Source organism: Impatiens glandulifera, chromosome 3, assembly GCF_907164915.1.
Source record: "Impatiens glandulifera chromosome 3, dImpGla2.1, whole genome shotgun sequence".
In the NCBI taxonomy this organism is placed as follows: Eukaryota; Viridiplantae; Streptophyta; class Magnoliopsida; order Ericales; family Balsaminaceae; genus Impatiens; species Impatiens glandulifera.
Window position 1 is genome coordinate 61,884,189 of NC_061864.1, and position 72,089 is coordinate 61,956,277.

The 72,089-nt window shown below is 30.0% G+C and overlaps 4 protein-coding genes, 2 long non-coding RNA genes and 1 other non-coding gene across 8 annotated transcripts; 1 reads left to right on the forward strand and 6 right to left on the reverse strand.

Annotated features, from left to right (window-relative positions):
• Window positions 1-3,231: 3,231 nt before the first annotated feature.
• LOC124932446 lies at window positions 3,232-3,864 on the reverse strand. Its single transcript, XM_047473075.1, has one exon. It carries the CDS (start codon window positions 3,738-3,740, stop codon window positions 3,426-3,428), a length of 315 nt encoding a protein of 104 aa, XP_047329031.1. The 5' UTR covers window positions 3,741-3,864; the 3' UTR covers window positions 3,232-3,425.
• A 4,539-nt stretch (window positions 3,865-8,403) lies between these two features.
• Window positions 8,404-11,470, reverse strand: LOC124929364 (eukaryotic initiation factor 4A-2). 2 transcript variants are annotated; one of them, XM_047469707.1, is made up of 5 exons: window positions 11,249-11,470; window positions 10,778-10,847; window positions 10,502-10,599; window positions 9,943-10,373; window positions 8,404-9,360 (listed from the first exon to the last, which is right to left on the reverse strand). In XM_047469707.1, exons 2-5 carry the CDS (start codon window positions 10,843-10,845, stop codon window positions 8,725-8,727), a joined length of 1,233 nt encoding a protein of 410 aa, XP_047325663.1. In that variant the 5' UTR covers window positions 10,846-10,847; window positions 11,249-11,470; the 3' UTR covers window positions 8,404-8,724. The 2 variants fall into 2 exon arrangements, with proteins under 2 accessions (XP_047325663.1, XP_047325662.1); XM_047469706.1 differs by lacking the exon at window positions 11,249-11,470 and having other exon boundaries at window positions 10,778-10,866.
• Window positions 11,471-14,529: 3,059 nt separating this feature from the next.
• TRNAA-UGC lies at window positions 14,530-14,602 on the reverse strand. Its single transcript has one exon. It is a non-coding gene; the product is annotated as a tRNA-Ala (tRNA).
• Window positions 14,603-30,700: 16,098 nt separating this feature from the next.
• Window positions 30,701-31,368, reverse strand: LOC124928667. Its single transcript, XR_007098573.1, has 2 exons — window positions 31,171-31,368; window positions 30,701-31,069 (listed from the first exon to the last, which is right to left on the reverse strand). It is a non-coding gene; the product is annotated as an uncharacterized LOC124928667 (long non-coding RNA).
• A 4,888-nt stretch (window positions 31,369-36,256) lies between these two features.
• On the reverse strand, window positions 36,257-37,597 carry LOC124930575 (zinc finger BED domain-containing protein RICESLEEPER 1-like). The gene is made up of 3 exons (XM_047470907.1): window positions 37,401-37,597; window positions 37,032-37,299; window positions 36,257-36,892 (listed from the first exon to the last, which is right to left on the reverse strand). Exons 1-3 carry the CDS (start codon window positions 37,595-37,597, stop codon window positions 36,257-36,259), a joined length of 1,101 nt encoding a protein of 366 aa, XP_047326863.1.
• A 23,355-nt stretch (window positions 37,598-60,952) lies between these two features.
• On the reverse strand, window positions 60,953-61,629 carry LOC124928570. The gene is made up of 2 exons (XR_007098560.1): window positions 61,460-61,629; window positions 60,953-61,358 (listed from the first exon to the last, which is right to left on the reverse strand). It is a non-coding gene; the product is annotated as an uncharacterized LOC124928570 (long non-coding RNA).
• Window positions 61,630-64,121: 2,492 nt separating this feature from the next.
• LOC124930576 (RHOMBOID-like protein 8) lies at window positions 64,122-68,327 on the forward strand. Its single transcript, XM_047470908.1, has 4 exons — window positions 64,122-64,224; window positions 67,003-67,233; window positions 67,472-67,617; window positions 67,686-68,327. Exons 1-4 carry the CDS (start codon window positions 64,122-64,124, stop codon window positions 67,905-67,907), a joined length of 702 nt encoding a protein of 233 aa, XP_047326864.1. The 3' UTR covers window positions 67,908-68,327.
• Window positions 68,328-72,089: the final 3,762 nt, after the last annotated feature.

The following is a 72,089-nucleotide window of genomic DNA, read 5'->3' on the forward strand; positions in this document are numbered from 1 at the left end:
GAATCATCTGCAACTTACAGATCATGATTCCATAATCTATATCAAAAGTTATAGCTTCTACAATTCTTGACCAATTTAAGAACACTCGGTCCCCAATGACCGAGTCCTGTAGGACCGGGACCGAGAAACAAGACCGAGAATCTTCGACCCGAACCGAGACTAATGACCAATGTTCTTGAGACAAAACTGAGATCGAAGACCGGTGTTTCATGAGTTAGAACCGAGACGCAAGACTGATGTTTTGAGCAAGGACCGAGGAATCCGACCGAGGTTTTTAAATCTAACTTGGGATCGAGCCTCCCCGGTTCACGTCCGATAAACCTAGACCTAGGACCGAGCCTCCAAGACCTAGGACCTAGCAGCCTGAGTTCAGGACCAAACCTCTTGAACCCTAGGACTGAGCCCTCCAATCCCTCGACCGAGCAGTCCGAGTTCGAGACCGAGCCTCTCAAACCCAGGACTGAGCCCTCTAATCCATTGACTCATGCTCCTGAGCTCTAGTCTAGACCAGCCTAGTCTAGACCAATCCCGTCCGAGCCCAGATTACCGAAATTGGACCTAGACCCTAGGACTCCGGTCCTAAGGCCTGTTTGGTTCCACTTTTCAAAATCCAAAATTATTTTTGTAATTTTGAAACCCCAATCTATTTTCAAATAATCCAGAAATGTCAGAAAATAATATTTAAATAGTTTAGAGATATTTCCTAAATGAATATTTTGGCTAAGGCCCGTTTGGAATTTATTTTTAAATTCTAACACTTTTCTGATATTTTTCAGGGTTCTACTCTGTTTTATATCAACGCAATCGCAGGAACGCCCTTTCAAATAATTTTATACAATTATCTAAACTTATCATTATTTAGGACCCCGAACTACTAATTAAAAAAAATAAATCTTATAATAGACAGACTTTGTTTATTTTAAATTTGAAACTGTCTTTCGACGGGTGCAAAGGGCATAGCGCGAAAGCCTTTTTCCGAGCGTAACCAAAATTCGAAACCCTTATAGAAACTCTTATGTAAAATACGTTTGTACACGTACATCTTTTACTGTTTTTTCTAAAATTATTTGGCGACTCTATTTTCAAATAAATAATCTTTTAAATTAGTTATACTTAATTAATTTAAACTGGGTTATAACCAAATTATTATTTGGTCCCCAGATTATTAAAATTTGAACAAAATTAATTATTTTTATATAATTAATTTCTAAAGCTCCCAAGTATTCTGAAAATATTTGAAAATAATATTTTTTTTAAATACGCCTGACATACAAACTATGCTTGAAACGCAACAAACCTCGAGTCACCCTGCTATATTCTTCGTATTTCCACGCGTCGTTCAGACACGTGCTAAGCTACGGGAGCTAACTCCTGGGAGTTACACATACATTTTTGTCCATTTGAAAAAAATTCCTCAAATGGTTAAAATTTTAATAATTCGAGCCCAATATGGCACAATTAAAAATTCTTGTCCCATTTATTGAAAATGGCTCAACTTCAAATATCAATAGGTTCTTTTAAGTTTTTTTTTTTTTTTTTTAATATTAGTAGGATGGTTAGGCATTTAAAAAATATATATAAATAGTGAATTAAAATATTGGCAAGAAAACTAGCATTGGGTTAAAATAGTAGGAGAAATTCAGATGAAGGCTTATACTTTAAAAGGTAATGTGTAGACTTTGGTGAGGCATAAAATGATATTTGTAAACTTCTTTAATTGGAAGACTTATTTGTATCTTTTATTAAAAAAAACATAGACTAATATTATCCTTCTCTACTTGTTATCAACCTAAAATCTTCCTTACATGTTAAATTTACTAAAATGGACATTGAGAAGGATAGAAAACACATTTGGAGCACTCCAAATTGGTAGGAATTATACATTACATGTATCCGAATCTTTATAAAAATATAATATAATAGTAGTTTAAGTAGTTTTAAGATAAATAATATATATTTTGCTTTAGGCTCATTTTTTCTCAAATATATTTTTATTCTTATATTAAATTCAAGCTCTCTAAATTATTTAAGCACATACTTTAATTTATTTGTGGGAAGCCTCAATTTCTGGAGGGAACATTATTAGTATAATTTGGGGTTTCACTCTACACCAAAATCTCACTATAACCACCATATTTCATGTATAAAACAAGTTTGATGAACTTATTTTGAATCTGAACCATTAATTAGAGCTGGACAAAACCAAAATATACTGGGATAGCTCAGGTGGAAAGAGTCTGTACATAGAAGATTAAACATATGAGCGTGATTCTTATTTAAAATATTTTAAATTGAAATAAAGGTAATAACTACATATACAAAGAGGAAAAAAATAGTTGAGCAAAATAAAATGAAAATAATTGGAGTCTAAATTTGGGTATGAACCCTAATCTATTTTCTTCTCATAATTATTATTAAGATAACTTGTTAAATTGAGGCTCTTTATTGGGTCAAATTAAGTTTGAACATTTTTTTATTGACAAAATTCCATTCTAAAAATAATATATAATTTTTTAGAATGGTGTTGAAGCCATTTGAATTGCAAAGAGTCTCGATTCTTATTCCTTCTATGAATCAAATTCAATAGCTAGCCTCAAGATGGAGTGGTACCTTGAGTCAGACGCATTTCTCTCTACCAACATATCCAACATATTGAATTTACTTCAAATCTCACCATTTGAGATTCCTAATTGTTAAAGTTATACAAAACGATATTTTTATTAACGGTTTCAAACACCCTTAACTTATTATTTATCTGACATTTATAAATAAATAAAAGCTTCAATGTCACTAATTTAACTACATAATTTTAGTGAATAAAAGGTTTTAATTACCGATTCTCTGAAATTCGGTAGTCAAATCGGTAAAATTCGGTAATTAAATTAGTGACATTAATCTTTTATTTATTTATAAATTTCACGTAAATAATAAATTAACATTGTTAGAAACATTTATGATAACTTTAACCATAAGTATAAGTTGCTCAAATTGTGAGTTTCTATCCCAAATTCTATATATTTAGTATCCCCAATTTTATTATTTGACATTTTATTTTATAAATGATCATAAAAAATTGTCCTAGTGATTTTGTGGATTGAGTTAGATGAGCCTTGAACCCTAATATATCTCTAATGCAAGTTGGTTCCATTGCCTATTCCTTATTTCACTATAATAAATCCAAATTATTAACTTTACCATGAAGTTAAAAAGATTAAACAATCAAAACCAAACTTCAATAAAACACCAACCGATTCATTCAACTAAGAATTTCAAAACCTTCACATAATCAAAGAATAATTCAATATCATATCCATATTAATCTCCCCAATTCAATTAAACAAGTTTTCAATCAGAATCGAACATAAAAACAAGATCAAAATGATAAAGAACACAATAATACAAAGTTTGAAAAGAAAAGAAAATGATCACAAACCATAAACAACCTGGGAATACTTAAGCTTGAGCCATCTGAAACTTTTTCTGAATGAACCTTTGATCTTTCCTTCGACAGCATAAGTCTTATAACTAGCAACCCTTTTCTTTCTCTGAAACTCTGGATCACCAAATCCCCAAGATGAAGAAGAAGATGATGATGAAGATGTCTCGTTTGTGCTTTTCCCTTTCTTCAGCTTTATATCATTGTTTGGATAATTTGAAGAAGAAGAAGAAGAATATGAAGTACTGTATGATCTTAATTCATGAGGATAATTTGAACTGGGTTTGTAGCTTTCTATCTGCATCGTTCTTGATCTGTAATTTCTTTCTCAGAAAGACAGGGAGAGATTATAGGGAGAGATTATAGGGAGAGAGAATAAGAGTATTTTCTTCTTCTTCTCTCTTCCCCCTCTGTATATTTGGAATGGAGAGTCATTTTCTAAGACCATTTCTCCAAATTCCAACGGTTATCGGCTGTTGACTAGTCAAAAGAGGCCTAACATTTCAAAAATTATAATTATATAGTCTTTATACCAACAAAATAATATCAAATAAAATTAAAAATCAACTAATAATTATTAAATATTATTTTTAAGTTTGTTAAAATGAAAATAGTCTATTTAAGAAAACAAATGTCAACAATTTAATTCTTACTAAGAAAATGAGTATATAATCTAAAATGATGAAAAAATTAACAAATAAAAAAAATAATATTATGACGTAAAAATCAAAACTAAATAACTTCATCAAAATAGAACAAATAGAAGCTGATATCTTCTTAATCACGACTCTTTTATTAGCAAAGGTTGTTACCTTCTTTTCTTATATGGGTACTCGAAGTCAAGAGATTGGTATTGGGCTTAGCAATTGATTCATAAGTTTTCGAGTCCAACCTATATTTATTTGAACTCACTTTAATTGTAGGAATACATATTGGATATAATGATTATGTTATGATTTTTTTAAATATTAAGTATCGTAAATAAATTGTTCTAAGTTGTTCAATTTTGATAACTAGTCATATTGTTCCATTATTACCGACATAATGCAATAATTCTTAACCATTTCTCTAAAAGATGGATGGAAGCCTGGATGAGCAATGTCGCGTGGGCACTAAATCATTTGACTTCTACAAAAAAAAAAGGGCAAATATTCATGTTCGTAATTCATGTCACTATGAAGAGATAATATCCATAGCCTTATAAGTTCGAGTTCGTCATACGATAGGTTTGGCCTTATAAGTTCGAGTTCGTCATATGATAGGTTTGATTAAATTAGTTGAATATGTTTAGTTATATGTAGTTGTGAATTCAATGCTTTCAAGATAAATAAATAAAAAAAAAAAAATTAAAGTTGAATATGAATTATGTTTTAAAATATAATTTTATAATCAAATTCAAATAATATTTTTAATTTTTATTTTGACTAAGTTTTACTAAATTTATAATTATGTCAAAATAAAATATTAATTTTTAGACAGCATCAATGAGTTTATTTAGTATCTAATGTTTTGTCACAATTTTTATTATAACCACTGTCTCATTAAAAAATGTGAAAAAGTAAAAAATGAAAGTAATTTTTTTAATTCTTAATTCATATATTTTCTAGGTATGACCTATTATAAAGTGAAATTAACTAAAATTTATCATCTTATTAAATACATTTAAATTATGAATTATAATTTGAATAAATATTAAATAGTATTTTATTTGTTAAAATTAAAGTTATTAAAAGGGGATTTGTATACGTGCTAGGCACAACCACTTAAAATATCCAAAGTAAAGACAACCATTCCAAGGTCCTACTTTTGAAGAAAAAAAAGTATAATAATTTATTTATGGGATTTTTTTATATAGAATATGTGTTTTTTTTTTATCATTATTGGACAAGTGGGCATTATCATCATATTGTCTTCTTCCAAAATAAATAAAATAAAATAAATTAATGCTAATTTCCATAAATATTATTTTTCTATTGGCCATACTTTTTTTCCACCACATTTTTGCTCATCCTTGAATCATGGTGGCCATGTTCGAGTAAAATATAATAACCATCTAATTTAATAGTGATTGAATTCTTTTTAGAAAATTAATGTAAAATATTCGGATATGTTTTTTTAATAATTGACTTCTCCAAAGTGCTTTTATATATATATATATATATATATTGGTATGTTGGTGATATTTTAATCATGGCATACTTATATATAACAATAAAGAAAGAAAAAATTATTATAATTTTGTTTTAAACATTTTTAATTTTATTTCTCTAAATTAATTTAAATTTAATATAATTTATTTTTTAAATAGTGATATGATTTTTTCACATACTATTCAAAAAAAAAAATCATCAATATCATGGATAATATAGTACGAGAAAAAAAAAATGTATTTTTCTTACAAAAATGAGAGATGAAAAACATTTAATGATAGAAAAAATAATAATTAAAGCCAATCAAACTGTTCTTAAATGTAAACGAATGGTTGAATATTTTTAAAGATAAACGAAATTTTCGATGAAAAGACCTCGAACTAACTCTTTACCCACACCCATTAATTTGATATGATTATTTTAATATATTTAGTATTAAATAATACATGTTTTTGATCTAAATACTTTATAAAAATGAATAGACAAATTTGACTATTTTCGCTGCAAAGGGTGCGCCGTATTCAATATTTTATTTTTGTCCTGTTTATTAGATTATGTCCCTTTTTCACTCCAACCACAAATATATATGAATTAATATCAAATAAAAAAAACAACTAAACCCTAATTGAACTTCTAGACAAATTAAATAGGATTGACATATTCCAATTAAATAATCACATAATCAACAACAATTATATATATATATATATATATATATATATATAAAATATGTTTTAATGTAAATTATTATCATATTTTCCTGGACAAAATTTTACAAACTCAAAATTATTTTGTTGTTACTATTCAAATTTGAGTCCATATTATGTTTTTATCAGTGATCAATTTTTTTCTTTTAAATGTTTATATTGTCAAATTGTATTAATGAATTTTGTTCTAAATCTTTCTTAACAACAAAATTTAAAAGTTGTCGAATTTTAAATTATTTTTTATTTTTTATAAAAAGAGTTATTGGAATTAATATTTCATATAAAAGTGTTTTTTACGAGTATACTTAGACAAATTTTCTGACATTGTATATTAAAAACATCGGACAAATACAATTTGTATTAACGTTCAAAATATTTAGTAGAGATTTTTTCGACACTATTAGATTGATTTGTTCACAATACTTTATCTAATTATTCATCGTTACTCATCTCATTTGAGTTTATTTTTAAAATATTTTTACAAGATTTGTAAAATGATTTAGATCTTTTATAATTTTAATTTTAACAAATATGTTAGATCTATTTTATATATAAATCTTATTTACATTTTTTTTATAGTATTACATATTATTTACAAATTAATTTTATGTGTAATTTGAAGTTTTAATAACTGAAAAGAATATTCTCTTTTAGAAATGAATCCAAATGAAGTTGCAATGGATAACTAAAACTATTTGAAAATCTCAAAAGAATAAGAATCATGAGAATTTTATTTTCAGTAATAAAGAAACAAGGTACCTAATTGAAGCTTAGCTAGAATTTTATTTTGATGGTGTTATTGGAAGTTGTCTGTTTTATTCAAAATATTTTCTTGTATTAATAAAATTGGTTAAATATATATTTATTGTGCAGTAGACTCTCGATAAAATAATAACATCGATAAAGTAATAAATTCTTACAGTTTCGACTCAAGCCGAATAACAAAGTAATAATTTCAATAAATTTATTAATTTTTTGGTGCATCCGAAATATAAAGTAATAATATATTATTTTTTAATAATTCAGAGTGTCTTAGTGAAATATGAGTCCACCGTTGTCTACTTTATATGAAAATTTATATCCATTTGAATCTCATATCTCACTTTTTACAAAACTTTATAAAGTTGTGAAGTGCTTCTATCATATTGTAGGAGAAAATTACTAAGTTTCATTCATGCTCTAATTGTTTCTTTGCGAGAAAGAGGCTCCAAAACAAGACTATCATCCTCATTGTCTTCATCTTAATTGTTTTCTCTATGACCCTCAATGATTTCTTCATCAGTTAAAATATTGATCGTGTCGTTTTCACCCGGATAATCCAAGAGTTGATCCACATTCATTGCGTTACGATAGCGTAACTCCTTTATTGTTGACCATAATTCCCTAATATTTTATTCTTTTTGAGACGAAGCTGGATTTTCACTTTTATACACACAATGCTTTACGCATTTTACATGTGATGATGGTATATTTCAACCTTTTGAGATGAAAAATTATTAGAGATTAATACAACAAGAAAGAATAGAGTAATATAAGATTGATTAGAAAAGAAGATAGAAGAGCAAGAGAAGATTGTGTATTGTGATGAATATTTTGAGATGAAAATCTCACAACATTAAATATTACAGCATTTATCGTAAGTAATAATGTATTGAATTTTAATACAATAAAACATTACCCATGTGATAAATAGTCAGAAATCATGCATTAGTTTTATTTGGTAAAATAAAGCTCTAACTAAATCATCTTCTAATATATTTGACCAACATATTAAGCCAAGTTAATTAAAACAGTAAATCATGACTAAAATTCAAAAAATAACCCAAAATATGCATTCCCTCAAAAAAATATCTACTATATATCATAAAAAATTAAAATAATACTTCAAAAAAGTTACTAATAAAGATAAAAACTTGTGATGATACATAATTTATTCACATGAAATTATTTACACAAAAAGTTATAACCAACCCTTCTACACTAAACAATTCTCCCATTTGAAAGAAAAAAAAGTGCACCATTTGAAAACATATTTCTATACCAAAATAAAAATCTAAATCTCTAAACAATTCTATATAGCAACACAAACCCTATAGACAGCATCAATAGCTAAACTTAAAACAAATAAAAAAACATGCAATTTTGTTGAAATGAAATATATATATCATAAACGAAAAACAAAGACAAATCTCCGCCCACAGTTCAAACAACATCCAATTGTTGCGGGCATCGTCGTAAACAACACAAAATGAAACCAACAAAATTTGCAATCTGGATAACATCAGGTCGCACAACCCAATACAAGATTTAAATTCACCACAAAGCCTCTAAAAATAATAATAATAATAATAATAAGACAATAATAATAACTTCAGAAACAAGGATATTACCTTTTTTGTCAAATCAAAACTCCTCTTCTTCTTCTTGTTCTTCAAAGAAGATCAGCAACATTGGCAGGGAGCTCTTCAACAGTGACATTATAAAACCTCTGAATATCTCCAAGCATCCTCTCATCATCCTTGGTCACAAAGTTAATAGCAACACCCTTCCTCCCAAACCGACCACTCCTACCAATTCTATGAAGATAATTCTCTGGCTGAGTAGGAAGGTCAAAGTTAATCACAAGCGAAACTTGTTGAACATCAATTCCACGTGCCAAAAGATCAGTGGTGATTAAAACTCGAGAAGAACCCGAGCGAAACTCGCGCATAATGATGTCACGTGTATTCTGATCCATGTCACCGTGAGTGGCCGAAACTGTGTGATCGCGGCTGCGCATCTTGTCGGTTAGCCAGTCGACCTTTCGCCTGGTGTTGACGAAGATGACGCTCTGAGTGATGGCTAGGGTTTCGTAGAGATCGCATAGGGTCTCAAGTTTCCATTCTTCTTTCTCGATGTTTACGTAGAATTGCTTGATACCTTCGAGGGTGAGTTCGTCACGTTTGACAAGGATCCTTACGGGTTTGTTCATGAACTTACGGGTGATTTCGAGGGCTTCGGGTGGCATTGTAGCAGAGAAAACCCCAACTTGGATTTTTGGTGGCAGCAGCTGGAAAATGTCATAGATCTGGCGACAAAATAATTCAAACAAAGGGGTTAGATGAACTCCAATAAATAATTAGAGGTTGTTTTATCAAGTTTTTTTCTTTCAAATAAACAATGTTGTAGCTTGTGGATTATTTGGGCATCATTGTTTGATTTAGTGTTTTTTAATAACCAAGTCATTCTTCCAAATAATCTTGTTTAATGTAAGTTGTTTGGTGAAAGGGCATTAGCAGCTTGTTTGATCTTGGGTTATTTCAAAATATCCTTTATCACGTCACCAATCCTTTAAACCATCAAATCACTTGATTAATCTATCAAAATACTTTCTAAAATAAATAGATGGAATTTTAGTTAATGGCTTGAATGAAAAGATTGATGAGTAGATGAGATATTGGGTTAATAAGAATAAATCCAAATAACGCATATCAAACAAGACCTTAAGGTTATTTCGGTTAAATAACGAATATAACATTCGTATTTAATATTTAAAACGTTATAAAAATCATGTATACAGGATAATTTGGTACTTTGAGTGATGATTTGAATAATGGGTTATTTGGATTAACCTTTCATCAAACAAGACATTAGTTATAGGATAAATCACCTGATCCTTGAACCCTCTTGAAAGCATTTCATCAGCTTCATCCAACACAAACATTTTGATATGGTCAGCACGAAGTGACTGCCTCCTCAGCATGTCAAAAACACGACCAGGCGTGCCAACAACGACATGAACTCCACTTTGAAGGATGCGTTGATCCTCACGAACACTAGTTCCTCCCACACAAGCATGAACCTTTACACCAAGATAATCACCAAGTGCACGCATAACCTTTTCTATTTGCTGCGCAAGCTCACGAGTAGGAGCAAGGACTAAAGCTTGGCAATCAACTAAGCTGTAATCAAGCTGCTGCAAAATTCCAGAGCAGAAAGTTGCTGTTTTTCCAGTTCCAGACTGTGCCTGTTGAATCACATCAACTCCTTTGCAGAAAGGAACAATTCCCCTTTGCTGAATTGCTGATGGCTTCTCAAAACCTTCACAGAAAATCGAAAGAGTCAGTGATCGGTTACTAGAAACATTCAGAACCCTAATTTTCATGATGCTAATCAACAAACACTGTCAGCATACTTTTATAACAAAAGGATGAAAGCAGAATAAGTACCATAAGCATAAATGCCTCTTAAAAGGTTTTCTTGTAAGCCCATTGCATCAAAGCTGTCATGAACTTCATCATAAGAGGTGAAGAAATCTTCAACCAGCCTGTCCACATCAATCAATCAATCAAACCCAAATATATAATACATATTAGTATACAAAAATGATAAATAGGACTATGAAAACATAGTTATAATACTGAATAAAGAGTTATCATCTATGGGTAAACACATGAACACACAATAATAATAACAATGACAGAAACCAATATGTCAAAACTTACAATTCATTCATCTTGGCATCAAATTTAGATGCATCAAATTGAGAACCTTCAGGAGCAGAGCCAGCCATGTCTGCACAGTAGAAATTCATAATAAGTAAGTCCAACCATTAAAAATTATGAAATTCCCCATCAAGAAGAAAGTTGCAAGCTTTATAACCCTAGACCATGACCCAATATACATTATTGGTTTATATTATATTAACAACAAAACAGATTCCTAATCATCAACAATCTAACTCAATTCAAATACATTGTTTTATTTGTTGTTTTATGCAAAATGGATGAGGATAAGAAAATCTTAATTGATTCCTTTAACAAATAATAACCACCAATTTAAAATCCAAAATTCAACAATCAAGACACTAAAAGCTACACGTTCAGATCTTAAATCAAACACAATCAATTATGCGACTTTTCCTGTAAAACATGAAATTAAAGAGCAGATCGAAAGGAGAAAAGTGGATCAATTACCTGTAAGAATGAAAGGTAGAGGAATTAAAGGGATGAGAGAAAAGTTTCGGACGATCGATTGGTTGTTAAAGCTTAGGATTTTCCAAAACTCCTCGGATCTAAGCCGCGGAGTTGAGGAAAGACGACGGCGGGGCGTGAAGTAGACGTAAGAGTGATTATGCAGTCGAGAGAGATCGAGAGAGATAGAGAGAGGTTTGCTAGGGATGTAAAGTGATTGTAAACCACGATTGTGATGATGATGATGATGGGATAAAGACGTCATTACAAAATTTCATTGGGCCAATCAACTTGGGCTGATTATGGAATTCAATTGTTTTTTTTTAAATATATTTTTTTTTTTTATGTTTTGGCCCAATTAATTAAGTAAATTTATATTTTTTTTAATTTAAATTATTTAAATAATCTAAACTAATTAAACATTATCCCAATTTAATTTGGACAGGATATTTGATGAAATGAACATAATAATGTCCTTAATTAGAAAAATGACCCCGCCTAATAAAAATTGCAAAAGTGACCATTTTTTATTTTCGAACGAATATATCCAGCGTGACGCGACAAAACTCTAATTAGTCGAGTGTACCGTCGCGAGACGCGACCACCATCACGACGAATTATGGTTCCGCCGCGTCACGTGACAGAGTTTTTTCGTCATAACACTGGGAAGTGATCATTTCCGCCAGTTTTAATGGGGTCAATCATTTCTTCAAATAAAGGGCTTTATTAGAGTCATTTCATCAAATTTCCCAGTTAGACACCACTTAATTCATTAATTAAAACTCAAATCTAAATATTATATGGAAATAAAAGAAAATTAATGTTTATCTCATTATCAATTATTTTATTCAAATTATAAATTAAAATATATTATTATTATTCTAAATAAAAAATATTTAAAAAGTGACTTATAATTATTTATGGCTCAATTGATATTCAATGTTCAAATTTTGATAGTTTCATAATGCTTGAACTTTGAATTGTGTCACATATTGAATATATAAATTTTATTAAGTTGAGATATTTGTCAAATAGACAAAACTTCCATCACATTATATTAACGTATTTTTTTTTAATTAATTTGTCATATTTTTAAATAAAATAATATTTAAATACGTTTTGAATGTATATTTTAAAAATTTAGTATTATTTGTTGGGATTTCCACGTTGGTTTGAGTGACTAAATTATGAGAAATTTAAAAAAAAGATTTGAGAAAATTTCAATATAGATAAAATTTTTTATTTATTTTTCAAAAGTCTTTATAACGACATAATTTTGTGTGATGTCTATCAACTTAGACTTATTTATATTTAAATGCAGGTTTAAAACTGTCAAATATAGTTTGAATGTTTTAAAAATGTGTAATGTTTGAAATAATTGTAAAAATCGAATAAAAAAATTACTATCTTGTTGTTACAAATGAATAAATTAATTTAGAAAAAGAAAATTTAAAATAAGTAGAAGGGAGGGTTTATTTATTTGTGAAAAGTCTTAAATGACTAAAATTGTGATAGTTGGAGACTCATATGACATAATTTACAAATTCAAGTCATATATGATAATAAAAAAAACACCCAGGTTCGACTCTAAATAACAATTGAACTATTATTTTATTATAAAGTCTGAAAATAAGAATAAACGTTTTCGTTAATGTAACAAAAATAATCTTAATAATACATAAAATGAATATAACTATAACGTATTTATACTGTACGTTATCTTTACTCAAATTTTGACGTTAATTCAGTTTTATTGTTGGGTCAAAATTCTTCCTCATGTGCGAGAAGTGTCATTTCTATCGGTTTGAATATCTCGTCAAATTTATTCGATTTTCCGTTTAACTCTATTGAAGATTTTGCATTTCTTTAAGACTTTGTTTGGATGTGAATTTTTTTTAGTAAGAATAAGTATTACAATTAAATTTCTACCTTTGGAGTTAGAATTCTTTCATATTTTTTTGATATTTTTTTCATTCAAGCTAAAGAAATATATACTTATTTTAATTTAAATAAGAATTCTAATGCTAAATTCAATTCCATTTAAGTACTTAATCAAACAATAATATAATTAGAATATAGTCTTACATTTTTAATGCCAATGTAAATTCACCTCTAATAAATATTAATCACAAAGGATGAGTTTTTTAAGGGTGAATTTGGTTACGGTAAAATTGATATTTAAATTGAAATTAGGGGTGCAATTCCAATTATAATGTTTATTTAGGAATTTAGAGGTAAAATTTATATATTGAGAATTAAAATCCTGATAGAATTAACAAGGAGGCATTGACTACGACTTAGTAAATAATTTAATCATTTAATTAAAAATGTCCAAAAGAATAAGATAACTGTGGTAATATTTTTTTGTTGGCCAAAACAAATTATTACACTAACATATTCAAAATATTTAAATAAATAAACCATTATTACATCGAAATGTTAAGAATAATACATAAAGTGAATTTAACTATCATGCGTCACATAACAAGATTTTTTTATTTCGACATAATAAATACCCAGACTTTGACATGTTTTTCCGTTCTATTGGATAATCGAGAATCTTCTTTACGTGCGAGTGATGTTGTGTATATCGGTTCAAATATCTCTCTATCGAACCCCTAATAAGATTCTTAAATTTCTTTTTGACAATATTTAATATACTTAGCCACAAACTTATCAATTTTTTAACTATCCTTTTCTGCCCGTGTTTGTTTAAAAATAGTATGTAATGTCTCTCCCCATCCCGTTTTAACACCACCATTAATGAAATATATATGATTAACAAATACTTACTCAACATTTTTGTATTTGTAATGAAATAAGTGTTGAATGTGGAATTCTAATGTGTGTTTATTTCTCTATTGTTTTGTTAATCATATACAATGTTTTCAATTTCAACACTAAGCTAACAAAATTATGGGCTTGAAAAATAATAGGATGACATTGAATTTGGTTCTTCAACTAATCTCCATTCATTAGGGACATTGTACAAAAATTAAACCCTTTTATTACCTAAATGAATGTTGATCAATCTTTGTTCTAAATATAATGAATTGCTTAACTTATGATACTTTTTAGCAAGAAATTCAATATAAAGAATATTTAGATTACTGAAAAAACAATGAGCAATATTTGGTCTATGTTATCAAGTAAATTGATATATGAGAATTGGATTTATGACAAAATTATATATGGATTCAACTATTTGTGTATGAGATGAAATTGAGTGAGCCTTGTAGAAATATAGTTTGATTTTGGTAAAAAAAAATTTGAGAAAAACATTTTGGAGATGCGGGGGATCGAACCCCGTGCCTCTCGCATGCAAAGCGAGCGCTCTACCATTTGAGCTACATCCCCAATTTGATAAAATTTTATTTTGAATAATATACAAAATGAATCATTTAATGAGAAAGATAAAATTATTATTATTATTATTATTTATTTTTTGGAAATATTTCAAAAATTATAACTCATTTAAACATAATAATAAAGTTTTGACATTAGAAAATAAGAAAATCAACAAACATGTAAATAAGAAAATAAAATTGTAAAAAGTTTACCCAATAATTATTGAACTAATAGGTTCTTAGAACAATAAAAAAATATTATTAATAATGTTTTTTCATATCCTTAATTCTTTATTTAAATTAATTTTATTTTAACTTATTAAATTGAAACATTTATATCTCTACTTTTATTTTATTTCAAAAGATTTAGGGATCAATTTATGTTTCTTGGGTATATAATTAAATTTATAAAAATAATAATTTAAAATATATATCAAAATATAAATGATTTAATTTATAAAAATAATTATTTAAATGTATATATAAATAATTAAATAATTAAATTTATAAAAATAATAATTTAATAATTAAATATGTTAATTTGAAAAAAATGAAAAAAAATATGTTCATTTGAGAAATTGAACATAAAACTAGATATTTTAGGATTGATTCAATTATCACCCTTATAATTCACGTGAACCAATTAAAAATGAACAGAAGAAAAAAGCAATAGAAAGTAATGCCTTAAAGATGTTGGACATTTTGGTTGTGAGGGTTCAAATTCTGTGATGGAGTTATATTAATTAAAGATCGGAGTTTACTTAACTATACGCCTTTGTTTGGTTTTCGAGAATTTCTGTTGGTATTCATTTTATATCATATTCTTTAAAAAAAAATAATTATTTTATAATATTAAATAATATAAAATTATGTTTTCTATAATATAGAAGTGTATTATATTAAAAGTTAATATTATTAAAAAAAATTAATTTATAATAATAAATAAATATATTAATAATATTATATTTAATTGTGTTTATTAGTGAGACATAAATACAATTCAAGTTTCATTCTTAATCAACTATCACTTCATCCAACCAAACAAGACAATTTGAATTTAATAATTGTTTAAATGTCATAATCATTGACCAAAATCTCAAAACAAATTCAACCCTATCAATCTTTTTTCATACCATACTTTTTTTTTGGATTTGTGCAAAAAATATGTAAGAGTTCTTTTTATACAATTTAAATAATTTGTGAGAAGTTACAAAAGTATATTATATATTATAATACATCATTTTTGAAATATCCAAAAAAACATACAATTCATTCCTTTTGGTATAACCTTACTTAAAAAAAAGTATAGTTTATGAATAACACTGATAAACATAAAATGCATACCATTTAGCATAATTTCACTTAAAAAAAATTATAATAGTTATTTGATCTAGCATAAAATGCAACCATTTATCGTGTGATTTTTGCGGCAATCATCTACTTATAAATAGATTCAATAATAGCTTAACATTGTGATTTTTCATAAGATAAATGTTTACTATTTAAATTTTGAATATGCTAAGATTTCTTATTGAGTTCTCAAAATTTGAATTCTAGGTTCTCAAGAATATAATTGCTCTTGAAGTAAAGTTTAGAGAAGCTATGTACCTCTTTTAGACAATAGTTGTGTACTTAGGGGTTGTTTCTCTTTTTGTCATTTTCTCTTTATCTTTAGATATTTTTGTACTAACAAAATTAATTATTTAAATTAGTTTAGTAGTATATATATGAATGGAAATACCTAATGATATATGCCTTGGGTAATCATAAAAAAACCTCATACAAGAATATGTTTAGTTAATTACTTTTTTTTTGTACTAATCGTGGTTTAATAACATGTTTTTGATATTTCTAAACATATATTGATAAAGGTTGGAATTTAACAACTCTCTACCTATATTAATTGTAATATGTTTCATTGTTTATAATTTATTAAAACATAAATATAATGTTTATAGGATAACATCTTGTATTAATTAGTTTTTAAGGTTACGTCCTCAATATACTTTTAATGTTTCCAGGACTTCTCAAAAAAATGTGTCTGAAATGCCTTTAAGAATTCAACCAACATTCGGAAATTAAGACTCATTCGGAAATTAAGACTCGAAACAATAGAAAATGCCAGATTGTTTAGAAAATGAATAAAATGGAATAGAAGAGGTTTTTTCTAAACAACTTTTAAAAGGAAAAACTCAAATTTTAGGAAGAAATAAAAAGATTTTGAGATAAAATATAAAGTTGAACGGTAAAATTAAGGTTTTTTTATTGGGTCAAATAAGATTTCAGATATCTTTTTTTAAACTATACAATTTGGAGCTCTTATGGTTAGAGTTATAAAAAAAAAAATAACCATTTCAGACACTGTTAACTTAATTTCTAATGATATTTATAAATAATAATGAAAATTACATGTAATGATCATATTTTTCTCGGTTTTAGGTATTCTAATATATGTTAGATTATTAACTTTAATTGGTTAGATTAATATGATATAATAATTTTGATATTTGTAATTTCCTACATATAAATATCTTTATATATATATATATATTAAATTTGGACAATAATTATTATTGCTGAACTAACAAACAAATAGAAGATCCAACTGTTTTTTTTCTTATGAACTCTCTATTTTTATGTGTAGAATTAGTAAGTATTGAAATATATTTGATTTTAGTTAGATAGCTTTGAATATTAATTTTGGAATATTGTTTAAAATTTATTTTGTTATTTAAACATTTGTATTAAACATTGAAATATATTTTAATCGTGATTTTTAATTATGAATAATTGAAATACCTTTTTTTTAACTGTCAGAAATGAGAAATGAGAAGAAAGCTTAGTCTTGTTTGATGATATATCATATTATCTAATATAATATTTAAATTTTAAATAATTTAAATAAATAAATATTATATTAAAAAATAAAGTTAATATTAATTAATTTATAAATATACCTCATCTAAATTAAATATTTATAAAGAAATTTATTCTAACCTTTTTTTATGAGTAATGATAGGGGAGTTAAAGTTTTGCTAATGTCATAATGTGTAGCAAATTGATGTGAGATGGTGACTATGCATGATAACTAAACATAATTTCAAATGTTTATTTATCTCTTATTATTAATAATTTCTCTCTTTTATCTTTATTAATAATTTATTTTTTTAATTTATTTTAAATATTAATAGAGAAAATAATAAATCAAATAATAAAATATATATTATATTTAATAAATATTTATTTAAGAGAATAAAAAATTAAATATATATATTTTTTTAATTTTTTTTAATTTTTTTAAATTAATTATTTCTATCTTCACTCTTAAATTTTTTTCTTTTCATTTTTTTTCTTATAAAATATATTATAAATTCAATCCATTAACTCAAAATGTTATATATTATCTCTTTTTATATTATCATATTGGGTTAACTCTTATCCTAAATTGTTTTTTATTTACATTGAATATTAATAGTTGATAGTTTGAATTATATTTATTTTGAATATTAGTATGTATGATTTGAGTTAGATCTTGATAAATTCATATTTTCTCTATTAGAACTCATTTTAAAAATAAATAAGGTAATTATTTTTTTTTTAAAAATTAAAAAAAATAATTACTTTATCGCCTCACTTGGCCCCTCCATGTGAGAAGAGAAAGAACAAGGGAGCAGATAAATTTTGGTGTTCAATATTTGGTCTGAACCGAATATCCGACCGAATTCGAATTCACCAAATTCGAATAAACCGAATTCGAATTACATTTTCGGTTTTCGAATCGAATTTTAAATTGATTCGAATTCAAATACGGTTTTTGGTTTGGTTTTCGAGTTTAGGTTTCAACTCGAAAATAAAAAAAACCGAATTCATTTTTATTATATATTATATAACTTATTACATATTATACAATAAATTATTATGGACCTCATACTAGATTCCTACATTAAATCTATAATCCTTCATTCATTTTTCCATTTCTCTAGCTGTTTACACCTCTCAACCGCCATATATTATCGTCGTGGACACTGTTTTACTTTTGTCGTTTAATTGTCGAATATATATTGGCGTTAGTCACCAAGCTAAGTCTGCATAATTTATATTTTTTATAATTTAAGTAGATAAAATCTCTTTAACAACTTATTTAATTTGTTAACTCTTTTAAAAAAAATTATCTTATGGGTAGGTGATGTATATTTGGTCTAAATCGAATATTCGACCGAATCCAAACCGAATTCGAATTCATCGAATTCGAATAAACCGAATTTGAATTTATTCAAATCGGTTCGGTTTTCGAATTTGCTTAAAAAAATAAAAATTCAAAGAACCCGAACCGAAAATTCGAATAACCCGAAAATCGAACCGATGAACACCCCTACTCAAGGAAAGGATCATGGTTATATATATATATATATTAATAGAGGAGAGAAATAATTAATTTAAGAAATTAAAAATTTTCATATTTATTTTATTATACTTTTAAATATATATTTATCGAATATAATATATATTTGAAAATATATATTTTATTATTTATTTATTTGATTTATTATTGACCTTATTATTATTCTATTTTTTTTAAATAAATAAATTAAATAATAAAATATATAAATATATATTACAAATTAATAATATAAATAAATTATTAATGATGTTTGAAGAGATAAAAAATAAATTATTAATAAAAAAGAAGAGAGAAATTATGAATGAATAGGAGATAGATAAATAGACATTTGAAATTATGTTTAATTATCAGGTCTAGTCACCATTTCACATCACTTCCGCTACACATTCTACACATTCTTACAAAATTTTCACTCCCCTATCATTACTTTTTTTTATATATAAATTAACTCTAAATACTAGATAAATATATTAATTAATTTAAGTTAATATTTTTTTAATTTAATAAAATAATAATATTATAACATAATTTAAGAAAAAATTATAAATAACCTTAAATATTTTACCAATTAAAATATTAAAATTACCATCTACTTATATATTTTATTTTATATAAATAAAAGTTAATATTAATATATATAACATTTATTTTATAATATTATAAATTTTATTTTAATATAAATTTTATTAAGAAATTATTTAAAAAAAATTATATTAATTAAAAAAAATTATAATATAAAAAAAATTATAACATATTATATTATCTAATAAAATATTTAAATTTTAATAATAGTAATTTAAAAAATTAGTATTCATTTAAACATTATTTTTTTATTAATAAAAGTTAATATGATATATGTATAATTTTATAATATTTATTTTTATTGTATTTTAATATTTAATTTAATATAAATTAAATTATTTCATTTAAAAAGTATATATATATATATATATAAAAAAGAGAGAAAGGTATAATAGTAACTTAAATTTTCTTACCAATTTAATTAAACTGGTTTATTTAGAAAAAAAATTAAATTTATCCAAATAATTCATTTATAAAACAAACCTAGTTAGTTACTAGTGGTTTCAGATTATTTAAATAATTAAAAAAAAATTAAACAACACTCCAATAAAGAAATGTGATGAAATGACCCTACTAAAGGGTCTAAATATAAAAATAGACCCCGCTTCATATTGTTTGCAAAAAGGGCTCTTTTGTCCTACGAAAAGTCCGTAATGCCCCTCTTGCGCCTGATTTACCGCCAAATTATGGGAAATTCCATTCACGCATTTTCATCTAAAACGCGTGAGTTCAAAAACGCGTTTTAGATGAAACGCGTGAGTGATATTTCCCATAAATGGAAAGTCGAGAAATGTTACTCACGCGTTTCATCTAAAACGCGTTTATGAACTCACGCGTTTTAGATGAAATTGTGTGAATGTCATTTCTCGTCTTTCATCGTATATATACTTGTTTTGCCCTAATTTTATAAAAAAAACTCTTTCCACCTCTCGCTTCTCGACGAGTCTACTCTCCAACCCCCGAAACCCTATCTCTCCCTCCCGCTCCATTTGCCACGCCGCTCTGTTCGTTCAAGGTTAGGAGCTGCCACGACCACGACCATAGCCAGGTTGCTCCGTTCGTTCAACAAAATGGTACGCACAACAAAATTGCTATCTTTTGTTTATATTTAGGAAACCACAAACCTTAAACCCAACCCTAAACCCTACCCTAAACCCTACGTACACAATGTCGTTATGTTGAAATGTTCATATTTATATTTTTTCACAAATCCTAGTCATCGACTATTTGAGTCGGGACGGGAAGGATAATGTAACCATCCCTCGTTAAGATAATGTGATGAAATCGTTCGTATATAATAACAAAACACTTTTTTTTATAATATGCACGCAACAAACACAGTAATGACCTACCCTAAACCCTACCCTAAACCTTACGTACACACAATGTTGTTATGTTGAAATGTTCATATTTATGTTTTTTCACAAACCCTAGTTATTGACTCTTTGAGTCGGGACGGGAAGGACAATGTAACCATCCCTTGTTAAGACAATGTGATGAAATCGTTCGTATTTAATAACAAAACACATTTTTTTGATAATATGCAGGCAACAAATATTGTGATGATCTTCTACCCCAATCAATTATCTTGTGAAAATAATGTACTATTCTCTCTACTGACCATGTCCATATTATCTAGTTTTGAATGTAATGACCATGATATTATTGTTTGACACAGTTGTTGATAATGCAATTTGCTCGCACTTGTGGTGCAAGGGTATCTATGAAGTGGAGAGATGATGTTACTCATGTTATAGCTTACACTGATGCTAATGGTGCATGCGACCGAACTCTAAAAGTATTGAAGTCAATATTGAACGGGAGATGGGTCATTACAATTGATTGTGAGTCTCTCTTAACACGATTTGTTTCATACATATGTTCTGTTAAATTAAAATTAAAATTATTTTTATGCAGGGATAAAATCATCAATGAAAGCCAAAAGTTATGTTGATGAGGAACCGTATGAGGTTAAACAAGATAATCATGGGGCCCAAGGTGGTCCTAGACCTGGGAGACTTCAAAACAATGTAAGTTTGGTCTGATTCCTCCTCTGTGTACCTTCATTATCTTGCTTGATAACTGAAACTATTTTGTTTGTTTGTTTTTCAGCTTTCGAAACTGTTCGACAGTTACATTTTTATTTTCGTAGGAAATTTCTTCCCAGCTTACAAACAGGATCTCATAGAGTTAATAATTGCTGGAGGAGGTAGCACTAAATAAATGGATAATCCATTTGCTGAGCCAAATGAAGACAAAACTATAATAATATATTTGGAGATAGATAGCAGGAATCGACCATTGAAAAATATTTATGATGTTTTTCCCGACAATTGGTTATTTGAAATAGTGGCTGCTGTGTCATCAACATTGGATGAACATATTGTTCCTCACACAAGGTTGCTTGAATCTATTGCTGCTTGTTATTTGCAGCATATGCTTACTTAATTTCTCATTGTTTAGACTTTTGGTAACAATACTAAATATTATGGTTTATCATCATTAGTTATGTAATACTGAATATTCTTCTATTTATGGTTTGTTGATTTATTACAATACGACTTAGTTATTGTCATATGCGTTAGTGGATGTAATGGAGGGTTATTACAATATGCCTGTGTTGAATTTCTTGTAATATAGGTGAGTTAATCGATTTGATGATACACCATACTACAACATAAAACTCATGTATGTTGTAATATGCGTGAGTTATGTTATAGTATGGTGTATCATAACTCATGAATATTAAGAAGAATCCAACACACACATATTGTGTATCATCAACTCACGCGGTTTACAACATAACTCACGAATATTAAACATATTGTAATATTCGTGAGTCACTGTTTATCTTTTACCAAAAAAAATAAAAACACTGTAATATGCATACAACCAAACTAAGAGCCACGGTTTGAAGTAAACTTAAAGAATAGAATTATTCATACAATACAATAGAATTACTCATACAATTATACAATACAATAGAATTACTCATATTGTAATATTCGTGAGGTTGGAATGAAAAGTCGAGAGACGAAGTTGGAAGTCAGAGTGAAAAGTGAGAGAGTCAATCGATATTCGTGAATGAGTTTTTTTTTTAAATTATGACAAAAAATATAGTATATATAAAATGAAAGACGATAAATGCCATTCACGCGTTTCATCTAAAACGCGTGAGTTCATAAATGCGTTTTAGATGAAACGCGTGAGTTGTATTTCTCGACTTTCTATTTACAGGAAATGTCAGTCACGTGTTTCATTTAAAACGCGTTTATGAACTAACGCATTTTAAATAAAATGCGTGAATGACATTTATTGTAATTGAGCGGTAAATCAGGCGCGAGAGGGACATTACAGACTTTTCGCAAAGCAAAATAACCCTTTTTATAAACAATATGAAGTGGGATCCATTTATGTATTTAAGCCCTTTAATAGGGCTATTTCATCAAATTTCCCCTTCAATCCCTCTCCTTATTAAATTATTATTTATTATTTTATTTATATATATCAAAATCTTCAAATCTTAATAAAAAATATAAAAATATCTATACCTTATAAAAACCATCATTTTAACTAGGGATGTCAATTTGATACCGCCCCGTGAAAACCGAACCGAATTGTCCCGTTTGGGACGGTTTTTCCCCGAAACCGAACGGGGATGGTATTTGTGATTCCCGCCCCGACCCACCATGATTTTACCCTGATTCTGCCCCGAACACCATAAATATAATTAAATATATTAAATTACCAATATATTTATTTATTTACTATATTTTATAAGAGTAGTAAGATTATTTTTTTATAATAATATAAATTTTTAATATATTTTAATATATATTATATTAAAAAATTTGTTATCCGTATTTTAACCCTACTAATACAAACAATATAATATTAAGTGCCATTTTTACGAACAATATGAAGTGGGGTCCATTTATGTATTTAAACCCTTTAGTAGGGCTATTTCATCAAATTTCCCCTTCAATCCCTCTCCTTGGGAAATTTGATGAAATGGCCCCCATAACAGGGGAAATTCCAAAAAAAGCCCACGCCTGCTAATGTTGGCAAAAATGACCCTTTTGCCCTACGAAATGTTAGAAATACCCCTCCGGCGCTAGATTTTACGCTCATTGACGCGAATTACCACTCACGCGATTTAATCTAAATCGCGTGAGTTCATCAACGCGATTTAGATGAAACGCGTGAATGGCAATTCGCGTTTTTCAATGTACGTGAATTACCATCCACACGTTTCATCTAAATCGCGTTGATAAACTCACGCGTTTTTAGATGAAACGCGTGGATGGTAATTCGCGTCTTTAGTCTTATATATAATTTTTCGGCCCTAATTTAAAACAAAACCTCCCCGATTCTCCCTCCCACTCCGACTTCCAAAACCACGTCTTCTCAACTGCCGACTTCCTTCAACATCGATCAAGATCATCGTTCCTCAACATCGTTCCTCGTCCAACATCTTCGACTTTCCACCGTCTATTCGACATCATCGTCTTTCCACCGTCTCTTCGACATATTCCGGTGAGTTTAGGGCTTAAGAGTTAGGGTTAGGTTTTGATGTGTATTATTCCGTTTATATTGATTTATATTGATGTATTTAGGGTTTAGGGTTTGGTTCTGGTTTCGTTTATGTGTGTAAATGCTTTTAGAGTATATGACGAGTATTGTATCAGTGTTCTTATTCTGCATGCATGCATTTCACGTTTATTCATATATTTCTCGTTTAAGAAATGACATTTTCGTGTTTGTTATGTGCTTGTGAAGAAATGGTATTTAGGGTTAGGGTTTAACTTTTGCTGCTTTACTGCACCTTAATAGAATGCCAATGAGACAGGTTTCGTGTTTGTTATGTGCTTGTGAAGAAATGGTATTTAGGGTTAGGGTTTAACTTTTGCTGTTTTACTGCACCTTAATAGAATGCCAATGAGATAGGTTTCGTGTTTGTTATGTGCTTGTGAAGAAATAGTATTTAGGGTTAGGGTTTAACTTTTGCTGCTTTACTGCACCTTAATAGAATGTCAATGAGACAGGTTTCGTGTTTGTTATGTGCTTGTGAAGAAATGGTATTTAGGGTTAGGGTTTAACTTTTGCTGTTTTACTGCACCTTAATAGAATGCCAATGAGACAGGTTTCGTGTTTGTTATGTGCTTGTGAAGAAATGGTATTTAGGGTTAGGGTTTAACTTTTGCTGCTTTACTGCACCTTAATAGAATGCCAATGAGACATGTTTCGTGTTTGTTATGTGCTTGTGAAGAAATGGTATTTAGGGTTAGGGTTTAACTTTTGCTGCTTTACTACACCTTAATAGAATGCCAATGAGACAGGTTTCGTGTTTGTTATGTGCTTGTGAAGAAATGGTATTTAGGGTTAGGGTTTAACTTTTGCTGCTTTACTGCACCTTAATAGAATGCCAATGAGACAGGTTTCGATGTTATATTAAGAAATTTAGTCAACACGTGCTCCTAATTTGCTGTGCTGAATCAAAAGCCATAAATGATCCACACTGTATGTTCACTTTCTTGGACCATATTGCACTTGCTATAGGAAGATATATATACTTTTACCTTGATTGAATGCATTTCTAAAAGTGTTAATATGTTTAATTGGAGTGTTCTTATATTGAATACATTGATTGTAAAATCCTTTTTGATGAGTGGATGACTCGGGAATATATATGTGCATCTATACACTAGATGCTATGATTGAACTGGACCAAACTATTTTCTGTCATGATTTCTTCTGTTCCATTTTTGTTGTTGGTCTTACTATTTAATTAAATACTTATTTTGTTTTGCTAATTATCATGGTGATCCCATGTTGTTCCTTGTTTTGTAGATGGAGTCCACTATAATACCCGAGTTTGCTGGTAGGGTATCTTGGAAAACCAATATGGGAAATATTGCGGCCAAGTTTGCAAAGATGAATCTAACTGAAAGGGTAGAGGAAACCCAATTCAGATTCTTATTCAAAGGGCACCCGTTACTGCGGTTCTCAAGAACGATTATACACCAAATGCTCCTCAGGAAGTCCAGCTCAAATTCTATGGAGATGAAGTTCCTTGTGAATGGAGAAGAGCTGTGCTTCAGGATGAGGGAGTTTGCATTGGTTACAGGTCTCAATTTTGGGAGATTCCCTGCGGAGCAAAGGATTTTCAATCAGGTTGAAGAATCTCCAACTTTGGTTCTTAAATATTTTAAAAGTATTCCACTTATTAGAATAGCAGACCTTCATTCAAAATTCCTGTCCTGCTCTGATAGGGAAGATGCATGGAAATTGGGGCTGGTATACCTAGTTTCCCATTATCTCTTTGCCCTTGACCCGAAGAGGATAATAAATAAGAAACTCTTCAGCATGGTCGATGACATCGACACCTTCCTCAATTTTCCATGGGGAAAGGTGTCCTTTAGAGCAACCATCAGGGGTTTGACCAAAGACCTTGATCGCTACAGGAAGCTATATCTGCAGAAGAAGAATGTCGCCTCGGGGAAGAAGAACAAAGACAAAGACAAAGATGTCGATGTTTCTCATACCGTATATGGGTTCGCACTAGCCTTACAAGTGTGGACTTATGAGGTGATCCAAACGTTTGTCCCCAATCTTGCAATTAAAACGACGCTTCAAACGGAAGAGCCTGTCTGCCCAAGGATGATACAATACAAATCAAAGAGGAAGAGCACTGCCTCTGATCTTCACACTGCCCTGCAAGGCAAAATTGTTAAGAAAATAGAATTGTCTGAAGAAGAGAAGATCTTATATGCTGGGGATGACTTTGAAGATATGAGAGGTAATGTTTATGATGTCCTTTTTGATCTTGACTACAGAAAGAGGAAACTTGGAGATATTGACGATGGAATTCCTCATAAAAAAACTGTCATGAGGAAGAAAAAACAAATTACTCCAGCCAAAGCCAAACCTTCCACGAGAAGAACAACCCGCAACCCTACCCCCAACACCAGCACCAGCAGCTCTTATTCTGTCGAGAGCGCCACGAGTAGAAAATACGAAGACGAAGACGGTTGTGCGGTTGTGGACTGAAACTGCTTCATGTAAAAAGAACTCCACATCCACATCTTTTTTTATATCAGTTATATAAGAAAATTTGGCAATCATGCCAGGAGCATTATACTTGGCTTGAAGCAATAAATCATATCTAGATTTGTCAACATCGGTAGCAGAATAAATTTGATCAACTAATTGGGCATAAGTAGAATTTTGGGGAACAATCATACCGCTGTTTGACTTTGCAGAAAAATGAGTAAGATCATCCGTAGTTTTCCACTCTCCATCAAAGTAAAGAAGTACAGGTACTTGAGCTGCAATTGAAAACAGTTCAACAACATAACAAGAATTGAAAAAAGTTCAACAACATTACCATAACCGAGGAGAGTTTGCTCGTAGAGTTTCAGGAAATCCAATGCCACAACTTTTTACCATAAGTTTGCTTCAATGAATCTAATGGGATAAGAGCTCCCTATCCAATAGGTCCATTGAAGCAAACTTGTGGTTAATTCTTGGAACATTGTATCTCCACGAAACATACCAGTAAACTCTACCTCAAAGCTTAATTCGCGTGAGTGAGAATCAATAAGCGTGAGTGAAATACGCGTGAATCAGCTACACTATGCCAGCATGCAAACCTAAACCTTAATACTAGAATAACAACATAGTATTGATTCCCATTCATTCGAATACAACCTAGCTAAAATATAATTTAACTAACCTAGTGTTCATAATCACTAAAAACCATAAAATAAACATACCCATTTTGAGAACGAAGAGTAGTGGGTCAGCTGCTGCTGCTCGTGGTCGAGTTCTTCAGGGGAGGGTCTCATGGTGTCGTCGTAGTCGCCAGCTGCTGCTGCTCGTGGTCGAGTTCTTCAGGGGAGGGTCGAGTCGGAGTGGCGAAAGCGAGAGAAGAGAGAAGGGGAAATTAGTGATTCGTGGTTTTGTTATAAATTAGGGCACAAAAATATTATATACGATGAAAGACGAGAATTGAAATTCACGCGTTTCATCTAAAACGCGAGAATAAACTCACGCATTTTAGATGAAACGCGTGAATGCATTTCACGTTAATTGAAAGACGAGGAATGCTATTCACGCATTTCATCTAAAATGCGTGAGTTTATTCACGCGTTTTAGATGAAACGCGTGAATAACAACATTGTTCCTTGTTCCTTGTTGTTTGAGTTATGTTGTAAACAAAGAAAGCGAATATGCGTGATTATACACAATACGCGTGAGTTATGTTGGATTGTTCTAAATAAGCATAAGTTATGATATTGTTAACAAAAGTAATAAACAATAAATAGAAGAATATTCAGTAATATAAACCACCATAAATCATAAATATCCAAATTAAGTATTGTTATAAACCATAAATATCATAAATATCATAAATAACCCATAAATAGAAGAACAATAAGTCTAAACAACTCCAAATTAAGTAAGCAAATGCTGCAAATCACAAACATCAACAGATTGAAGCAACTTTGTATGAGGAGCAACATGTTCATCCAATATCCATGACATAGCAGTCGCTGTCTCATAAAGCCAATTGTCGGGAAGAACATCAAAATCTTTTTCAATTGGTCGACACCTGCTGTATATCTCGAAATATACTATTATAGTTTTCGCATCCCTTGGCTCAGCAAATGGATAATTTGGATTATCCGATTCTTTAATACTACCACCTCCAACAACTATTAACTCAATGAAATCCTGTTTGTAAAGTGTGTTGAAATTCCCTATAAATATAAAAATGTAACCGTCGAACAGTTTCGAACGCTGAAAAACAAACAAAGAAAATAATTTCAGTTATCAAGCAAAATAAGAAAAGTACAGATAGGAGGAATAAGACCAAACTCACATTATTCAACAACAGAAGTCTGCCTTTTCAAGGACCAGCTTGGGCTCCATGATTATCATGTTTAACCTCATAAGGTTCATCATCAACACAGTTTTGGGTTTTCAATGATGATTTTATCCCTACACAAAACAATTTTTATATTAATTTAACAGACATATGTATGAAAAGAATCGTGTTAACAGAGACTCACAATCAATAGTAAGGACCCATTTCCCGTTCAGAATTGCCTTCAATACTTTTTGAGTTCGGCCGCATGCACCATTGGGATCAGTGTAAGCAATAACATGGGTTACATCTTCTCTCCACTTCGGAGACACCCTTGCACCAAAAGTGCGAGCAAATTCAACTATCAACAATTGTGTAAAACAATAATATAATGGTTATTACATACAAAACTAGTTAATATGGACATAGTAGAGAGAATAGAACATACATTATTTTCAGGTGATAATTGATTGGGACATAAGGTCATAACAGTGTTTGTTGCCTGCATATTATAAAAAAAAGGAGTTGAACGAACTGAGAAAACCATTTTATTAACAACCATTTTATTACATACTATTTTGTTGAACGAACTGAGAAAACCACAACGGCAGCTCCTGGTCTAAATACTACAATATCTATAATATAAACATCATAATATACATCAATAGTTAACCATACAATATTCATGTAATTGAAAACCAACAATCAATCAGTATATATAGAAAAACCAACAATCAATCAGTATATATAGGAAACGACATAATATACATCAAAACCAAACCTTAAACCCTAAATACAACAATATCCATGAATATAAATGGCAGAATATACATCGAAACCTAACCCTAAACCCAAATACTTCGATATACATAGGAAACGGCATAATATACATCAAAACCAAATCTTAAACCCTAAGTACACCAATATTCATGAATATAAACGGTATAATATACATCAAAACCTAACCCTAAACCTAAATACATCAATATATATATAGGAAACGACATAAAATACATCAAAACCAAACCCTAAACCTAAATACATCCATATCCATGAATATAAACAGTATAATATAAATCGAAACCTAAACCTAAACTTTAAGCCCTATAAACTAACCTGATGATGTTGAAGAACGATGATGTTGGAAGGATCCCGATGATGTTGAGGAACGATGATGTTGAGGAACGATGATCTTGATGAATGTTGAAGGATGTAGGAATGGAAAGTCGGCCGCAGTCGGAGTGGGAGAGAGAATCGGGGAGGTTTTGTTTTAAATTAGGGCCGAAAAATTATATATAAGACTAAAGACGCGAATTACCATCCACGCGTTTCATCTAAAAACGCGTGAGTTCATCAACGCGATTTAGATGAAACGCGTGGATGGTAATTCACGTACATTGAAAAACGCGAATTGCCATTCACGCGTTTCATCTAAATCGCGTTGATGAACTCACGCGATTAGATTAAATCGTGTGAGTGGTAATTCGCGTCAATAAGCGTAAAATCTGGCCGGAGGGGTATTTCTGACATTTCGCAGGGCAAAAGGGCTATTTTTGCCAACATTAGCAGGCGTGGGCCTTTTTTGGAATTTCCCCTGTAATGGGGGCCATTTCATCAAATTTCCCCTCTCTTTATCAAATTATTATTTATTATTTTATTTATATATATCAAAACCTTCAAATCTTAATAAAAAAATAAAAAAATATCTTTATCTTATCAAAATCATCATTTTAACTAGGGAGTCAATTTGAAACCGCCCCGTGAAAACCGAACCGAATTTCCCCGTTTAGGACGGTTTTTCCTCAAAACCGAACGAGGATGGTATTTGTGATTCCCGCCCCGACCCATCATGATTTTACCCTGATTCTGCCCCCGAACACCATAAACATAATTAAATATATTAAATTACTAATATATTTATTTATTTACTATATTTTATAAGAGTAGTAAGATTATTTTTTTATAATAATATAAATTTTTAATATATTTTAATATAAATATTATTAAAAAATTTGTTATCCTTATTTTAACTATACTAATACAATCTTTATTATTTAATATCTTAATATTTAAAATTGTATTAAAATCAGTAAAAACTTATCTTGGAATCTACTTACAATAAGTAATGAACATGACTTTTTATTTATGTTTTTCTTAATGTAAGGATTCTCAAATACAATTACACTAATTCCAACAAATTTGGGTTAACACATTCAACATATTTAACAATAATAAAATCATAAAAAATAATTGAAGAACACATTCAACTAAATTACTTTTATTTCATTTGGGTTACAATTACATGGATCAATATGTTACACAACTTCACTAGTTCTAAAATCAAATATCCTCTTATTATCAGAAACACATTTAATATTTTATTATCAATAACATACATTTTCCATTACCAGACTGAGACAACTGGTGAATACTTGCAATTCACATTCAACCCAGTGTTCGAATCCTTCTTCAGTATCATCCAACCCGTATGAACTTGAAATTAGCAACGGAATTCTAATTTCATCTCATGGATACTACCAGAGTTCTTCAAAAGGCTAATATGCTTAGATGCAAGCTGTAAGATCGTCAATGACTTGCATAATTGCATCCATCAAATGAGCAATCTGTGAAGAACAAAGAACAAATTAATCAAGCTAGCTAATGTAGGAAATTATGAAAAGAGACATAAAATCTGAAATAGATTTGAGATCAGGCTGATGAATACCTTTTACACCAAAGCTCGAAGTTATATATAAACCATCGTAGACGTAAACTTCTTTAGAGTTACGCTACCATGGTTTTTGAATCTTCGCATAATGAGAGGAAGAAGATGACTAGAGATCGAACTGGTTCATTCCAATTTTGAGAGAACAATATAAATAGGGGAAGATGAAGAAGAAGGCGGCGGACGAGATAAAATAATAAAGATAATTAGGGTTACTAAAAGCTTTCATTTGGGCCTTTCTTTTGGGCTTTTATAAATAAAAGAGTAACCAACATTTTTTTAAATTATATAATTTTATCAATGATTTATTACAGAATTAATATTAAACTCAATATTATAATAAATAAATAAATACAAATAAAATTTTTATACTTCATATTAAATTTGTCAATAAAATCCTAAAATAAATATCTTTTACTTAAAAAAAATAAAATATTATAAATTTGAGTAAGGAGAAAATATAATCAAAGTAAAGATTTCCTTTGACTTTTGTCCTTTTATTTACATTTTTTAATTTTACGATTATATCAATATTAAATAGTCAATATTAAAACCCAATTTTATAATAAAATATAATTTTTATAGTTGATATAAAACACATATCTTCATTTTAAAAAATAAAATATTTTTCCATTTCAATGTTGAATAATAAATTAATTTTAAAAAAAAAATTAAATGTGAAGCACAAGTAAAAAAATATTTTAGATACTATAAATTAATAAAAATATTGTTATGACAGACATTTATGTTATTATAATTGAATTTATAACACGATTCATGCGTTTGGTGAAAAAAAATTATAATAATTTAGACATTTTTTCTCAACCTACTCATTTTGTTAGATAATTGTATTTTTAATGTAAAGATCGCAAGTTCTTCTTCAAACGAAAACATAACTTTAAATATAAAAAGTAAGTAATACCCGAATTGTTTGTCATTGCCGACTTCATAACCATACGAAGGGGCATTTTGTCCGACCACGTGGTCAACCTCTTACATTTTTCATCGCTTATTGTATTCCAAAACTCTAGAAATGTCTTTGGAGTTTGTAGAGAACTTCTTCACATGTTTGTAAATTCAAAAATATTATTTTAAAATAACTTTGATTTTCATCGATTGTTTCTCTCTCTCGAGTATTAGCTCTCGTAATTGTGAATTGATTGATCATTGTTATTGTCATTGCCTATTGCCTTTTGTTAATATATTTATTGATTGATCATTCCTAATTGTCTATTTGAGTATTTGTAGAAAGTTAAAATTTAATCAGAATTATGTTTAGCCATTGGCCGTTGTTCTTAAGCTTCTAATTGTATGGTGCTTGTAAGGATGATAGTTTGAAAGTTCGGGGTAAATAACTACAACAGATTTATAAAGACTTCATGGACAAAAAAATTAAAATTGTTTTAAGAATTCAATAAATAATATTTTGACTAAGAATATTGTGAGAATGTTGTATAAACAAAATTTTCTATTATTTTCAATGTATACACACAAACTTTTTCATTTTCATTGATATAAATAAACAAAGGAGGCGTATCATCTGATAAAGTATGAATATTATTAGTATCAATCATAATGAGGACATTTCAAATGTAGTGAAGTCGAGTGTTGATGTGCTTTGTGCGCTTTTGAAACATCGAGTTCTTGGACAAATGTATGGCGCTTTTGTTATCGCAAAATAAATCCACTTTATTGTGCTTCACCTCAAATTCACCCACAAGACCCTTTAATCAAAGTTCCTCCTTCACGTCCTCCGTCATGGTGATATACTCGACCTCCGTTGTTGAAAGGGCAAATACGAATTGTAATTATGCCTTCTAACTTACGTACCGAGCATTAAAATAGGGTAAATACATATCCCGTTAGGAACCTTCTCTTTTCCAAGTCGCCTAAAAAATCAACATCAACATATCCTCTCAACTTATCATCACCTACACCCGCCCGTTTAAAATAAAGACCGACATTTAAAGACCCCCCAACATAATGGAGAACTCACTTTGTCTTCTCCCAATGTGAACTATGAAAATTTAGAATTTTTTTCAAACTTTTTTGTTTGATCGAGTTTGATCTATTCTTGAACTTGATTATGAATTTTATTTGTTTAGAATCATTCTATATATCGTGTATGACATTCTGTTAAAAGAAATCAGATGAAATCAATATTATTCAAAATTTGAGTTTAAAATTAGATTCTTTTTAAAATCATGTATTCTTGAGTTTATTCTGAATTTTTTAATTCAATTAATTGTTATATATGTTTGTTAATGTGTTAGGGATGATTTCCAAGCAACTGTAACATCGTTTTGATCACGTTTGATCACTGCATGTTTAAAAATTAAGCATAAAAATTGATTTTTTTAAAATCTTGTGTTCTTGAGTATAATCTGAATTTTTTGATTCATTTAGTTGCTTTACATGTTTGTTAATGTGTTGAGATAATTTCCATGTAACTGTAACATCATTTTGATCATGTTTGATCAAACTATGTTTATGAAAATTTTGGATTTTGATTCAATCTTCAAAAACTATTTTAATGTTTGAATGATTTTCATATTTGATTGTGTTCAACTATATTTATCATTTTAACACTAATGGAACAAATAGCAGGCCTTGACATGGCCTAATTTGAAAAATCCCAAAATTTGAGCTAGAAATAGTATTTTGAAATTGATCTTTGTAAAGATCCAATAACCGTGATTTATGTTAGGGCTTTTATTCTTCACGATCATATAACTAACTGTAGCTTAGAGATCATCATTTTATGATTTGAATCAAAAGTTATAGCTTTCTGAAATTTTGAACAAAATAAGAACACACGGTCCTAAGGATTTAGTCTAGGACTAGTAATCCCTAATCCCGTTCTTCAATTGAGAATGAGAAAATGAACTCGGGTCAAAAAGCTGAGACTAAGAAAACTTAGCCTCCGACCGAGAATTATGACTGGTGTTCTTCAACACCGATCGAGGACCAGGACCAATGTTCTTTAGGAATGACCGATCTCCACGACTAATGATTTTATAACCTAGGACCGATGATTTTGGCTGAGTTTTTTAACTTAGGATCGAGCTCTCCTCTTAGCCTATGACTAACATTTCTAACCCTATGACTGAGTTCTAACTTGACCTAGGACCGATATTTCTAACCCTAGGACTGAGCCCTAACTTGACCTAGGACCGATATTTTTAACCCTAGGACCGAGCTCTAACTTAACCTATGACCGATTTTTCTAACCCTAGGATCGAGTTCCATCCTAACCTAGGACAGAGCATCTCAAACCCTAGGACCAAAGAACAAGACCGAGCATCTCAAGTCTAAGACCGAGCAGTCCAAGGTCTAGATTGAGCTCGACCGAGTCTAGATCCACCAAACTAGACCCAAACCTTAGGACTCGAGTCCTAAGTCCTGTTTGGTTCCACTTTTCAAATTCCAAAAGTATTTTTATAATTTTGGAACTCAAATCCATTTTCAAATAATCCCGAATGGTCAGAAAATAATATTATAATATTTATGGGATACTTCCTAAACCAATGTTTTGCTAAGTTCCTTTTTGGAAATATTTTTAAATTTAAACATTTTTTCTGATATTTTTCTATAATTTTTCTGAGTTATATATCTACGCAATCGCATGTACGCCCTTTTAAATATTTTTGTAAAATTATTTATACAAGCTAAACATATCCTTGTTTTAGACCCCTAGACTATAAATCGATGAAAATAAATGTTATAAATAAAAGTTTTAATAGTCAAAGTATTTTTTTAAAAGTAAATGTCGTCATTTGACGAAAGCGGAGGACATAGCGCGAAAGTCATTTCCCGAGCGCAACTAATTAAGACACGAACCTTTGCAAAAATTATGGTATAAATACACTTATACATGTATGTTTTTATTGATTTTCATAAAATCACTTGGCGACTCTGATTTCAAATAAATAATCTTTTTAAATTAGTTATGTTTATTTAATTTAACTGTGTTTTGACCAAATTATTATTTGCCCCCAAATTATTAAAATTTGAACAAAATAAATTATTTTTACATAATTAATTCCAAAGCTCCCAGACATTATTTTAAAAATATTTTAAAATAATATTTTCTTTTAAAAGAAGCCTGACACGCAAACCAAGGTTGAAACGCATCAAACCTCGAGCCCCTCGTGATGTATTCCATCGTATTACCACACATCGATCTAGACATGTGTTAATCTACGGATGGGGAGCCTATTCATGGGGTTACAACTCATTAAGGTAACCTAGTTGTAAGAGTCATCTTAAGAGACCAAAAGTCACGGTCTATAGGTTCGTTTCAATTTGGAATCGTTTTGAGTTTAAGTAGAAGTGTCACACACATAGTTCTACTTAGGGCTGAAAACGAGTCGAGTCGAGCTCGAGTAGAGGTCTACTCGAGTTCGAGCTCGAAAAAATTTCAACGGCTCGAACTCGAGCTCGAGCTCGATCGAGTATCAAAATTAAAGCTCGAGCTCGAACTCGAACTCAAAACAAGTACTCGAGCTCGACTCGAACTCGACTCGATTAACTTGAATTTTACCGAGCTCAAGAGCTCGGCTCGAGCTCGACTCGATTAGTTCGATTTATAGCTCGAGCTCGAGCTCGAACTCGACTCGAAACATACAAAATTAAAACATATCAACTAAATAGTTTCACACTTTCAATATATCAAAAGATCACAACAAAATGAATAAACATATAGAATTATTCATTTCACCTAAAACATAAACATTCCATCAAAATCAAATAGAACACACAACATTACACATTAAAACATTCAACTTAAAACATAATCATTCTAACTAAAAATATCTAAAATCCAAAGTCCAAACATACAATATATTAAATTAGTCCAACATAAAACAACCAAACTTACTTAATCAAAACTCCAAAGTTCCCAACATTCCAAAGTCCAAACTTACTTAATCCAAACTTCCAAAGTCCAAACTAAAAAATAACACCTTATTTGGATTCCGGAAGACAAATTTCTTGATAAGTTTTATCTCTCTGAAAAAAACAATATATAGTTAAATTAATATTCAAATAATAATATATGTTAACGTAAAATAAAAAATATTAAATTTCACTTACCCTCGTATTTTTTTTTCACTCCATGCAAATGTCGAAGCCAATCTCCTCCACATAGAAGAACTTGCACCGTCTCTGGAGAAAGTGATGAACGATAAGAATCAATGACCCTCGTCCTAGCACTAAATTTTGCTTCGGAAGCTACCGAACTTACTGGAATAGGTAAAATATCAGCGACCATTTTTGATAACACTGGATATTGTAGTATATTCATTTTCCACCAATCTAAACATGAAAAATCTTTAGGAATTTCACTCTTCTTCAAACGACCCTTTTCGAGATAGTCTAATAATTCAGATTTTGAAGGCTCTGAAGTCTCAATTTCCGCACAATAAGCATCAAAGTCATCCCAATTGGAGGAAGAATCACGTTGAGTCGTATTAGAATTGGAAGAGCCAATATTTTCCAAATGGAATGAACGAGAAATCCTTTCACAAGCATTTTCAGCAACATAGACATCATAAAGGCTAACAAGAGCATCTTTAACCTTACAAATATTTCTTTGGGCATCACCATGGGAATAAAGTTTTGGAAAACAAAACTCAACTGCTAACATTTTTTTGGTTGGATCTAGAACTGCAGCTAAAGCCATCAACAAATTGCACTCACCCCAATACTTGTCAAATTTTGTCTTCATTTTCAAAACCATCCAAGGTAGATTTTATTTTTTGAACTTCTTGAAGAAACAAATTAGAAGTGGGATATTCACTACCTGAAATGATGTGTGTTGCTGTCCAAAATTCTTTTAACAGTGAGCAAATTTTCCGTGCCTTCTTCCAACCTTCTTCTGAAGGGAAACAATCATAGAAAGGATCGCGTTCATTGAACATTTTGAAAGCTTCTTTAAATTTGAGTGCACAACTTAACATCTCAAATGTAGAGTTCCATCTTGTTTTGCAATCACGAATCAATTTCTGATCTTTTAACTGCAATTGTTGCACACACTCAGCAAATTGTACACGCCTTGCCTCTGAGCGATTAACATATTCCACGCCTTCTCGAATATCACCAATTATATCTTCAATCACCCTAATCCATCTTGAACACATAAGTTTAATATATGTGCACAACAACGCACATGGAATAGATTTCCATCACATGGCAATGTTCTAGACCTTCGAATGGTATCTTTCATATACCGAATAGCTACATCATTATTAGAAGCATTGTCAACAGTAATTGTTACAACTTTATTCTCAATACCCCACTCTTTCATACATTTGAAAATAGCATCAGAAATCTGAAGACCCCCTCTTGGTGGTGGAATATTTGCAAAACTTAGAACCCTTTTTTGTAACTTCCAAGAAAAATCAATCCAATGGCCTGTAATAACCATGTATTCAATTTTTTGATTTTTTGATTTCCAACAATCAGTTGTCAAACTGATTGTATGAACACTTTCCAAAAGTTTTTTCAACTTATTTTTTTCAATCTCAAAAATCTTAACGCAATCTGCCTTGCATGTAACTCTACTAATTTTTTTTCCATTCCGGCATCCCTCGTTTCATCATCAAATTAAATCCTTCCTCATCTAAAATGGTGAATGGATGTTCATGCATCATAACCCAATTAGCAGATGCCTCTCTCATTTGTTCCATATCAAATTTTCCAGTATGTAAATAAGGGAGAGAATTTGAACCTGAGTCACTTGGCAAATAGTTTAGCTTCATTTGTCGTTCGGCTTCTCTCAAATTTATCTTCTTTTTTATGCAGTTTGTACTGTGTCGCAAAAGACTTGTTGTAGACCCTTTGCATATTGATAAAAAAGAAGAGCAATGCTTGCACTTTGCCTTTTTACTTCCATCCGCCACTGTAACAGATTCAAAATCATTCCAAACACTTGAAGTTTTTCTTTTTTTATTGATACGGAAACCTTCTTTCTCATGTTCTTCTGGATCTTGATTTTTTTGTGATTCTTCCCCAGCATGCGAAACAATTGTTTCATCTTGTTGAAGTTCATCACCAATTTCATTGCTCTCAATTTCATCTACAACTGCTACACCATCTACGGACATAATTGATCTAAAAGCCACCAAAAAATTCGTAATATATGATGAGTTAGAATTATATCATATGACAAGGACGTAATGCAAAAACATACTTTCTAACTGTAAATATAAACGAAGCAGCATGAGAGATTACCTGTTGAAAGACCGAATATTTGTAAAAGGAACCTCACGAATGGTGTAAAGATTCTTATCTACGTAATATTAGAAAATTTCATTAAATGCAGTATTACAGACATTAAATGCAGTATTACAGTATTCATATTAGCAAGATTCCTAAATGCAGACATTAAATTGAAGATAACTCATACCAATTTCGTTCAACCTTTGATTTGGGACAGTATTACAGTATTACAGAAGTGGTCTTTAGGGATTTAGGTATTACAGAGTACAGACTTAAATGCAGTATTACAGTATTCATATTAGCAAGATTCCTAAATGCAGATATTAAATTGAAGAGAATCTAGTTCTTTGTTGACAGATCGGAAGTATAACATATCGAATCTATGCAAGATCGAAAGAGAATAAAGAAGAAATTGAAATGAAAATAAAAAAGGGGAAAACGATGAAAACTTTTCGGTGCTTTGCATTGAGCTCCTTGGTGACGTTTGCTTTCTCGTTTGATGAAAACCTAGTTCTTTGTTGGCGGCTGTCCGAATGAACTATGGAGGAGAAGAGGTTAGGGATTTTGGAGGAGAAAGGTTAGGGTTAGGGATTTTGGACTTTGGAAGAGAACTGGAGAAGAATGAAGAGGGAGGGTGCCCGTTAGGGATTTAGCCATTTAGGGTATAAATTTATATTTTATATTTTAATACTCATATTTTATATTTAATTAAAGTATTACAATTTTTTATATTATAAAAAGTAAATATAAAATATAAAATATAAATTAAAAAATATATATAAAATATAAAATATAAAATATAAATTAAATATAAAATATATTAATATAAATTATATATATTCGAGTAGCTCGTCGAGTACTCGAGCCGAGTATATAACTACTCGAACTCGGCTCGATTATATAACGAGTCGAGCTCGAGCATGCTCAAGCTCGAGTTTGACCGAGCTCGAGTCGAGCTTTGACCGAGCTACTCGCGAGCAGCTCACGGGCAGCTCGTCTCATTTTCAGCCCTAGTTCTACTTAATTTAAAAAATAAACATTAAAATTTATTATTAAATATATATGTATATATTTTCGTTCACAATTAATTAAAAAATACATTAAAATTTATTATTAAATATATATAAATATTTATTTAGTATATATTTTTGTTGTGAACCGATATACATGGATTATAATTTAACAACTCATGCGACAAATATACCATTAAGAAGAAATATACTCATTAAACACGACACATACAAAAGACATGTGACGTGGCAGATGCATGACTGGCTATTAATTGATATAATAAGAAAAGAAAAAAATAATTAAAGCAGGTTTTAAAAAATGAAGTAAAAGAACTTTAATAGTTTGCTTGCATAGAAACAAATATATTGGCTTTGATGTTATGTATTTATCAAGTTAGTTAATCCTTTATTTTAATTACAAGTTAGTTATGTATAACTTTTCTGATTTAATTTGGTCTATTTATCAAAAAGGGCAGGTAACCCTTTCAAGGGAAAAATGTTAATTGGGTGAAAATTATTTCTGTAATTGTTTTTACTTTTATAAAAAAAAATCCTATTTACCACAATTTATTAAATTAATAAATTTGAACTTGAGATAATAATGTAACTTGAGATAAGGTAAAACTCTTATCCACATAAACTAACCGTGTTGGGTTAAATTGATGCTTATGGGACTCATTTAAAATAAACATGAGATTAATTTATTCTTTAATTAGTATCCCTTCTTCTATTCATGAGTATGATCAATTCAAGATCTTTAGATAATAACTGAAAAAGACAAGATACATTATTTTTTGTTAAGTTTTTTCACCTTTAATAATATTTGATACAAATGTTAAAATAGTCTCTACACTAGATATTAAGTTTTGAATAGGTCTTTGAACTATATAAATGTAAAATCAAAGTAATAAACAAATTTTACATTACCTTATCAAGATGAAAATTGTTGAGATTCATCTTGATAAGATGGTTATTAAATTATGAACTATCCAAAACCTTAATGAATATTACTAGTAGAAAAAGGGTATCAGTACGAGTCAAAGTCATTACTAAAAATCGAAAAGATCGTTATTGATAAATTTCAATAAAACTGTCGTTACTGATATAAAAAAAATATCACAACGAAATCAGAGGGCGCAAGATTGATCAAAACTTGGTTACATATCAGGAAAAACCCTATAGCCCAAGAGAGAGGTGATAATAATAATAGTTGTGCCAAGCATCACTAAGTAATGTTGGAATCCAAGTAGGATTGCCTTGACTGCGAATTACCAAATCAAATCCAATAATTAACACCCAAATACATCCAATGAAGGAAAGGCTAAGAACATACCATCATCATCTTAGAAATATATAGTATAATAATGGTTTAGAAAACCATCTTTATGATCACAGCCTTAATAAACTAATCAGTAGTTATTTCTCAAACATGTATGTTTGAATTTATTTTTATTTATTTTTTGTTAAGAAAGAAAAACTCATAAAAGAAACAGCAAAGAGGAATATATGATCCCACTTTTAAAGATAATGAAGGAAATCAGCTAATGAGAATCATTATTCCCGTTGATTCTTGTATCTTGTGAATGCTTAAAGGAAAATTCACGAAATTTAATACCATAAAAAGCAAAAAGTAAGAAGAAATGTACGATAATAAAGACTCGCGCCATGGAGGAGGACTCGTAATACACTAGGTTATAACATTGGAAGCTAGTCTTTAGGTGGATGCGGTGCCGGTTCTTCAGCCTTCACCGATGCTCCTCCTCTTCTTGCCATGATGTTATCTCTCTATCTGAATACACACTCAATCTAATAGGCGAGCCGTTACTACACTTGTAATACAAAGGAAAACTATGGTATTAATAACAATTTTCTTTATAGTCGTTACTAATATCTATTATAAGTAACGACCTTATTTATAAGGCCGTTACAGATAATAGATATCACTAATGACTTTATTATTTGTATAATGTTGTTACTAATATTAATTATATATGTCCATTTTTCTACTAGTATGTAGTTTGGAGTAGACTTTTTTTTTTTTTTTTAAATATATTATTTTTTGTATTTTTTTTCAAACAATGTAACAATCAATATCCAGATATTTAGTTCTTTCCCATGGAAGATTGAGTTTTGAGTGATGTGAATTGTCATTTTATTGTAACACCAAAGTGATATTAAAAGTTTTGATTTTGATTTTGAAGTTCTTAAAAATTTAAATGATTTATTGTTAACTAGCAAAATGTCAGTACAAGACTGCTATAATCAGCCTCTTTGGAAGATTTGAATATCGGTGATTTGCTTATTTGTCTTCCACAAAATTAAGGCCAACCCACTTTTTACATAGCCACTGAAATTTACAAAACTATGAAATTTATTTAAAACATGTCAAATATGATTTTGAGGTGTCTATGGTGAGATATATAAATAATCATCAAACCGATATAATATTTGATACATCGACATGTTCATTAAGAATAAAGTTGGATGTAAGATTTTGATAAAATATAACCGATATAATAGACCCGAAATTTTGAGAAAGAGAACTGGAAGGTCGTATTATTACAATTTTGGAGGAAAATAAAGAGATAAAATTTATTTCATCCATCTCCTTTAAACTTTATTCATTTATTTATAATGATTATCCACAAGATTATTAAATTACTATATTATGGTAAGACTGTAATTTAATGAAATAATTTTTGGAAATAAATAATCAAATTATAACTTTTTAAATAACTATTTATCTTTGTATATTGTGGAAATCCAAGATAAAGATTTCTACAATTTTGGAAGAAATAAAGAATATATAAAATTTGTACCACAAGATTATTAAAATCTTATATTATTACAGACTTTGATTTTATGATTCTAAATATCCCAAACAATATATGCAACTGTATTATTATTGACTTTTCTTTGTAAAGATTTTCATATCTTTCAAATTAGTCCCCAAGTAAATAAGTATGGCAAAATCAAATGTCTCATTTCTCATCATTTCACTTGCTATCATAGCAGGTATTGAAATTCAATTTCCATATTTTTGAATCATTATTTCTCTAAAACATAACATATTAGATAAAAATGGATAATTTGTTAATTAGTTCCCGGAATTTTAAATTGGTAATGGCAGGAATTTGATTGATGACAGAAAAAAGTACAGAGTATGTGACACTATCAGTAGTAGATTGTTCATCAAAATGTCCGTCGATGGTTGCATTTCCGGCAAATATTTGTGAATCAGAATGCAAACGCTTGTTTAAAGATCATTTAATTAGTTTCTATCCTCCTGATCTTCCCTTTACAAAATGCACATGTATTAGTTGCCCTTACATGTATAAGGGAAAATGTTATTGCATACATTTATAATTAGAATGGATTATATATTTGCATTAATAAAGAGATCATGTTTATCTCTTACTTTTTAATAATACCAACATAGTATCTTTGTTACAATTGTTCTTAAATCTTCTGACATACAATAATCAAATAAATTAGATATATTGAATTACTGAATAAAATGAAGCCAAAAACAAAAAATAGACAACCTAAGTAAAATCAGATCCATGTTGTGGCATTGTCCTTTGGGCAGGAATACACATGATAAAGGAACGAAAGTTAAATATACTCTAAATTCAGTATTAATAAAATTTCATAGCATTGGTGAATTAATGTATGTGTAGTTTAAAAAGGAAAAATAAAAGTAAGAAGCTTTTTAATTTCATTAATCCCGGCTTCATGTGATGGAAATGCACCACAACGGTAAACAATAAAATACAGAATTTATCCTTCGTTTGACAACACTTTCCCAAATCGTTTAAACCTGTGAGGAAGCTAACACAGCCCTAAAACAGTGAGTAACACACCAAACAAGCACACACAAACAACACATAATTTTAGCTTGGAAAACCCCTCAATGGGTAAAAACCACGGGACACCTAGTGCCGCTTAAAATCCACTATCACCAGCAAGAGAGCAATACAAAAGTCTTCTCTAGACAATACTAGAGGCATAAAAATTCATAATACCCTTGGAAACATGCACATCAAGGATATAGAAACAATCAAAGAATAAGAAAGGAAGAATATCACCAAAAATAACTAATACTGTTCCGGCAACGAAACCCCGACTTGAAGACCTCAGAATCCGATCTTCACCGTCCAGAATGTTGGCCCAGAAGTTGTGAAGCTGCTGTTCAAATATTAGGACGATCCAACGTGTAAACTCCGACAATCACCAAAACACTAAGGATGCTAAAACTTGAAGTTTTTCCCTCTTTTCTTTCTTGATTTTCTCTCTCTTTCTTTTTCTCTTATTTCTTGCAAAATAAGCTTTCTCCCCTTTTATATTGCTCCCAAATAAGTGAATTAAGTGGGGGCCCAAGATGGGCCTATTTGCTGGGCTTTTCCTCATGGACTAAGGAAACAAAAAACCCAACAAATCTCCCCCTTTTCCTGACTATGAGGAAGAGTTCGTCATCCCGGCGATCGAACAACACACCTTCAACTTTTCTCTTGCCAATGCCTTTGTCAACATATCAGAACCAATATCATCAGTGTGAACTTTATCAAGTTCAAACAACCCATCTTCAAGAGATTCTCTAATCCAATGATATCGCACATCAATATGTTTCGTTCTCATATGAAACATGGAATTCTTAGCAAGCTGTATTGAATTTTGATTATCACAAAGAACCACGTAGTGCTGTTGCTTGAAGCCAAGCTCCTGCAGAAATCTTTTCAACCACAATAGTTCTTTGCAAGCTTTCGTTGCTTCTATATACTCAGCCTCTGTTGTCGATAAGGCCACACACTTTTGCAATCTTGATTACCATGAAACAGCTCCCCCTGCAAATGTCATCAAATATCCAGAAGTGAATTTTATGTTATCCTTATTTCTAGCCATATCAGAATCTGTGTATCCCATAAGCATTGGTTTTTCATTTCCAAATGTGATACCCAATTTAGAAGTACCGCGCAGATATCTGAGAATCCATTTAACTGCTTCCCAATGCTTCTGTTACGGTCTGCTCATCAAAAACCTCGGTCCTAAAATATTTTATGCACCCGTCTCTCGGCCCAAGTGTCCACATGGGCCAGTTTATGTTTTTATGGAATAATTTTGTTTGGTTTACTTTCTCTCTAATTTTCTTGAAACCGAATTCTGTTATGTTAGAAGTAGTTGTAACCGAATACTTTTGGGTAGCCTCTTTAAATGGTGATGCCCACCCCACTTTTTGGGGCTATGAATTGAATATTTTGGAACTTGGTGCTCTAAGTTATCTCTCGGCCCTCCTCCCCCTTCTTGGACTACTAGGTATAATCTAGTGGTATTTCTCTTCTCCCCTTTGGCTCTTCTCCCCTTAACCTCGAATTCTCATCTCATTCTATGTCCGCTGCGCTTGAGTGTTGAATTCCACCATCGGCCCGATCATCAAGAACCCGTTTCTTGAATTAAAGAACTTGAAAGACCTGGTTATAGTTTAAAGCCTAACAATTGGTATTAGAACTGGCCGATTCTCAACATGGTAGAAACTCGCCAGCAATCAGAAATGGATGCGCTCAAGGCCCTCATTGAAAACCTGTCCCAACAAACAGTTGCGATGCAAGCTGCCATAGACCGAAGATTTGATGCGGCTGAAGAAAGAATGGCAGCCTTTGAGAGCGGGGCATCTGGAAATGTGCAAGAACCCCGCCACAGACCCTATGATGATAATTCTTGCCACGGTCCTTCACCATTTAGGCCCCCGCACCCTGGCCAGAACCGCGACCAACACTATGCTCCTCCTACTCGGCTAACCAATGTCGATTTTCCTCGGTTTGATGGGTCGGATGTCGAGGGCTGGCTAATATCTGCCGATCAATTTTTCAGGGTGGACAAAACTAAGGATGCCACTAAATTAGAAATCTCCCCCATTCATTTTTCTGGCGAAGCAAGAATGTGGTACGGGTCATATCTTCAAAACCGAAATTATATGGAAGCCTTATCTTGGGACGTGTTCAAAAGAGACCTTATGACTCAATTCTGACCCTCTATACATGACACACCAATGAGACAGCTTATGAATTTAAAACAGGTTGGGTCGGTTCAAGAATATAATTTGCGATACATGTCGATCTCTCAAAAACTCTACAGCATGCCAAGGGAGTACGTCATAGATTGCTACTTGTCCGGTCTAAGGGAGGAAATTGCAAACTGTATCAGGCTGCGATTCCCAGATTCTTTAAACGAAGCCATGACCATGACTAAAGTCCAAGAAGCAACATATCGGTCCTTAATGAGCAGTGGTGTCCATTACAAAAGATGAAACAATCTTTAAAAAGTTACATTTTTATTTCACCCAAATAGAAAAAATTTTATATTGGGTTCGGTTATTGAAATAGTTTAAAAAATAAAAACAATATTTTTTAATTTTCTAAAAAATAGTTGAATGAACTTCAGCCTGCCCGTACACTAAGAGCATGACTATCCATGACCCAAAAATGGGTTATGATGCCGGTTGTCGTTGATTGTATGGGTTTATTGATCCATTGGTTGGTTATTTAATAACCAAAACCACAATCAGTTCATTGCGTCTTGCTTTTTGTCAAATTTTTACAAAAATCACAACTAAACCGTCCAATAAAATGATGTCATTTATCATCCTAATGACTGACATTTTTCTTTCTTTAAATAGACGAAATCACTACCAATTTATTATTTCAACTAACATTAATTGTATTTAATTATATTAATTATTTATTTTAATAAACATTTCTTCAATAAGTGTAAAATTATCTTTATTTTTTAATTTAATTTATTATTTATTTGTCTAATTTTAAAAAATAACAAAACATACTTTTATTTACTTAGATTTATTCATAACTTTCTCACTTAAAATTTTATTTAAAACCCACTCTAACTTAAATAATATTCTTAAATTTCTTTTAGACAATATTTGATATACTACGCCACAAACTCATCGATTTCTTAACTATTATTTTCTGCACGTGTTTGTTTAAAAAATAAGTATGTAATGTATGTCTCCATCCCGTTTTAACGCCATCATTAATGAAATATATATGATTATCAAATACTTACTCAACATTTTTGTATTTGTATTATGAAATAAATGTTGAATGTGGAATTCTAATGTGTGTTTATTTCTCTATTGTTTTGTTAATCATATACAATGTTTTCAATTTCAACACTAAGCTAACAAAATTATGGGCTTGAAAAATAATAGGATGACATTGAATTTGGTTCTTCAACTAATCTCCATTCATTAGGGACACTGTCCAAAAATTAAACCCTTTTATTACCTAAATGAATGTTGATGACAATCTTTGTTCTAAATATAATGAATTGTTTAACCTATGATACTTTTTAGCAAGAAATTCAATATAAAGAATATTTAGATTACTGAAAAAACAATGAGCAATATTTGGTCTATGTTATCAAGTAAATTGATATATGAGAATTGGATTTATGACAAAATTATATATGGATTCAACTATTTGTGTATGAGATGAAATTGAGTGAGCCTTGTAGAAATATAGTTTAATTTTGGTAAAAAGTTTGTTGAGAAAAACATTTTGGAGATGCGGGGATCGAACCCCGTGCGTGAGCGCTCTACCATTTGAGCTACATCCCCAATTTGATAAAATTTTATTTTGAATAATATACAAAATGAATCATTTAATGAGAAAGATAAAATTATTATTATTATTATTATTTATTTTTTGGAAATATTTCAAAAATTATAACTCATTTAAACATAATAATAAAGTTTGACATTAAAAAATAAAAAAATCAACAAACATGAAAATAAGAAAATAAAATTGTAAAAAGTTTACCCAATAATTATTGAACTAATAGGTTCTTAGAACAATAAAAAAATATTATTAATAATGTTTTTTCATATCCTTAATTCTTTATTTAAATTAATTTTATTTTAACTTATTAAATGGAAACATTTATATTTCTACTTTTATTTTATTTCAAAAGATTTAGGGATCAATTTATGTTTCTGGGTATATAATTAAATTTATAAAAATAATAATTTAAAATATATATCAAAATATAAATGGTTTAATTTATAAAAATAGTTATTTAAATGTATATATAAAAAATTAAATAATTAAATTTATAAAAATAATAATTTAATAAGTAAAATATGTTAATTTGAAAAAAATGAAAAAAAAAAATGTTAATTTGAGAAATTCAACATAAAACTAACTAGATATTTTAGGATTGATTCAATTATCACGTGAACCAATTAAAAATGGGACAGAAGAAAAAAACAATAGAAAGTAATGCCTTAAAGATGTTGGACACTTTGGTTGTGAGGGTTCAAATTCTGTGATGGAGTTATATTAATTAAGGACCGGAGTTTACTTAATAGTGGATTATTTTTACACCATATTGTCACGGCCCATTGGTATGGGGTGCACATGGCAAGCCCACAAGGTGCATTTTCTAGAATATTCCGGATTGTTGTGGTCACTTATGGAACTATCTAGAATCCTCTAGGAGTTCCTGGATTTTGGTCGGTCATGGAACTCTCTAGATTTCTCTAGGAGTTCCCCTTTTGTGAATGAGGTTATGGAACTCTCTAAAATTCTCTAGGAGTTCCTCTTTTGTAAATAGGGTCATGGAACTTTCTAGAATTCTCTAGGAAGTTCATTTTTGTATGTAAGGTGGAGAACTCTCTAGAATTCTCTAGGAGTTCTCATGTATAAGTGTTAGTAGAATTCTCTAGAAATCTCTAGGAATTCTTGGGTCTAGGTTAGGTAATAGAAGTGTTTAGAAAACACTAGGTCTAGGAGGATCTAGAATGATCCATATACTTGTATATAAACAAGCCTTGGTCATTAAGCCAAGCACCAAGTAATACAATTCAATCCTATTCTCCAAGCTCTCACTCTCACTCTAAAGTTTCCTTCTTGCACTTTCAAACAGGTTGACTAGTTAGCATTGTGGCAAATCTAGCCTAGTACCGCGCGGGACGAGAGAATATTCGGTGACCGAGTTTCTGCCCGTGACAAGTGGTATCAGAGCAAGCGTTTCGTACTTCCGCACTCACGTTGCAAGAAATGGATTCAGGATCGAACGTCACAAAGGTTCCGACCGGCGAACAAAAGGACAAGGCGCCCAAGAGGGGAAGGTCCGTTGAGAGGAATGCTGCCATGGAAGCGCGGGTGACCCGGCTTGAGGAAAGCATGAGCGAGCATCAAGAAGCTCTCGAGGAGTTCAGCACGGTGGCCGACAAGGTGGCGGAGTTGGATGAGGCTGGTGAAAAGTTGGAGAACGAGGTGATGGGGGTCATTAACGATATGAACCGGAGCATTCGTGACGAAGTGCTGGGATCGGTTCGAGGGGAGGTTAATGATATCCGCCATGAAGTGCTCGAGACAATCCGGGGAGAAGTCCATGCGAGGATCGACGCTCTCCGAAGGGAGATAATGGGGAGGTTCGACGCTATGGAAAGGCGGATTGGGAGGAATGGAGGGGAACATAGAGGTGCGACACCTCAACGAATGGATGTTCCTAAGCCAACTCCATTCAAAGGCTCGAGGAGTGCAAGGGAAGTGGAGGACTTCCTTTGGAACATGGAGAGGTACTTTCAGGCATCAAACATACTAGATGATCGTGGCAAGTTGGAGACAGCACCTTTCTTCTTGCAAGAGATGGCACTACTGTGGTGGAGGAGGCGAGAAGTAGATATTGAACGAGGTACGTTGCGAATGGAGACGTGGGAGGACTTCAAGACCGAGTTCAAGCGCCAATTCTTCCCAGAGAACGCCGAGTTCGAGGCTAGGAAAAGGTTGAATCAACTTGTGCACAACAGGAGCATCAAGGAGTATGTGAAGGAGTTCCAGGAGTTGATGCTCGAGTTACCTAGTCTAACGGAACAGGAGGCCCTGTTCGCGTTTGTGAATGGCCTTAAGACTTGGGCGCAGTTGGAGCCGCAAAGGGCCAAGGTGCGGGACATCTCCGAGGCAATCGCGGTTGCAGAAACACTGTTAGAGCTCAAAGTGTCTGTGGATAGGCCGAAGATCCTCAGGGACGAGGAGGAAAATCGTGGGAGAGACCGCCCACGTGACCAGGAGAAAGGTGGGGGAGACCGCCCACCTAAGAAGGGGCATGCACATAACAACTCTGTGGGGAAAACCGACGACTCGGGTAAGCCAAGAGTGTGTCAAATTTGTGGTGCCCATAATCACATAAAGTTTATGTGCCCGTTCAAGGGGGAAAAGGTTGCAGCAGTGAAATGACACGAGTCTTCCGAGGAAGAGGAAGGGACTCGGGTGGGATCCTTGAGACTGCTCAACGCTGCGAAGACTAGTGTTGCGAAGCAGATCAAGGGAACTAAGAGTGGCTCTTTGTTCGTGGAAGCTTGGATCGGGGGAAGACACATTAAGGCACTAGTGGATACAGGGGCTACGCACAACTTCATGCGAGAAGGAGTAGCCAAGGCGTTGGGTCTGCGGATCAGCCCAACAAAAGGGACGGTGAAGTCCTTTGATGTAGCCAAGCCGGTGGTCGGGGAGGCTAGGAAAGTGCACACCAGGATCGGAGATTGGTATGGGACAGTCTCATTTACCTTGGTCCCAATGGAAGACTACGACGTAGTGTTGGGATTACAATGGTGCGATCAGGTACGCGCTTGCATAATGCCTTGTTCCAATTCCTTAATCATTGTGGATCACGGGAAGTCTAGTGTGATCCCAACAAGGAGAGAATCCGAGGGAATAGGCATGTTCTCGGCAATGCGATTCAGCCGAGGTCGCAAATGTGGTAAAGGGGCTTTTACCACTTTTGCTAAGGTGGATGATGGGGACGGTTCTAAGGGGAAATGACAAGTACCCAAGGAAGTCCAAAGGAGGTGCAAGGTCTTCGAGAGGCTCAAAGATAAAGGCACGAAACCATCAGATCCACAAAGTTTGGCCACAGACAACGTGGGCCAAAGTCAGTCCGCCTTCACTCGCGTCAAGTCCATGGGAAAGGATGCAGGGCGTGCAGTCGAGAAAGGGGACGGTAGAAGGGGGAAGTTGCCCTCGCAACAGTTGAAGTCTCTGCGGTCTGTGCTCAAGGGGCTTGTGCGCAGATTCGAGGGACCGTTTTCGATCGAGAGATGTGTGGGAAACGTCTCATATCTGTTGGAGCTGGCAGCCATAAGTGCACCTGATGCCGTGACGTGCAAAGGGAAGGAAGAGCACTTAGGGGACGCCGGGAAGAAGATCACCATGCATCGTTCTAAGGTCGTGTCGAGGTCGGCCACGACTTAGGTGGGGGAGAATGTCACGGCCCATTGGTATGGGGTGCACATGGCAAGCCCACAAGGTGCATTTTCTAGAATATTCCGGATTGTTGTGGTCACTTATGGAACTATCTAGAATCCTCTAGGAGTTCCTGGATTTTGGTCGGTCATGGAACTCTCTAGATTTCTCTAGGAGTTCCCCTTTTGTGAATGAGGTTATGGAACTCTCTAGAATTCTCTAGGAGTTCCTCTTTTGTAAATAGGGTCATGGAACTTTCTAGAATTCTCTAGGAAGTTCCTTTTTGTATGTAAGGTGGAGAACTCTCTAGAATTCTCTAGGAGTTCTCATGTATAGGTGTTAGTAGAATTCTCTAGAAATCTCTAGGAATTCTTGGGTCTAGGTTAGGTAATAGAAGTGTCTAGAAAACACTAGGTCTAGGAGGATCTAGAATGATCCATATACTTGTATATAAACAAGCCTTGGTCATTAAGCCAAGCACCAAGTAATACAATTCAATCCTATTCTCCAAGCTCTCACTCTCACTCTAAAGTTTCCTTCTTGCACTTTCAAACAGGTTGACTAGTTAGCATTGTGGCAAATCTAGCCTAGTACCGCGCGGGACGAGAGAATATTCGGTGACCGAGTTTCTGCCCGTGACAATATGCTTAGTTTGGTTTTCAGAATTCCTATTGGTATTCAATTTATATCATATTCTTTAAAAAAATAATTATTTTATAATATTAAATAATATAAAATTATGTTTTCTATAATATAGAAGTGTATTTATTATATTAAAAGTTAATATTATTAAAAAAATAATTTATAATAATAAATAAATATATTAATAATATTATATTTAATTGTGTTTATTAGTGATACATAAATACAATTCACGTTTCATTCTCAACCGAACCAGACAATTTGGATTTAATAATTGTTTAAATGTCATAATCATTGACCAAAATCTCAAAGAAATTTAACCCTATCAATCTTTTTTACATACCATACTTTTTTTTGGATTAGTGCAAAAAAATATGTAAGAGTTCTTTTTATACAATTTAAATAATTTGTGAGAAGTTACAAAAGTATATTATATATTATAATACATCATTTTTGAAATATACAAAAAAACATACAATTCATTCCTTTTTGGTATAACCTTACTTAAAAAAAAGTATAGTTTATGAATAACACTGATAAACATAAAATGCATACCATCCATAATTTCACTTAAAAAAATTATAATTGTTATTTGATCTAGCATAAAATGCAACCATTTATCGTGTGATTTTTGCGGCAATCATCTACTTATAAATAGATTCAATATTAGCTTAACATTGTGATTTTTCATAAGATAAATGTTCACTATTTAAATTTTGAATATGCTAAGATTTCTTATTGAGTTCTCAAAATTTGAATTCTAGGTTCTCAAGAATATAATTGCTCTTGAAGTAAAGTTTAGAGAAGCTATGTACCTCTTTTAGACAATAGTTGTGCACTTAGGGGTTGTTTCTCTTTTTGTCATTTTCTCTCTATCTTTAGATATCTTTGTACTAACAAAATTAATTATTTTAGTAGTATATATATGAATGGAAATACCTAATGATATATGCCTTGGGTAATCATAAAAAAACCTCATACAAGAATATGTTTAGTTAATTACATTTTTTTTGTACTAATCGTGGTTTAATAACATGTTTTTGATATTTCTAAACATATATTGATAAAGGTTGGAATTTAACAACTCTCTACCTATATTAATTGTAATATGTTTCATTGTTTATAATTTATTAGAACATAAATATAGTTTATAGAATAACATCTTGTATTAATTAGTTTTTAAGATTACGTCCTCATTCTACTTTTAATGTTTCCAGGACTTCTCAAAAAAATGTGTCTGAAATGCCTTTAAGAATTCAACCAACATTAGGAAAATTAGACTCGAAACAATAGAAAATGTCAGATTGTTTAGAAAATGAATAAAATGGAATAAAAGAGGTTTTTTCTAAACAACTTTTAAAAGGAAAAACTCAAATTTTAGGAAGAAATAAAAAGATTTTGAGATTAAAAATAAGGTTGAACGGTAAAATTGAGGTTTTTTTATTGGGTCAAATAAGATTTCAGATATTTTTTTAAATCATACAATTTGGAGCTCTTATGGTTAAAGTTATACAAAAAAAAAAAATTTTTTTTTAACGATTTCAGACACTTAACTTAATTTCTAATGATATTTATAAATAATAATGAAAATTACATGTAATGATCATATTTTTCTCGGTTTTAGGTATTCTAATATATGTTAGATTATTAACTTTAATTGGTTAAATTAATATGATATAATAATTTTGATATTTCTAATTTTCTACGTATAAATATCTTTATATATATATATATATATATTTTTTTTTAAATTTGGACAATAAGTATTTTTACTGAACTAACAAATAAATAGAAGACCCAACTATTTTTTATTTCCTTATGAACTCTCTTTTTTTATGTGTAGAATTAGTAAGTATTGAAATATATTTGATTTTAGTTAGATAGCTTTGAATATTAATTTTGGAATATTGTTTAAAATTTATTTTGTTATTTAAACATTTGTATTAAACATTGAAATATATTTTAATCGTGATTTTTAATTATGAATAATTGAAATACCTTTTTTTTACTGTCAGAAATGAGATGTCAGAAATGAGAAGAAAGCTTAGGGCTTGTTTGATGATATATCATATTATCTAATATCATATTTAAATTTTAAATAATTTAAATAAATAAATAATTATATTAAAAAATAAAGTTAATATTAATTAATTTATAAATATACCTCATCTAAATTAAATATTTATAAAGAAATTTATTCTAACATTTTTTTATGAGTAATGATAGGGGAGCAAAAGTTTTACTAATGTGTAGCGAATTGATGTGAGAGGGTGACTAGGAATTGATGTGAGAGGGTGACTAGGAATTGATAACTAAACATAATTTCAAATGTTTATTTATCTTTCTTATTATTAATAAATTCTCTCTTTTATCTTTATTAATAATTTATTTTTTTAATTTATTTCAAATATTAATAGAGACAATAATAAATCAAATAATAAAATATATATTATATTTGATAAATATTTATTTAAGAGAATAAAAAATTAAATATATATTTTTTTTAATTTTTTTTAAAATTTTTTAAAATTAATTATTTCTACATACTCTTAAATTTTTTTTTTCATTTTTTTTTTCTTATAAAATATATTATAAATTCAATCCATTAACTCAAAATGTTATATATTATCTCTTTTTATATTATCATATTGGGTTAACTCTTATCATAAATTGTTTTTTTATTTATATTGAATATTAATAGTGGATAGTTTGAATTATATTTATTTTAAATATTAGTACGTATGATTTGAGTTAGATCTTGATAAATTCATATTTTCTCTATTATAACTCATTTTAAAAATAAATAAATAAATTACTAATCGTATATATATATATATATATATATATATATATATATATATATATATATATATATATATATATATATATATATATATATATATATATATATATATATATATATATATATATATATTATAAGATCATCTACTACCAAGTTTTGTTAAAAAATAATTACTTTATCGCCTCACATGGTCCCTTCATGTGAGAAAGAACAGGGGAGCAGATAAATCTTGGTGTTTAATATTTGGTCTGAACCGAATATCCGACCGAATTCGAATTCACCAAATTCGAATAAACCGAATTCGAATTACATTTTCGGTTTTCGAATCAATTTTTAAATTGATTCGAATTCAAATACGGTTTTCGGTTTGGTTTTCGAGTTTAGGTTTCAACTCGAAAATAAAAAAAAAAAACGAATTCATTTTTATTATATATTATATAACTTATTACATATTATACAATAAATTATTATGGGCCTCATACTAGATTCCTACATTAAATCTATAATCCTTCATTCATTTTCCATTTCTCTAGCTGTTTACACCTCTCAACCGCCATATATTATCGTCGTGGATACTGTTTTACTTTTGTCGTTCAATTGTCGAATATATATTGGCGTTAGTCACTAAGCTAAGTTTGTGTAATTTTTTTTTTTTTTATAATTTAAGTAGATAAGATCACTTTTGTTAGGATCGGGGTCGTCCTTGGAGGACCGGGGTTCCGGTTTAGAAGGGTTGACCGTTACAATAGCACAACACACGCTCTGATTGGTGATAGTCCGGTTAGAGACTACAACCGTTCTCAACACTACGCAAACTGTCACAGACTCTTGAACTGGGTTCAAGGACGAAAATGTCTATTTCAGTTTGAAGCAACACACACGATTTAGATTTGATGAGATTAACAAGGAATCGGTTAAATGAAATATGTGGACCGGTTTAGTTAAGGGTTATGTTTAGGTTGGTGATAGTTTGATTTTTAGAGTGAATAGGCCGGAAATAAAAGAAAAGACACGAGACAAGATTTTTTATGGATGTTCAAAGCAAACTCTCTTACGTCACCCCTTCTTCTCAGATTAAGAGAAGGATCTCCACTAACTTTGAATGTTACAACACTCACAACTGTCGGACGAGCCTAACTCACCACTTGCCGGTTACACCACTTCACTCTGATGTAGTACAATAATTCAATACAACAACAATTCTTTTGGTAAATGAAATTGCTATTTAGGATCGCGCGTGATATTTCTTTCTCTCTCTTAAGATTTTCATAACCGTATTAAATGAAGTCCCTTCGTTTTTCTTTTATAGTCAATAATGTCCTAACGGTCATTTTCTTCTCTCTCCGTAGGATTGGTTAGTTTGAAACCACGCCGGTTCAGAGATGTTGCGTGCACGTTTCATCTTTCTGACACTTAGAAAATATGCATATACCGGTTAGGTATTGATGACGTGAGCGGTTTTGCAGTTTTGGACACATGTCAAACATGCACGTTCCGTCTGTCTGATTCGGATCTTCGGATAAGTAGATTATCATTGTTTTTATCGCATGCTTCTGATCCGGATCTTATCTTCTTGCATTTAACCAAGAAGCATCTATTTCTTCATATTACGTTATCTTGTACTTCGAAGTTTCCGGTTTATCTTCTCGTAATATGGTCCAGCTGGGATTGAGAGTCTTCTTGCTAGCCGGTCTGGTTGAGATGTTGAAGCCGGTTCCTCTTGATCATGACTTGATCATCTAGAGTCGGATTACTTTGGTATATTCTCCAGCCGGTTTATGCGGTCTCCAGCCGGTGGCTTGATCTGTTCCTACACATGAAAGTTGAGATTAATTTAGTTTTCTGGCCGTTTAAAATTAACTTACTTAATTTTTCTAACAATTTCTCTCTTTTTGATTATTTAGAATAAATATTCAAAAATTGTAATGTGTGACCGGTTTTAAAAATTAATTTACTTAATTTTTCTAACATCTTTAACAACTTATTTATTTTGTTAACTCTTTTAAAAAAAATTATCTTATGGGTAGATGATGGGTAGATGATGTATATTTGGTTTAAACCGAATATTCGACTGAATTCGAACCGAATTCGAATTCATCGAATTCGAATAAACCGAATTCGAATTTATTCAAATCGGTTCGGTTTTCGAATTTGCTTAAAAAAAATAAAAATTCAAAGAACCCGAACCGAAAACTTGAATAACCCGAAAACCGAACCGATGAATATCCCTCCTCAAGGAAAGGATCATGGTTATATATATATATATATATATTAATAGAGGAGAGAAATAATTAATTTAAGAAATTAAAATTTTCATATTTATTTTACTATTCTTTTAAATATATATTTATGGAATATAATATATATTTGAAAATATATATTTTATTATTTATTTATTTGATTTATTATTGTCCTTATTATTATTCTATTTTTTTAAATAAATAAATTAAATAATAAAATATATAAATATATATTACAAATTAATAATATAAATAAATTATTAATGATGATTGAAGAAATAAAAAATAAATTATTAATAAAAAGAAGAGAGAAATTATGAATAAATAGGAGATAGATAAATAGACATTTGAAATTATTTTTAATTATCAGGTAGGTCTAGTCACCATTTCACACATTCTTACAAAATTTTCAATCTCCTATCATTACTTTTTTTTATATATAAATTAACTCTAAATACTAGATAAATATATTAATTAATTTAAATTAATATTTTTTTAATTTAATAAAATAATAATATTATAACATAATTTAAGAAAAAAATTTAAATAACCTTAATTATTTTACCAATTAAAATATTAAAATTACCATCTATTTATATATTTATTTTATATAAATAAAAGTTAATATTAATATATATATATATATATATAACATTTATTTTATTACATTATAAAATTTATTTTAATATAAATTTTATTAAGAAATTATTTTAAAAAAATTATATTAATTAAAAAAAATTTATAATATAAATAAAATTATAACATATTATATTATCTAATAAAACATTTAAATTTTAATAATAGTAATTTAAAAAATTAGTATTTATTTAAACATTATTTTTTTATTAATAAAAGTTAATATGATATATGTATAATTTTTTAATATTTATTTTATTGTATTTCAATATTTAATTTAATATAAATTAAATTATTTTATTTAAAAAGTATTATTAATATATATATATATATATATATATATATATATATATATATATAAAAGAGAGAGAAAGGTATAATAGTAATAAAAAAACTTAAATTTTCTTATCAATTTAATTAAACTGGTTTATTTAGAAAAAAAAAAATTAAATTTATCTAAATAATTCATTTATAAAACAAAGCTAGTTAGTTAAGTGGTTTCAGATTATTTAAACAATTTAAAAAAATTAAACATCACTTCAATAAAGAAATGTGATGAAATGACTAAGTATAAAAATAGACCCCGCTTCATATTGTTTTGCAAAAATGGCCCTTTTGTCATACGAAAAGTCCGTAATGCCCCTCTTGCACCTGATTTATCGCCCAATTACGGGAAATTCCATTCACGCATTTTCATCTAAAACGCGTGAGTTCAAAAACGCGTTTTAGATTAAACGCGTGAGTGACATTTCTCGTAAATGGAAAGTCGAGAAATGCTACTCACGCGTTTCATCTAAAACGCGTTTATGAACTCACGCATTTTAGATGAAATTGTGTGAATGTCATTTCTTGTCTTTCATCGTATATATATTTGTTTTGCCCTAATTTTATAAAAAAACTCTTTCCACCTCTCGCCTCTCGACGAGTCTACTCTCCAACCCCTGAAACCCTATCCCTCCCTCCCGCTCTATTTGCCACGTCGCTCTGTTCGTTCAAGATCAGGAGCTGCCACGACCGCGACCATAGCCGGGTTGCTCCGTTCGTTCAACAAAATGGTACGCACAACAAAATTGCTATCTTTTGTTTATATTTAGGAAACCACAAACTTTAAACCCAACCCTAAACCCTACGTACACAATGTCGTTATGTTGAAATGTTCATATTTATGTTTTTTCACAAACCCTAGTCATCGACTATTTGAGTCGGGACGGGAAGGACAATGTAACCATCCCTCGTTAAGATAATGTGATGAAATCGTTCATATATAATAACAAAACACTTTTTTTTATAATATGCAGGCAACAAACACTGTAATGACCTACCCTAAACCTTACGTACACACAATGTTGTTATGTTGAAATGTTCATATTTATGTTTTTTCACAAACCCTAGTCATCGACTCTTTGAGTCGGGACGGGAAGGACAGTGTAACCATCCCTTGTTAAGATAATGTGATGAAATCGTTCGTATTTAATAAGAAAACACATTTTTTTGATAATATGTAGGCAACAAATATTGTGATGACCTTCTACCCCAATCAATTATCTTGTGAAGATAATGTACTATTCTCTCTACTGACCATGTCCATATTATCTAGTTTTGAATGTAATGACCATGATATTATTGTTTGACACAGTTGTTGATAATGCAATTTGCTCGCACTTGTGGTGCAAGGGTGTCTATGAAGTGGAGAGATGATGTTACTCATGTTATAGCTTACACTAATGCTAATGGTGCATGCGGCCGAACTCTAAAAGTATTGAAGGCAATATTGAACGGGAGATGGGTCATAACAATTGATTGTGAGTCTCTCTTAACACGATTTGTTTCATACATATGTTCTGTTGAATTAAAATTAAAATTATTTTTATGCAGGGATAAAATCATCAATGAAAGTCAAAAGTTATGTTGATGAGGAACCGTATGAGGTTAAGCAAGATAATCATGGGGTCCAAGGTGGTCCTAGACCTGGGAGACTTCAGAACAATGTAAGTTTGGTTTGATTCCTCCTCTGTGTACCTTCATTATCTTGCTTGATAACTGAAACTATTTTGTTTGTTTTTTCAGCTTTCGAAACTGTTCGACAGTTACATTTTTATTTTTATAGGAAATTTTTCTTCCCAGCTTACAAACAGGATCTCATAGAGTTAATAATTGTTGGAGGAGGTAGCATTAAAGAAATGGATAATCCATTTGCTGAGCCAAATGACGAAAAAACTATAATAGTATATTTGGAGATAGATAGCAGGAATCGACCATTGAAAAATGTTTATGATGTTTTTCCCGACAATTGGTTATTTGAAATAGTGGTTGTTGTGTCATCAACATTGGATGAACATATTGTTCCTCACACAAGGTTGCTTGAATCTATTGCTGCTTGTGATTTTCAGCATATGCTTACTTAATTTCTCATTGTTTAGACTTTTGTTAACAATACTGAATATTATGGTTTATCATCATTAGTTATGTAATACTGAATATTCTTTTATTTATGGTTGTTGATTTATTACAATATGCCTTAGTTATTGTCATATGCGTTAGTGGATGTAATGGAGGGTTATTACAATATGCGTGTGTTGAATTTCTTGTAATATAGGTGAGTTAATCGATTTGATGATACACCATACTACAACATAAAACTCATGTATGTTGTAATATGCGTGAGTTATGTTATAGTATGGTGTATCATAACTCATGAATATTAAGAAGAATCCAACACACGCATATTGTGTATCATCAACTCACGCGACTTACAACATAACTCACGAATATTAAACATATTGTAATATTCGTGAGTCACTGTTTATCTTTTACCAAAAAAAATAAAAACACTGTAATATGCATACAACCAAACTAAGAGCAACAGTTTGAAGTAAACTTAATGAATAGAATTATTCATACAATACAATAGAATTACTCATATTGTAATATTCGTGAGGTTGGAATGAAAAGTCGAGAGAGTCAATCGATATTCGTGAATGAGTTTTTTTTTAAATTATGATAAAAAATAAAGTATATATATACAATGAAAGACAAGAAATGTCATTCACGCGTGAGTTCATAGACGCGTTTTAGATGAAACGCGTGAGTTGCATTTCTCGACTTTCTATTTATAGGAAATGTCAGTCACGCGTTTCATTTAAAACGCGTTTATGAACTAACGCATTTTAAATAAAATGCGTGAATGACATTTATCGTAATTGAGCGGTAAATTAGGCGCGAGAGGGACATTACAGACTTTTCGGAGAACAAAATAGCTTTTTTTACAAACAATATGAAGTGGGGTCCATTTATGTATTTAATCCCTTTAATAGGGCTATTTTATCAAATTTCCCCTTCAATCCCTCTCCTTATCAAATTATTATTTATTATTTTATTTATATATATCAAAACCTTCAAATCTTAATAAAAAAATATAAAAAATATCTATACTTTATAAAAATCATCATTTTAACTAAGGATGTCAATTTGAAACCGTTCTGTGAAAACCGAACCGAATTGCCCCGTTTGGGACGGTTTTTCCCCGAAACCGAACGGGGATGATATTTGTGATTCCCGCACCCGACCCCAATGATTTTACCCTGATTTTGCTCCGAACACCATAAACATTATTAAATATATTAAATTACCAATATATTTATTTATTTACTATATTTTATAAGAATAGTAAAATTATTTTTTTTTTATAATAATATAAGTTTTTAATATATTTTAATATATATTATATTAAAAATTTGTTATCCCTATTTTAACCATACTAATTCAATCTTTATTATTTAATATCTTAATATTTAAAATTGTATTAAAATCAGTAAAAACTTATCTTGGAATCTCCTTACAATAAGGACTGAACATGACTTTTTAATTATGTTTTTCTTAATGTAAGGATTCTCAAATACAATTACACTAATTCCAACAAATTTGGGTTAACACATTCAACATATTTAACAACAATAAAATCATAAAAAATAATTGAAGAACACATTCAACTAAATTACTTTTATTTCATTTCGGTTACAATTACACGGATCAATATGTTACACAACTTCACTAGTTCTAAAATCTAATATCCTCTTAGTATCAGAAACACATTTAACAGTTTATTATCAATAACAGACATTTTCCCTAGTAGACATTTTCCCTGGTAGACATTTTCCCTTACCAGACTGAGACAACTGGTGAATACTTGCAATTCACATTTAACCCAGTGTTCTAATCCTTCTTCAGCATCATCCAACCCGTATGAACTTGAAATTAGCATCGAGATTCTAATTTCATCCCATGGATACTGTCGGAGTTCTTCAAAAGGCTCATATGCTTGGATGCAAGCTGTAAGATCGTCAATGGCTTGCATACTTGCATCCATCAAATGACCAGTCTGTGAAGAACAAAGAACAAATTAATCAAGCTAGTTAATGTAGGAAATTATGAAAAGAGACATAAAATCTGAAATAGATTTGAGATCAGGCTGATGAATACCTTTTACCCCAAAGCCCGAAGTTATATATAAACCATCGTAGACGTAAACTTCTTTCTTTAGAGTTACGCTAACATGGTTTTTGAATCTTCGCATAATGAGAGGAAGAAGATGACTAGAGATCGAACTGGTTCATTCCAATTTTGAGAGAACAATATAAATAGGGGAAGAAGAAGAAAGCGGCGGGCGAGATAAAATAAAAAAGATAATTAGGGTTTCTAAAAGCTTTCATTTGGGCCTTTCTTTTGGGCCTATGAGTCTTTGTATAAATAAAAGAGTAACCAACATTTTTTTTTAAATTATATAATTTTATCACTGATTTATTAAAGAGTTAATATTAAACTCAATATTATAATAAATAAATAAATACAAATAAATTTTTTATATTTTATATTAAATTTGTCAATGAAATTCTAAAATAAATATATTTTATTTAAAAAATAAAATATTTTAGATTTGGGTAGAGAAAAAAATATATAATCACAGTACAAATTTCCTTTGAGTTTTGTCCTTTTATTTACATTTTTAATTTTACAATTATATTAATCTTAATTGCTCAATATTAGTAATAAGAACTCCTTTCAATGTGGACTACACCCCTAACTTTCATTTTCTCTTTTAAAAATACAAATACATTTTTTTATAGTTAATATAAAAATGGTTCATAAAATCCTAAAAATCATATCTTCATTTAAAAAAACAAAATATTTTTTTAATTTCAACACTGAATAATAAATTAATTAATAAATGTTGCTAATTGAACTTTGAAGATAATATAGTTTATGTTGTATATATATAAAAAAATATAAAAAAAATTTAAGACGTTAATCACTCTATAATATAATTTAATCTAAAAAATTATTTTAAATACTATGAATTAAACAAAAATATAAATATTGTACTAAATAAAATTATGATAAACATTTATGTTATTATATATGAATTTATCACCTAATTCATGAGTTGGAGAAAAAAAATTATAATATTTTAGATATTTTTTCTCCAACAACTTATTTTGTTAGATCATTGTATTCATAAGGTAAAGATCTCGAGTTTATCTTCGGGCGAAAACATAACTGTAAACTTAAAACGTAAGTAAAATTTGAATTATTTGTCATTGTCGACCTCATAACCTTACTAAGGGGCATTTTTCCCGACCACGTGGTCAACCACTTACCCTCTTCGTCGCTTATTATATTACGAAGCTTTAGGAAGGTCTTTAGAGTTTGTAGAGAACTTCTTCACATGTTTATAAGTTCAACAACTTTATTTTAAAATATCTTTGATTTTTACCGATTGTTTCTCCCTCTCGAATATTAGCTTTCGTAATTGTGAAATGATTTGTCATTGCTCTTTGATAATACATTTATTGATTAATAATTCCTAATTGTCTATTGGAGCATTCATAAAAAAAAGTTAAAATTTAATCAGAATTATGTTTAGCCATTGGCCGACTCAAGAAATGGCCTCAGTTATGATTCTATAAGTCTAACTAATATGGAACCTATAAAGATGATAGTTTGAAAGTTCGAGATAAATAATTACAATAATAGAGTTGTATAAATTCATAAAGACTTAATGGACAAAAAAAAATTAAAATTGATTTAATTATTAAATAAATAATATTTTCACTAAGGATATTATATAAACAAAATCTTCTAATATTTTTAATGTATACACATAAACTTTTCATTTTCTTTGATATAAACAAACAAAAGAGGCGTATCATCGGAAATAATATTAATGTTATTAGTATCAGTTATCATGGGACATTGATAGTATAATTGTGTTCATAAGTTGTCTTTAATTAATTTTTTTCACAATAAATAATTGTTTTTATAGCTTCTTCATTCTTAATATTTTGTGATGATTGAAATAAACATAATTAACATTTTCTCTATCCATTAATATCTTTTGTATGATACATTTTCATATGGTATATATAGTTCACTTTTATTAACTAAGATTATAAAATGTTTGAATATTAGAGATATGAATTATAAAAAATATATCAAATTGAATTGAGAATAACCAAATATGCATACCCAATGTGAAGAACTCTATGCACACACATATCACTCTATCTATATGTGAATAAGAGAAACAAATAAATAAATATTACCTCATTAATTTTCTTTTTGTTTTTTTAAGAAATAATCAAATTATAATTTTTTAAATAACTATTTATCTTTATATAATATTGTTGAAATCCTATGTGAAGGTTTTTACAATTTTGGAAGAACGAAAGGATATTTAAAATTTATTCCATCAATCTCGATATTTAAACTTTATTCATTTATTTATAATAATATTAATTATTCACAAGATTATAAAAATCTTATATTATGGTGAGACTTTAATTTAATGATTCTAAATATCTCAAACAATAAATGCAAATGTATAATAACTTGTATAAAATGACTTTTTTCATTGTTTAGATTTTCATATCTGATTTAGGCCTAAGTAAATAACTTTGGCAAAATCAAAAGTCTCATTTCTAGTCATTTGACTTGCTATTATAGCAGGTAATGTATTTTAGTTTTCTATTTTTCCGAATCACTATTTCAAAGAATTTAGAGTGGTTTCATGATAGGTCACAACCATAACATATTAGATAAAAATAAATAATTTCTTAATATTAGTTCTTGTAATTTTAAATCGGTAATGGCAGGAATTCTATTGATGACGGAAAAAAGTGCTGGACAAGCAATACCGATAGTAGATTGTTCATCAAAATGTTCATCTGAGTGTTCCAGCAGCGGCAAATGTTTGTGAATCAGTTTGTAAACGATATTATAAGGACCGTTTAATTATATTCTATCCTCCTGAATTTCCCTATTTTACAAAATGCACTTGTATTAGTCGCCCTCTATTATATAAAGGGAAATGTTATTGCATTCATTTATAATTAAAATGGACCATGTATTTGCATTGATAAATAGATCATGTTTTCATCTTACTTTTTAATAATACCAACATAGTATCTTTGTTACAATTTTTTATAAATCTTCTGGCTTAAAATAATCAAATAAATTTGATATAGTGAATTACTGAATAAAATGAAGCCGAAAACAAAAAATAGACAACCTAAGTAAAATCTGATCCATGTTGTGGCATTGTCCTTTTGGGCAGGAATACATCATGAAGGAACAAAAGTTAAACATACTCTAAAATCAATATTAATGAAATTTCGTAGCATTGGTGAAGTAAGGTATGTGTAAGTCTTAAAATTAGTTCAATAAAATAAAAGACTTATAATTAGATTTTTTAAAGAAGAAGCAAAGACGTTTTTAATTAATCTTAGCTTAATGAAGATCACATAATCTGGAGAAAAAAAATTCACAAATACAAATCAAGTTGTGACGAGTCAACAAAATAAATTATGAGAAAAGAAAACAAATTGTGACAAGTCAACAAAATAAAGTCACGAGAAAAGAAAACAAATTTAACTTTCAAGATGAATCTCACGAATTTTCATCTTGATGAGGTAATATAAAATTTGTTTATTACTTTGATTTTACATTTATATAGTTCAAGGACCTATTCAAAACTTGACATCTAGTGTAGGGACTATTTTAAATTTTGTCTCAAATATTATTAAAGGTGAAAAAGACTTAACAAAAAATAATGTATCTTGAATTGATCATACTCCTCATGAATAGAAGAAGGGATTCTAATTAAAGAATAAATCTCATGTTCATTCTAAGAAGAGTGATAGGGAAAGGAATTTGGGAGAGAGAATGGGAAAGAATGATGTGTCAATATATCACTAGTTGAAAAATGATAAAGTGTAAGGAGAGAGAAGAGAGAGAAATTTTGTTATTTTTGGGCCAATCAGAATGCGCCACATCATTTCCTTTAAAATTCTCTCTCCCAATTTCCCTTTCCAATCATTTCTCATTTTTGAAACCGTCTTGCAAATTCTATTTATAGTGCAAATTCTATTGATAGGAAGTTCAATTTCGCATATCATTGTAATGTCAACATGTAGGAAAATATACAACTAGAGATGAAGTTGCTTGGTTTGTTTCTTCAATTACACATTTAACTAACAACAAATTTTGACATATATTTTTGACCTTCTACATTCTGATTTTTTTCTCTCAGTTTGGTCCTACTTTTGGTTCATTTTGTTACTAAAAACGGAGGAGGAAACTCAATACCAAATGTTCCTCAGATATATAACTGGTGTCAACAAATTACATGCGGATATGACAGTACTTTTTCGGTCAAAATATACTTTCCAGAGTTTAGAATTTTATGTGTTTCATTCAATGTACTAACAACTTTAAGGTAACTTGGAAGACCTGCAAGTTCTCCTTTCTATCTAAGTTGAGTGAAGCATCACTACAACAAAATATACCTCCGATGACACATAAATGCCAACACATATTAAGCGTTGGCAAAAGTCAGAAGAAAAAAATGTTTTATCAACCTTTGAGTGGGTGTTTATGACAACCTTTATTATTTTATTTATATTTAAAAAATCTTCAAACAATAATTAAATAGCATTTTGTTTTAATATTTGGTTTCTTTTTTTTATATTTTACTTATTTTGTTAATTTTAATTTTGTTTAACAATTAAAATCAAATTGTATATTTATTATTATATCAAAGTTTACATTTATTTATATTTTGAGTTAATTAAATATTATTTTATTATTAATATTAAATTAATTAAATAAAATTAATATCATATAAAATACAATAAATAATTTCTCTAAATAAATAATATAATAAATTAACTATTAAATAATTCAAGTTCAAAATAAATGTATTTATAATTAATCTAATAAATTGAAGTTAAAAAAAATTATAATTTAATTTGAATATTTGCTATTTGAGTTATGAAGTTAGGTTAAATAGAATTGTGAAATTTTATGTCTCTCTGGTGGTCGTTCTCCTCAATAGCGCCATCTCCAGCATTCCTTGATTTGGTATTCTAATCTAGCTAGGGGAGATTAGAGAGAGAAGAGGTCATTTTTGAAATTCAGGGGTAACGGCGAAGAGGAAGAATGAACTACTTTCTTCTGCTTCATGGAGAGGGGAAGAAGAGGATAAGTTTAAAGATGCAAAAATGAAGGTCACCAGCTAGCAACTTTGAAAAATCTCATTATCATGCCAATGATTCTGACGATTCGCTCTCCGAGATAGATCCCGAACTTCGTTATAGTTTCCAGTGTACTTTGAAAAATCTCATTATCATGCCTACAGATATATTTAAATTTGATAGTTTTTACCCCTATATTTTGCAGGCGCAAAACCAATGATTATATTTTCAAGTTGTATTTTGTTTGGTCCATCACTTTCAACCGTGTTATCTAGTGTTGTCCCTCCATTGTGATGATTTCATATCAAAAACATGAAGTCAAGTTTCTCAAATGAGTTTTGGAGTCTTTTATTCTGTTTAGCGATGAGATTCCGAAATTGATTTACAATCTTTTATTTTTCTTGTGAAGCTAGTTAACTGGTTAGTTTTCTTGTAAAAATATGTTGTTTCTTTCTCTTTAATAAGGTTAATTTACAGTTAGGATTGTCTAGCTAGCTTATGTTCTCTCTGCAATGAGCGGTAGTTTAGTTGCTGCCTTGTTTCTAAACGACAAACCTTCTTATGCATCTTCTGCTGCACTATTTGGATTGATTGGCACTATGCTTTCAGCTCTTGTCCAAAACTGGACAACTCACTACAATAAGTTGACAGCTATTGCAGTTTTAGTATCTGTTTCGATAATCAATATTGTACTGGGCTTGCTGCTATTTTTTTGGGATCAATATTGTACTGTGCTTGGTGTTATTTTTTTGGGATTTGTGCTGCTGTTAAAATATCAACTTGGGAAAATAGCTCAAGGAAAATGTGTTTTCTTTGAGTATGAAGTAAAATGTTCTGCCAAGCATAGGCAGAAGCTTGACAGACCCGTGTTAAGGAGCATGGTTCTGTTTATATTTGTGGCATTATGAGTCTTGGATCCTTTGTTTACTTTTGTTTTTGTTTTTGTTTTTCCTATCTAATTTAGTTTTGTTTGTCGTGTGCAGAATGGTGGGGACTGTTGTGACTGTTTCTTGTGATGTTAATATAAGGGAGTACTATTGGTGGTGTAAATATTTGGATTGTGTTCCTTCCAAATGGTGGAGCTATAATGGAGATCAAATGAAGTGTGAGGTATTGATATAATGATTTTGGGATTAATAATTAATACATGATTGAAAATGTTTATTCTAAAAATGTAGATGGGTGTGAGTACATGGAAATTGACACTGACTTGCATGAGTAGTAGTGATAGGTATATGGACTTTCCATTCACCAATATATCGCAAGTTAGAGTCCATGATTTGTGTGATATGATATGCTCCTCTCCTCTCCTTGTTTATGATTCTTTCTTTTCTTTCTTTCTTTGTATAAGAATTTGTGACAAATTACATGCTTTTAGGTTATACAGAAATTTAATTTGACCAAATATATAGTAGTTTTACAGTTAATAACATGCTATTAGAAAATTGATCAACATCTGAACGGATTTGTTTGCGGTAGAGAAAAGGTCACTGATTTTGTTACGTTTTCAGTAAAATATTATTGTTGGGCAGAAGACAATACTCAAAATGGGTGGAGCATTGGGAAAATAGAAGACTTCAATCTAAAAGGCACCGATAATATCAGAGAAGGTACAACTCTTTCATTTTCTATTCTTTATGTTTTCGTGATCTCCTAAAGAAGATTTAGGAGTCATGCATACAGAGCATACATAACTGTTAGAATTCTCTTCCAGATTCATCTCTAACCAAAACTTTTTCGAAACTTCTTAGCTTATCCTTGATTTCTTAATTTTATTTGAAAAGGGCTGAAGTTTAAGAAATGGATATATTATGATATGTCGAGAATCATAATGTTCTAATTTACAATTTCATGAGCTTTCATAAATTTATTTACAAATAATCCACAAGTGGAAGTTGAGAAACAAGATGAGGAAATTGTGGATGCATTAATAGAAGAAAGCTGAGACAACTATATAAACACTCAAGTAAGCAAATATTGTGTAAGATTATCCAAGTTGTTAATGCTAAATGGTGGATAATCGATTAAGGATTCTGTATGAATGTGTAAGAGAAAGTAGTAGAATTCTTTCTATATCTAATGGGAACTAACTATTAAAAAGAATTAATAACATGTAAGTTAATTAATTAATGTTCTTTTTATTTAATTATTTATGTTTTTTTTTATTATTTATAAGTTAATTAATTAATGTTCTTTTTATTTAATTATTTATGTTTCTTTATTATCTATGAAATGTTGTTGTTTTTATTTAATTTATAAAAAAAATATTAAAACATTTAAAAAGAATTGAAGAAATAAAACTAAATAAATAAAATTTTAAATGAATTGTTAAAAAAATAGTTTAAAATAAACTAAACTTTTGGTGACGTTTGAGTTACTATTACCAACGTTAAATAAACGTTGTTAAATGTCCCTACCTTTTAGCAACGCTTAAATTAGTAGTACCGACGCTTAAATAAACGTTGTTAAAACTTGAGTCCACCCTGCTTCTGCCGACGCAAGAATAAGTGTCGGTAATATTTTTGGCGACGCTTTTAAAGATTGGCAGAAACCTTTTTAAGCGTCACCGTAAGTCTTTTTTGTTGTAGTGCATGTATGAAGCTGTCTTCCCTCGTGTTAAGGGAATTTTATAATCATCTACCTTAATCATCTGTCTTTTAAAACACTTTAGGTCTAAATTACAATCCCAATATATTTTTTTTTTATCTATATATATTAATTTAGAAAGTTAATATATATATATATATATATATGGAATCAAACCGTAGACATGTGAGTGTAATATTTCATTTAATTATAGTTGTATGAAGTCATTCAAGCACAACCATGTGAATGTAATGTTATGGAAAGGTATACATTTTTTAAAAGTGTTTTTGAAGTCAAGTAATTTTGATATATGTTGTGATAGTTTACAATAGGACTGTAAGCGGTTCGGTTCGATCGGTTTATAGATCAAATTGTACAATCAAACCATTGGGTCGGTTTGCCTAAATTACAAATCATCGGTTTCAGTTTATTGATCGGCTCGATCGGTTATTCGGTTAGATCGATTTTAATAAAATAATAAAAATTTAAAAGTAATAAAATAGCAAAAATATATTTTTCAAAATCTGTAATTATCAACTTCAACACGTCAAAAAGAAACTATACAAAACACCGACAATTGAACAAAAAATCATTACTCACTTCAACAAGTCAAAAAGAAACCATTCCAGTTTTCAGTTTTCAATAATTAAACAAAAAATTCAGTTAACAAACAACAATTAAACTCAAAAATACAAATACTGAAATTAAAGCAATTAAAACAATTAAAACAAACACCAATATAGCATATATCATTTTCAACTTCCAACTTTCAACCTACAAATATCTGCATAAAAATAACAAAATTAAAAATTAATATGTGAACTTTGATTATATAAAATGAAATATCAATAAACAAATAAACATAGTTAAAAATATAAAACTTACCCATCGAAGTCTTCAAAACAACTGAACCACAATTTATAATTCATCATTCAACACCAACTTAATCCACAATTCTACAACAAAAAGTTAGAACAAATAATTACACAGATACTAAGATATAAAATATAATAAAAATAATGATACATTCTTCAATAACTTCAATATTGTCCAAATATTTTGTCTATTTCAGATACAATTAGTTTAGAGAGTAACCAGTTTTGGGTGCAAATAAGTGCTTAAACTGTTGTGGAGTCATTGAGCTACGAGAGGGATCAAGAACTTCCCCTGTGCTAAAAGCCGATTTTGATGCAACTGAAGAAACTTGTACAGCTAAGACGTCTCTAGCAATTGAAGAAAGTATATGATACTTGTATCCATTCTATTTCCACTAGTTCAACAAATCAAATTTGCAATCCGAATTCAAAACTACGATACTATCGGATAAATATATTTCAATCTCAAACTTAATTTCAAATGAATCATCTTCCATTACATGTTACATAAATTGATAAGCAAGTGAGGAATCCGCTACAATATTTTCATCCACATTATTTGAACTTTTAGAACTTTTAGCATTCATCAACTCCATCTTTTGCCCAAAAAATTCGTACAATTTAAACAAACAATCTCTCATTGAGTTGTTTTTTTCATTTGCATCACATACATTATACATATTCTGAAAACAAAAGTTGACATATCTCAACTTAAATTGAGAATCCAATATAACCACAAAAAATAATAACATATTGTTTTTTTGTTTTTTTTTTTTATATTTCCACAATACTTGATGAATTTTAGATACATCATCTTGGACATCCGACTAAGTAAAGGAGCTTCACTCTTACGCATATTGCTCAACTTCAATTGAATCCTATAAGCTAATTAAAAAATTAACTAGATGTGACATACAAAGTCGCAAAAACATTATTAGTAGAGAATCATAGAAGAGTTTCAAAAATAATAAGAAATGTCTAGCATTTTCCCAATCAATCGTCGACGGAGGACTCAAATACTTTTTCCTCTTTCCTTGCCATTTTCATCAACTGCATCTTCTTCTTCAATAAAATGTGTCCAAAACTTTTGATCTTCCTTAAACGATCAAATTTTTTTTTCAAAATTTTCAGCTGCTTCAAGCATCAAGTAGGTAGAATTCCACCTTGTGCGATATCTAGATGCATCATTATTTGGGTGGAAAATTTGAATTTTTCCGCTACCTTCTTAAACAACTTTAACCTATAAGGTGATGATCTTACAAAAATGTATCGCATTACGGATCTTCACAATGGATTGGTTTCGCTCGTTCAACCCGTCTTTCAAAATTAAATTTATAATAGGTGCAATACAACGAACATGAAAATATTTGTTTTCTAATATTGTGGATTCCCAATCTATTGTCACTCGATTCAAATAACTCATTGAAACGTCATTCAAACTAGCATTATCAAACGTTACATATAAAAAAAAATTATACTCCCCAATCTACCAAGCAAGTCTCTATCAAGCCTTCACGATTAGGAACTTGACAAAAATTTAAGATCTTCCTATTCAAATTCCAATTTTCATTAATCCAATGTGCAGTCAAACACATATAATTGATATTTTGAAATGATGTCCATATATGTATCGTTGGTAAAACATAAACGATCTTGTTTTAACATCTTTTTTATCTTATCCTTTTCTTTAAGATATAACTTCATACAATCTTTAGAGATTGTAACACGTGAAGGAACAACAAATCTTGATTATAAGGATTGGGCGAATTCTCTAAACCCTTTACCCTCGACTACACTAAAAGCTAATTTGTCCTTAAAAATTATTTTTCCAAATACTTTCTAGAAGCTTCATAACTGTAGTGAGTAACTTTCAAACTATCATCTCCAACACCTTTTTTGGTATCAAAATACAAAACAGTTTGTTTTGTCAATGGATTTCTAATGGGAGAATTTTTACATTGTGTCCTTAAATGGTTCCACATATTACTTGTTCCATTAGTTTTGGAGGCACATGCATAATCATTTTTACAATAGTTGCAAAGTGACCTAGGTGGATTTGAATCTACTAGCTTTGTAAAGTGATCCCAAACTTGAGATGCTTTCTTATTTGATTTAGAAATA

Bases quoted from the DNA above. Each gene is read 5' to 3' on its own strand.
- LOC124932446 (XM_047473075.1), bottom strand. From the start codon at position 3,740: ATGCAGATAGAAAGCTACAAACCCAGTTCAAATTATCCTCATGAATTA.
- LOC124930575 (XM_047470907.1), bottom strand. From the start codon at position 37,597: ATGGTTATTACAGGCCATTGGATTGATTTTTCTTGGAAGTTACAAAAA. The intron at 37,300-37,400 runs GTATATGAAAGA...TATGTGTTCAAG, and splicing joins AATAATGATGTAGCTATTCG to ATGGATTAGGGTGATTGAAG. The intron at 36,893-37,031 runs GCACGGAAAATT...TTGAAAATGAAG, and splicing joins CAGAAGAAGGTTGGAAGAAG to ACAAAATTTGACAAGTATTG.
- LOC124930576 (XM_047470908.1), top strand. From the start codon at position 64,122: ATGGCAGGAATTCTATTGATGACGGAAAAAAGTGCTGGACAAGCAATA. The intron at 67,234-67,471 runs GTACTGTGCTTG...TATCTAATTTAG, and splicing joins ATTTTTTTGGGATCAATATT to TTTTGTTTGTCGTGTGCAGA. The intron at 67,618-67,685 runs GTATTGATATAA...CTAAAAATGTAG, and splicing joins GAGATCAAATGAAGTGTGAG to ATGGGTGTGAGTACATGGAA.
- LOC124929364 (XM_047469706.1), bottom strand. From the start codon at position 10,866: ATGAATTTCTACTGTGCAGACATGGCTGGCTCTGCTCCTGAAGGTTCT. The intron at 10,600-10,777 runs GTAAGTTTTGAC...TGATGTGGACAG, and splicing joins GATGCCAAGATGAATGAATT to GCTGGTTGAAGATTTCTTCA. The intron at 10,374-10,501 runs GTACTTATTCTG...TTTTCTGTGAAG, and splicing joins AAGAGGCATTTATGCTTATG to GTTTTGAGAAGCCATCAGCA.